We start from the raw sequence: 72,089 nt of genomic DNA, 5'->3' as shown, positions 1-72,089 counted from the left end.
TCAAATAATGGGGCGGTGATGGGATCTAAACTCCATGTTTGACTTTTTCAAAAAGTAAAAAAAAAACACCCTTCTTTAAACTCAACTTAGATTTTTTCGCACTATGCCAATCATTTCTAATTTTATATATACTTTTTTTATTTATGATATATATTTAGCATCTCATAATGGCAACCATTTCTAAGGTATTTTTTTAGTTGGGGTAGTGATCCATGTTTTCAGTATTTAAAAATCTAATTATAGAACAAAAAGATAGAACATTTGTCATATTCGAAAAAATACAAATGAAAATACAAATGTAAATATAAAATAAAGTAGACATCCATCCATCATCTGAACTGCTTATATGCAGGGGGTGGAGCCCATCCCAGCTGCCACTAGACCAGAGATGGTGTACACCCTGGACAGGTCACCAGTCTATCTCAGGGCTGACAGAGTCACACAACTCACTCTCACTCCTATGGGCAATGTATTTATTTAGACACCAATTGACCTATAATTGCATGTCTTTGGACTGTGGGGACATGTGACCTCCACACAGAAAGGCCAGGCAGCAGGTGGATTTAACCAGGGACCTTTTCCATGAGCTGGCAGTGCTAATCACTCCATTACGGTGTTGCCCTATAATAAAGTTACAAACGATAATAAAAAGCACACATTAAAAAAAATATAAGAATGATTCTTATGATTTAGTGAGAAGGAAAGATGTGATATTTCCTATATCATATATTGCGTGGTCTCATTTTAATTGAGACATACTGCATTTCCCCAAATGATTAATCTTATAACATCTAACTTACAATTAAATGTCAATGACAGTTTAGATTCTTCCTGTTATGAACCGGAGCTTACAATATCTATTTCTTCTGTCCTCTTCAACCTTTGAGGAATGATGGCCTGTGTTTCTGTGCAAAGGAACATGGCTCCAGCATCAGGCGGCACATCCCTCTCTGTCTCTGCAGGGCCTGCTGGGACCTCTTAGGTGACAGCGTCACTTGAGCTGAGGTTGAGGGCTTCCTCCAGCCAGCTGCTGGCTGCCTGCCTGCCTCTCCTCCTCCGCGCTCAATGGACATTGATCCCCCAGCAGCGACACCGTGTCCCAGGGAGGGGTAAGCAGATACACCTTGTTGCCTCCAACAATCATTTTGCCCCTGTAGGGACAGGTCGTGGTAAATTAATAGTGTGCTTGCAGAGACTAGATATTGTTAATGTATTTGCTATTGATGGAGTGAGATAACATGAGTAGCTTCAGCCTTACTTAACACAAAACATAAATCCTCCAAGGCCGTTGATGAGGAGTAGCATTGGCAGTGGGTTATTTAAAGCATTTAGTGAAGCTCAGACACATTATATTAATTCACTTCAAAGATACCACTGTCACTGTTAGAATACGTTTAACTTACTCATCTTCACAGGCTTTTGGAAAAAATAAAACAAAGTAAAATGTTAAATAAATGCAGTACACTTTTAGTACCGTACAGTAAAGTGGCAACCACCATTTAGCGAAGATGAGTGTGTAGGGAGGGGGTAAGAAGTGCAGAGAGCAGTGAAAATTACCCACTAGACCTTACAATTCTCTACTCAAAATCATGACAATCTTCTATTTTACTGAATGGCTAAAAATGCACAAAAGCAATATGAACACATCGAACCTTTACCGTGTGACCGAGTGCTTTGTTCATTCTTCATATCTCAGCCTAAGAAAAACTGGTGGATATGGCGGCTTTGTGGGATCCTGCTAGTTAAACATCTGTTTACTTAATACATAAAAGACAGATTTTGATATTGGTAGGGGGAAAAAAATATCATCCAGTCATTCATTTCATATAAATGTGTACTCTACCTAAAACTCTAGGGATAATCCGATTTATCCTACATAAGAGGTGTCACACTGTCTGAGCACACTTTGAACTTTTGGACTTGACAGGCTTTGGTGTGCTGTAGGATGACTAACTATAAGACTGATTAACTTTAAACAGGCTTTCAGGTGAAGGAAGAAAAAGCTGTGTGCAATAATAAGGCACATATCATGTACTGTACCTCTGTGGGACATAGAACCCTAAGGTCTAAACAGTACTATCACCCACCATTACTATGTTCAGATGTAAATACTGCAGTAGCTGTACTGAAAGTGTATGACTTTTGTTTGACGTTCAGAATCCCTGTATCAACTATAGAGTTGTTGTATTGTCAGTATGTTTAGTTATTTTAAGTTTTTTTTTTATACTTCAAGTTATGATTTAGATTAGTTTCAGTGTCAGTTTTGTTGGAGACTGTATTTTAGTAGGGACACACAGGGACTGCAGTGGCAGAAATAATGGTGTGGATGTTGGGGTGGTGAATTAAATGGGCAAGCAAAAACAAAGGGCTTTAAATGGAGTCATTTTCTCTGGTACCAGAGAAAAATGCATATGCTAATTTAGCAGCACTGAATTATTCATAATTGCCTACATACATGGGTTTTTGTTATATTTAAGTAATGTGCAGTGTATAAGTGTAAATTTGTTTATAACTTTGTGTTGCAAATAGGAGTGACTTTTTACAATTTAATTTATTTAAAAAAGTGAAGGTATTATTAAGGAGCTACTTTAGATTTAATATACTTGTCTTGGTGCTCTACAGTATATAATGTTGGCCACTCCGCTCATCTGAATGATGGAAGTATAAAATCTTTGCACCAGATAGAGGCTCTCTGCTGTGAGTAATTGATTGAAAGAAGAAAGAAGAATAAACATTCTTTCCTCTGCATTTTCATAATACATCATCATTTGTGTTTCCTCTGACTGATCAACTGAGGCAGCATTTGCAATATGGCACCTGGATCAGACTGGTAGACCTTTGAGTGTATATTTGCACAGATAACAGCATGTATAAGTACTGCACAGTTACAGAGATATACATACTGCCCTTAAACACTTTCATAAGCATATGCATGTTTATTTAAAACCTGTGTGTGTGTGTGTGTGTGTGTGTGTGTGTGTGTGTGTGTGTGTGTGTGTGTGTGTGTGTCTGTGGGTGTGTGTGTGTGTGTGTGACCATCAAACTACAGCTTGTAACATTAGTGCTAAGGCACAGAAAAGTCCTGTTACGCAAAAAAGAGGAATACAGTACATACACATAAAGTATATCAATTTGTCTGTCAGCCACAGTGGCCAGTCGAGTGGCCTTTATGTTAAGATAAATTAATGAACTTGAAAGCCAATTTTACAAAATTAAACAGTCATGAACACAGGATTAAAACTGGGCAAATGGACAGGCATTAAACTAAGTTGGTTAGGTGAGTCATGTGAAGTATATAATGTAAAGTACGTCATGACTCATGTTATTTCAAGGAACAGCGTATGGTAATATTCTCGGTTTTGTATATACTAGGAAATAAATACTAGGAGACTGTTTTTTTCTTCACTACAGCCGCTATGTGTCGCTATGTTCATTGTTTTCCCCTGACTGTACCTACAAAGTCCTATTTTACAAGAGAACAGCCTGCATTTATCAGAGAAGCACCACAGTGAGGCAAAGAAAATAATGTATTTCTTTGTACTCAGAAGATGAGATGCTCCTGAACTTGTTCTCCTTAATCTGCCCATGGCTGAAATTGGCATTGTGTTACCCTAACCTTAACCGAAAAGATCACTCATGGTGCCGAACACACGAACTATTATCACCCAACTGTGCAGTTCTCCTTAGATCTGAAGACTACCTAAGCATGGGTTTATAGCCTGAAGCTTTACTGTTCAAATTAATTCTGACTGCTCTCATACCGTAAACCTTTCCCCCAGTAGCAGCATACGCTACATGCCCAACACCAAAAGACAAAGTTAGCAATTATCCCAGTGATATTGAAACATTTAGCATCTAAAAAAAAATAAAAAATAGGTATTTCTTATAGGAGCTGGTTAAAAGGAAAACAGAGTTACTGGAAAAAGAGAGTAAGTACTCCTCAGGTGGCCACATATTTAGTGTCTGAATGTTACATGTTGCAGCCTTGACTCCAGAATATTGGGTTTTTATAGAACTACAACTAAACTACAACTTTGCAGTATTGGTTGCTGACATAACTGTTGACTCTTAACTTAATTAATGAATTAATTAAGGTAAATGGCAGCTTCCAACAAAATATCCAATAATGCAATAAATTTTTTTCCCACAAGAGTGTTATGAAACATTTTTATGATTATTATTAAACACTTATAACATGTGTTTAAGCTAAAGAGGTGAAGATTGGGCTTTTGTTTGATAGAAAACTTAACAGTGACTTTAGGCACAACATGCTTATTTATTCTTTTGAACAAAATTACTTTTTTGTTTTTTCATGGACAGCCATGGGTTTCACTCTCCCTAAGTACTTTGGATTTGAATGTAGCCAATGTTACAGTAAACAGACATTTACTGTAGCTTTGTGATACAAAACATGCTGAACAGGCATGAGAAGGGGAAGTTTTGTCAGTGTCTCCTGAAAGCAGTATATCAAAGTTGAAAAAAGACACATACTTACATGAGGGCATTGTGTACTATTACATGAGGACTAGTATGTCTGCTGGGTCACAGGATCTGTAAATGACATGGTTCTATTGGGAGTGAATAATATGAAGGAGAAAGATGAACATTGGAGCTTAACGGGGTGCGATTGTAGAATTCCATAGAGCATCTAAAATATGGTGCTTATGTCAGGCTTATATTGTGGCTTTAAAATGGCCACAACCATCAGCATTGCATGATCTTAGTCAAACATAATGGCATATCTTAAAATGTATGTGACAATTTTGTTTCCAAGTTAACTCGGACCTTAGTACGAATGTGGATAGATTTGCATTCGATGCACTGTACAGAACATTCAACAAATCAGTTAAAGAATATGTTAACTGTTGAGGACTGCTGGTTGTGCAGCATCTAAAACAGTGATCCTCAGTAATCAGCATTGTCCCTCACACATGTCTGTGTGGGCATTTCAGTTTCCATCCAAAATCCACTCAGCTGACAGCTGAACTGGACACTTTGACTATAGCTTATGAATATGTTGCATATGTCTATTTACTGTAAAGGGTGTGATGAACTGGTGGCTTGTCTGTGGAGCGATCTACCCATGCCCCTACCACAAAGAACAGGTTTTAGAATGGACTGGGGTTTATTCATTTTCTAGATATTCTTGAATTGTCCTTTTATGACAAATACATGGAAAACACTGGGGGAATTGGTGTATCTAAGCCAAAACCAGAAGTCAATTTTTCTTTATAATCATAAGAAGCCTTTGCTATCACTTTTTTACAGGGCACAGTTAATACGTACAAAACACCAAAAAACACAACAGCCTGTTATCAAGATAAAAAGATATTTGCAGAAGGAAATTGTATTCCTGGCACTTTATTCTACCTATCACAAAAGCAACAGGACTTCTATTTTCATCCAGACGGAATATTAGACATTTTTATAAATGTTAGGGGGAAAAAAATTCTTTAAAAGCCGATAAAGCCAACTTTGCTTCTTTTGAAGTGTCCCCACCGCAAAACATCATACAGGAAGTTATTGAAATCCACTAAGCTTTGCTTGTTAACTGAAAATCAATATGGAAGTTTTGTTCATTCAACTTAAAATGTCTAGTTTTAATGTTTAGACCACTTATGAAACTATAACTGAATTCTTCTGTCTTTAGCTATTTTAAAGTTGAGTAAACTAACTCACTAAAAAGGTTTATAAAGCCACTTCTGTTTAAGGTTGCGGGGGCTGGAGCCTATCGCAGCTGTCATAGGGGAAGAAGCTGGATCCACCCTGGACATGTCTCCAGTCTATCTGAGGGCAAACACAGAGAAACGTACACAGACAGACAACCACTCACACTTATAGTCACACCTACAGACAATTTAGAGTCACCAGTTAATCTAACATACATGTCTTTGGACTGTGGGAGGAAACCGGAGGAAACCCACCCAAGCATGGGAAGAACAACTTCACACAGAAAGGCCACGCAGAAGATTTTAGCTGTGAAGCGGCAGCGCTAACTAATCTACCACAGTGCTGCCTGTATAAGAACCTTAAACCTTTAACGATTTTTTGCTTTTTTTTATTAGTTTCAAAACATCTACAATAAAAATGTGCTTTATACTCTAAATTTGAACTAATATAAGCAATATCAATTATAATAAAGGTTATTGGTGACTTTCTGATTCTTTACAATAGCAAATTCTTCACTATTGTGACAGAAATTCACACATTTTATCAAGATCACATACAATTAGGTAAAACACAGCAAATAACCTACAACAGCTTTGTCTGTCTGTTTTAGACTCTCTCTGTACACTCAGAAACTCAGATTTCAGTGGAATAAATGAAAGTGTGATCGCAATCACAACACAGAATTTCACAGTGTGAAATGAAAGGCCTTGGTGTTTGCAAATTTTCCCAGCTGTTATTTGTGTGGAACCTCCATTGCCTCACCTACGTTTTTGAACTATGCACAATATTCTGACCTGTTACAAAAGTTTTAGTTTTGCAACAAAAGCATGCTCATTGTGACATGCATACTGTTCAGTGAGTTGATTGCATATTAGCATATTATTTTCACAAAAGTGTGAATCTATAAAATGAATGTTTTACTGTGGTGTATCTCCTTTGGATTTTTTTTTTAGATTTAGACTAAGTTAGTAAGTTATCATTTTATCTTTATACAATCAATCAGTTTTTAACCATTAACTCTTAGTTTTCAGTGTAGGTAAGAAATACTCGATGCAAAAGCAGTTAAGCACTGGGGCACGGTGAACTTGTAGTGAAGGGAGCAAGCAAAAGTCAGCACAACTAAATGTTCAAGCTTGAGAGATCTGTCAATCAAGCATGCATGCCACCAAACCTAATAATTTCAAACTCTCTATAAAACCACAGAGATGCACATTTCTGCAGAAACTGTGAAATTACCAAAACCAAGTATTGATTATTACATATATACTTAAAGCAACACTCATATTTTCTTTGGAAAGTACTGTAAATGTGTTTTTTTTAAATATCACAGGGTCACAGTATGGTGCAGTATCTGAACATGCATTGCCACAATACTTTAATATTTTTGATGGTGGTCATGCAATCTTGTAGATGAAATGCAACAGAAAGCACAAGTTGCATTGTGGTATTACACAGTAGGTTTATTGTGTGTGTGTGTGTGTGTGTGTGTTTGTGTGTGGTAATGCAATTAAATGTATGTGGACAATTACAAATCTAAATTAATTTGTGCTTTCTTTATAAGCAATTTTCTTAAATTCCAAATTTGTATTGATGTTATAGTATTTTCCATTGATTACAACTTGATACAGTACTTGATACATAATTTTACAAATGACTACATAGTATAAATGAATATTTTAAGACATAGTTTTATGAGAAATATAAAACTAAATATGTTGATCAATGAAACATATGGAAAACAAAGATAAATAGAATAACTTAAATTATTAAATATTGTATAAAATATCAATTATTAGACCTTATATCCGAGACAACATCTTGCTAAATGACTCCATAAAGCTTAACATGTTTAGGGTATCTGGCTGAGTGCACATGACAACATGGCTCTTTAGAAGCGCTGTTGCTTATGAATCTGTTCACATCTCACAAAAAGCTCTACAAGGAGAGACTGTTCCACTCCACTGCACACAGAAAATCAGTCTCTCTCATAATAGCTCTGGGCAATTTCAGACCACATAGAATGACAAGGGAATCAATTTCCTGGTTAGGTTATAGATGGATTTTTTCTTCGCCTGGAAATAACTGAGATATGTTATATGAATTATTAAGTACTCAGTGTTACACACTGAAGGCTACACCACTTCTCCTAAACCTAATGAATATTGTTATTACTGTACATTCGATGTGAAATTTAGAAATTTGCATTTGCTGATCATGCTTTACATTTTGGACCAAAAACCTGGGGACTTAGACTATTCTACAAGTACAACACATTCATGTGCACTGAATATTAAGAAGTGAATAAATATCACAAAATCCATCATAAGAGTTCACAGTTAACTTGGTCCTTCAGGATAATGAAGAGAAGATTTGCTGGATCTAGCCTGACCTCAAGTGGAGGACACAGAATCAGCACTTTACAGAAGCACTTTAGAGAAGCGGCACAGGTGGTGGACTGAAATTTCAACTTGTTTATTAACCCTGTTGTCAATTTGTCCCTGAGCAAGACACAAGCAAGTGCAGTCCATGTCTTCACAAAGAAACACGCACAGAATAGAAAAATAAGAGATTCAGAGTGTCCAAACATATCACAGTGATGCATTAAACATGGCAATTAGTCCTAATGAGGTCAATAATTAGACTAATGAATGCACTGCTTATCAATGCGTCCATATCTTAGAAAATCAAGGAGACATCAATCAGCTATAAGCAGAGGCACAACAGCTGACAAGTGCTCAGAGCTAAGAGGTATTTGCTAAAGTACATTTCACTCAGGTGACATGTCAGACTGATGTTAACTTTTAGTGACTGTCAGCTGGCTACTGGACGATAACTGCAAGAGAATAGACTGGAGGTTTTCCTCAGCTCTGCCATAATAGAGCCCAGGGCAGAAATCAGGGCAAATATATATCACCATTATGCTTCTGACAAAGTTTGAATACATTTTTACTTTAGGACACTCATGTTCCCCACCTCAAACAATGGTAGGATTTGAATTGAGACTCAGAGTTACCATTCCTTTTTATTATTAAATGACTACATTTTAAATGATTTGGCTTTAACACGTCACACATAATGATCAGATCAAAGACTTAGAGCCAGAACTGAATCTCAAAAATATAAAATCTCAACATTGGTGAAAGTTTTCAAACATCCAACTGAGGTTACTCTTAACTTCTCTATTGTCCCCCTTTTAAGTCTATTCAGGTCAGGTGGGAAGCAATGAATACCTTGAACTGTAGGATTTTTAGGCACTGATTTAAAAATATTAGCTTCAATGGATTTGCCAAGAACTGCTCTTACTAAACTCAGAAACGTGGAGAGAAATGGTTTCAGCACAGTATATAACAATACAAATTACCTTTTACAAAATACCACAAATGATTAGAGTTTTATTTCTAATCATGTAAACATGAGGGGTTATAATATATTAGCTCTATACCCTAGGTCTATTATGCAGTATATAATTTGATTTCATAGGTCAAACAATATTAAAATCTACAAAAAGCCAAAAAATAGACTTAATGAAACCTGTCCTGAGATGTGTCTTAAAATCCTTAAATAGTTCGACGTATAAATCTAAATATAATGTCAATAAAGCTATAATAAACAACTTATGATTGTTCTAACCTCTTCCTGCTGTCCTGTGCTCTTCTACCAACTGCTACACTCAACCAAGCTCTGGACTGCCCTTCAGGTTTTACTCATTAATAAATTCTAAAATAAAATAAGATGCTAAACCTTTTAAACAGAAGAAATTGTTAAAACTTTCTGATAGGTTAAAAAGATGAACCTCATTAAAAACTTTTAAAAGCTTCATTGGTGGTAATTATGTCTGATTTTACAGGTGGCACTGAATATGAAAATACAAATGCTAAGAGTAAAACAAAGGTTTTTTTAATAAAATAATATTCAATACACATTTAGCCAGTGCAAACATATCTTTATCATCACAAGTATATCAATTATCAAGAAGTTTGGACAATTATAGTAAAAGATTATAGTAAGCTAATGAAAATAATGCAAACGTTTGCATCCCCCTTTATGATATGTTGTCTACAACTTTGTATGTTTGCCTTTATAACTTCCTCCAACCTCCAAACATTTGTTTCCTTTCATGTGTAGCCCTTTTTTAATGGCATAATTGATTCAAGTCTAGCAGATTGGTTGGTTGTCTGTCAACTTTTTTAGGAAATCTGCTTTGCTTTAAAGTCTTCTGCCATCAGGCTGCATTCATTCTTCCTTCCACTTCTTGCAGAGTTACAGAGCCTGATGCAGACATACACCTTCACACTATTAGTGGGTTTTCATCATATTTGGCTGTAGGAATGGTGTTCCCTTCCTCATGGGCAACATTTTTTCTGGCCACACATACCTGTGCAAATTATGACTAATTAATTCAACTTTGGTTTCATCAGACCACATAATCTTGTTCAAAAACATTTGGTTTGTTTACATGCTCATTAGTTAAATCCAAGAGTAAGCAGTGGCTTCCTGCAGCCTTTTCTCCCAAACAATCCAGACTGCAGACAGTCGAGACCTGGGATTTTATTGGGATTTAGCTCTAAAGACTTTGTCAGGTTTGCAGTTTGTTTAAAAGTTTTACGCAGCTCTTAAGTAAGTTTCCTTTTGCATCTTTCAGTTATTTTCTTGGTCCTCCACTTTAAAGGTTTAAAATATTTTGTATCCCTCTTCAGCTTTATGAAGATTTAACAATTTAACTTTGAGGTACTTCTGAAAGCTGTTCACTGGAACCCATTGTTTTTGTTGCACTCAGCAAACTGCTTGAGATTGCCCCTGGAGATCTGCCAACTCACACATTTAAAGGGTAAACCCAATTTAACAAACCTAGTGCAACTTATCAGGCATTAAGTGTTGCCAGTGTTGACTATAAAATAATTAATTACTTAGAAAGTTCATGAAGGACTGTTTGCACTGATATAATTTTATTTATTTTACTACATCAGAAGTAAAATTTGTACTAGCCTAATGTACATATAATTATGTTCACCTCTCTTTGTTTTGCACTTGTCTGTTTCAACATAAGGGGATAAAAACTTGTTTTACTCAACTCGATAACTAATTAATTATTACATGTGGCACTTAAGTCCATAAATTGAACAAAGTACTAAGAATCAGAGCCACCTTTATGGATCTCAACATTAAAAAACTTTTGACACATCAGTAATATCATAAATGTTAGAGTAGCATTCCTGCTGCATAATTTGAAACCTACTTTTATTTTTATTTTAGAGGTTGGTGGCATTTTTTTATTTTAACTGTTAGGTGTTAGGAATATAGTCATTTTCACTATTAAGTATCACTATTAAGTAGAGTTGAGTATTTCCCTGAATGCTGTTGTTTTACAGGTTCTTAATGAGGATATGAAAAGCTTTTAACTACTGCTTACAGCCAAGTGTTGCATCTTGTCTAATCACCTCAGGCAACTGTAAATACACTGTTGCCCATAAAGTTGGAATAATTGTTATTGTTTTCAGACATATTCCTCCTTTTTACACAAGTTAATTGTGGTTTAATTTTCACTTTGATATGTTTAGAAGAGATTGATCACTTAAGCTTTGAGGAGATACACACTTATTTAATCTCAATAGATAACACTGACAATAATTTCACAAGAATAGGTAAAAATTATTTTATTCTAAAGTTATGGGTTAAAGTGTAGGTTTGATGATGTGCATATTACAAAAGCAAATACAAACACATGGTAAAGAAAAATATTTGCTTGAGCATATTAAACATCAAAGTGCGTTTATAATGAGGTGTACTGAACATAATTTGCTTTTTCTGGGAGCTAAGTGAATGGCTAAATGTCAAGTGTAAAATGTAAATGAAATTACTCCCCTGTCCAGGCTCAATGTAGGCGGGACTCTGTTGCCATGACAATGACGTCAATGTTGGTGTCGAGTAACCAAAGGTCAAAATAAAGACAAGTGAATGAAAACGGAAGGAAACTTACCAGGCTGCACGGAATAGGACGGGACATGACTAAATGTCCTCAAACTTCCAAGAAATTCATTGTAGCGACTGTCGACCTAAAGTTGTTCGAGGACGACCGTTTTATTCGCCGGTAAGGAAACGTCAAACAGCAGAAGGTTAGGGTCACAAACAAGCTAACAGAAGCTAGCTCTGGCAGCGTCAGCGAGCTAGCTGTAGCCTAGGTCGTTGGCTAACATGAGCTAATGCTAACAGTTTCAACATTAGGTGTATTGTTTGCTTTGGCCGACTGCCTGACAACACAAAGTTATTTGAAGTGGTTCGCTAGCAGTATTAATGTACTTACGACATTTGAGGCTTGTTATTGAAGGTTGTCTTGCTATTTAAGTTAGCTTTTTTTTAGTGTTGCAGTCTGTCAGGATAGGGCATAATAGCTGGCCTTGCAACAGTGCATCTGTCCCAGCTGTGTAACTTCACTGACATTACTGCACCGCTACAAACTGCAACACGCTCTTTAATAGTGTAACAAGATCTCATTTTACCTGTCCCGCAAAGTATTGTGATAAAGCAAGCTTGGCGTCTTTGCAAAGCATTGCAGTGAACCCAATTGAACAAAGTACTTTTAAACATATTTCCCCTAAACACAGCAGTTATTGCTTATAAATCATGCGACGTTTAGGCAGCGTGTGACCCTGATCAGATGGCCATTTCCCACAGCGTGTCTTGCCCCTGTGAAAGTTCCAACATCAGGTAGAAGCCAACATAGTTTTAGCACAAATTAGAAAACATGAGAGGACATCTTTCACTTTTGATTCCTGTTTTTGCTGTCTTGACTGTCCATAACTTGTCAAAGTTGTGTTCTTGTGTCAGGTCACAAACACTGCTGCCATCATCTACAACTGTACCAGGTAGCCTGGGGCTGTAAACATCCCCGACTGGAAGCTGTCTATCCGCAGAGCTTTCAGTCTGATGTTTGCTGCTGCCGGCTACCTCCAGCTCACCAGAAACGGACAAATGTGTATATACATATACCTGACTTTTAGAAATGTATTTGTTAACAAACTGGTATTAGTAAAATATATTAGCAAGGCCTTTGTAGGTCATATTTGAACCATGGCTCGTGTCCTTTAACAGTTGTTCAGCCTCAGTTCATGTAAACATCCTACACTCAGCTGTAATCAGTTGCAGCAGAGGCTGAGAGAAGGTTGTTTACTTGAACTAGCTGGAAGTGACGCTTGGATGTAAAGCGAGCTGTGTGGAAGGGCATTCACTTCAAGGTCATGCAATGCAGGTTTATGACTATGGACAAAGAATTTAGAACGTTTTAGATTTCTTAAGTAAGATGAAACAACAACAACCGAGTTCACTTTCTTCATTTCAGACCAGGAAGTGAATTACTGTCATTAAATACTTTACTGTTTGACAAGCAAACAAGCAATTTAAGGTCTTTTTTACACTGGGCTTTAAGAACTTGTCATAGCCAGTCGTATATCTTGCATACATATGCAAAACAGTTAGTTGGGTGTGATTAATATAATAAATCAAATATAGTCCTTAAATGTAACTCTGATAAAGATTATAAAATTATTGACTATGGTCATAACCTAGTTTCCTGGTTGTTTGACAAGGATGCCGTTATGTTTCCTACCCTCTTCAGATAAAACAAAACAAGCACTATCACACAGTGCACTCTGCCAGAGGGAGAGTTTGCCCGTTGGGTAATGGTGTTCTGTATTTAGGCTGGCATAAAAACAGTACAAGCCTGTTTAAAGATGTGATGAAATCACTACAATGTTTTTTTCTTTTTCTGATAAAAATGTGTGATAAATACAGTAAAGCATCCCTGCCAATGTGATTCAAACGGTTGGACAGAAAGTAACGTAACATATACTGTCGCTTGAAGATTTTATTCATTATATCTCATAAAACATTGTCATCACAAATATTTAGAGAATGATCATAAAGGGTTTATTCCAGAGGATGAGGGAGCTGCATTCCTTTTTCATGTTTTTTCATGTTGACCTCTTAAATAGAGTTCTATAAATAGAGACTCTGGTGTGGGGCCTAACAGAGCTAATCTAATTTCTAAATTTATCTATTTAACAGTAACAAAAAGTAAGGTAGTGCAATGAAGAATGAACAGGAGAGATAGTGTGTAGTGTATGTGCTGCTGTGGCAACGAAACTATGTAAAAACTATATTGTTATACTTTTTGTACACATTAAAAAAATGTTTGTGAAAAATGTCATCTTTTGATATTTAGTTTTTAGTGAATTTATTTTGAAAAAGTAAGAATAAAAGAAGAATAAAAGTCTAAGGAATTTGAAAGTGAACATGTCTTTCATTATTGTGAACTAATAATTCTTGTGAATTATTATTGAATTCCTGAAATTTGTAAATGTTTTCTACGTAATGGTACATATTGCATCTCTTCACTCTGCTATGTCATGAGATTCAACCAAACACGTGTATTTACAGATGTGTAGGAATAGGACAATCCTGGATTTTGAGAGTCCAAACCAAGAAGGTGTAAGATATATGAAAGTGAGTCAAACAAGTTACCATGTCTCATACATACAATTAAAGCTTTATTATTATTATTATTATTCACTTTAGACATTATCAAACAGTGGGTGCACCTGTTGGCTAAATAAGATGTGCAACAATATGTGATTTTTAACCTGCTGCACAAATCATACATTTACCACTAGATGTCATACTTGTCCTTTTTTTTTTTTTATTAAGTGAAGCCTCCATAGAACTCACTAATCAAAACGTGTTAGAAGGGTAACATTCACTGAATAGCCACAATATTAATAAAGCGTTGTTTTTTTTCTTTTACAAAAATATTACAAGCTAATAAATGCTAATGTAGTATTATAGGTTAACCACCTGTCAGCATATTAAATATTTTTATTAAGACCCACCTTTACCAACAATGACCTTTGACCTTATTTTTCGGATTAATTCATTATTTAACAAAAACATTTTTTGCAATGATTACCGTAATCAGTATTATTTAAAATATATAGTTTTCTTAGTGTACTTTTATTAAAATGAAGATATCTTAGGTTTTACTTTAGTAAAATAATTGAAGTGGTACTTGTAGTGGAGAATATTTGTAGGCTATTACTTGCACTTTTACTTAAGTATTGAGTTTGTGTACCTCTACCACCTCTGTACACAGTGTATTACCTTTGCTACATAAGGGGCTGTGTAGCTGCAGATTGTCTATTCTGACCCTTGTCCTTTATAACATTGTTAAGGCCAGCGTTAGTGTTTTGCCTGATTGGACTATATTGTCAGACCATTATATTTTAATACAGACTTCCTTTCATCATCATCAGTTAAGGAATTTATTTTTCATATATTCTTGAAAACAAGTTCTCACTGCACAGTGTACACACAACTATACATGAGCATGTGTAGAAGAGACAACACTACTTTAGAAGGTCCAGGTTATTGTGATCACAGGCTTTCACTGGTTGAAAAAAATACTGTTTATGTAAAATGTCTTTTACCTAAACATTGGTTTCAGTTTTCAGTGGCACTTAAGTCCAAAGCTTAAGACACTTCAACAACTTTAATCTTCACTATCACGATATCAGAGTTGTCAATGTAAACAATGCTAGATCCTGTTTTTCGCTACTGGTATGTAAAGCAAACACTGGTGAAGCTTCAGTTGTAGCAAGTAGGCTAAAGATCTGACACGCTAACTGTCTGAAGTATCCACTATCATGGGATCAAGGGAAGTAATTTAAACATTTGGATGAAAATGCCAAAAGAAACGAGATAAATATAAAAGGCACATTTCCAGAGAGCTGTATCCACGGGCTCTGTAGTACTGCACCTTGCTACATTCTAACTTCTTTAGGATTCATGTTACTTACCCACTATCATCTTGCAAGTGTTTTGTTGAAAACAGCATATTAAAAAAAAAAAAAAAAAAAAAAAAAGATCATCCAGCAGTTAAACTGGCTCCGTACAGCAGGGTAACCTCCATGCTCTTAAGGCTTTAGGCAGGCCTCAACATGTAAAGCGTTTCCACATTCTGCCACTTCACTAACCGCTCTCCAGCTCCTCCAAGGAATGTTTCACACCAATTCAAAGGAAACACCAGAACCTGAGCTTTGATAGAGGCCAGTGGAAAACCGTGTATTTGCCACATAAAATGTAATGTGTTCATTAACTACTAGTATTAGAGCACAATACACATCTTATTGACTGCTTGCACAAAACACACCATTATCAATCAAAAAATAGGTGCTGGAAACTCTTCAACCCCTTCTTTTTCCTTCTGATTTTCATTTTTTTTTCTATCTCAAATTGTTTCAGATCTTAAAGCAAAATCTAACATAAAACAAACTTGTGCAAAGACATATTGAAAAAAGATTAAGAAAGCTTGTTTGTGAAAAGTGCTCAATAAACACAGCAATGAAACATCTGTGTTCTTTGGCCACAATGACCAGAGGTGTGTTTCGAGTAGTAAAGGTGGACATTCAACTACCAGAGCACATAATACCACCAATGTCATATTGACGTGTATGTGTATTTCAGGCTACATTTGAGATCTTATACAGAAAATGACAAATGCTACAGGGTGGGGTCATTTTCCCAGAAATAACTAAACGATGAGTTTCAATCTGTATTGTCACAAATTTAATATTCAACTTGGACCTCTTTATCCTCTAATTATGTATTATTAGGCATGATGAATTGGAGGCCATAACCGAAATCTGTCAGCAGATGTCAGGCTTCACAGAATTTAATCCGTGACCCTCACAGTATTTTCACAAATGTGTCAAAAGTGTACAATCAACAGGGCTTGTGAGCTAAGGATGTTCTGATGACTGATTGATGATGTACTGTATCAAGTTACTGATGTTCTCTATTTTCAATCATTTTGTTTTATCACTGGATTTTCCTTGATTTCTTTCTAAATATTCTCCTTATATGTTTGGCTACTGACTGTTTTTCACTACTTTAGATCAAGTTTGGCAGCCACCATTTGGCTTAATGGACTTAAGCTTAATATAATAAAGAGTTTGTCGTCATGTTGTCAACAGTGCACATGCTGTTCTTTGCTATAAAGAGCCACATGATGTTGTTTTTATGACTAAGGAGAGGTTGTCTTAGAGAGCCTAATTAAAACATCTTGGTTCCAGGTATTAAATGTTTTCACACAGTTGATGTGAAACCTCCTAACTTTTAGTATATGAAAACATTTGCATAATCTTATACTGCTGTGCATGTATTTGTAATGTGGAAGTTTTTTGTGGAAGAACCACTGCAGATACAAGTGATTATTCAAAACAGTGTTTGCTAAGGATGCTACACAAGCTGTTTTTGGCAAATCCGATAGAGCTAAGTTAAGAAATTCAAGCAGAGGGAGATTGAATGCTCATAAATGTCTCACATACATAAATCTAAAACAACATCTGTTTGATAAGCTGTTATATTCAGTAAGTTCATGTAGTAGAAGAGATTCTTGTAATGTCAGACCAGTAAAAACAAACATTGTTCCCTCAATGTGTAGGCCCAAGCGAACAAACAAACAAAGATACTGAAAGATCTTCAAATATTTGTGTCAATACTGTCTCTTGCTTAGGTCAAACAGCATTATTTAGATGCTGACACACTGGGAATTTCCTGTCTGTTATGTTATAATGCGTTGTCATGCTTTTGGTGCATACAAAGCTGTCAACACAGTTTTCTAATAAAGAACAAACTGATCCACAGTTAGGGATGTATGAAAACACCTCGGGAGGAAGTGAGGCTTTCAGAGCGAAATAAGTTTAAACCCACCAGGTATCAAACACCAAAAGGATTAAATGCACATAGATTTTTTTAATGTCAGAACAAAGCCGTAAAGACATTTACAGACACCGATATCTGAATGACAGAAAACAAAGCATTCTGCACTCCCCGTGCGTACCCTGCAACACTGGTGCACACCTGTTTTTCATGACTCTTAATCTACATTACAGTAGCAATAACTATAAAGAGAGTTGCTAAATGTGAAGATGTCAGTAGAGTACATATGGGCATGACACAAGAGCTTTACTTCTTACTATGGTTATAGGGTGAAAATCAAATAAGGAAAACATAGAATCCGGCAGCTGTAGTTCAGGTGGTAAAGCATTTATCCACAGACCACAGGGTCAGTGGTTTGGTCCCTAGTCCGGGTTACCTGTTCAAACCTGCATATTTATTATAATCCTTCCAATTACCATTCATTGCTGTTGTGATTGTTTTTCCCCAGGCACAGTTCACCTATTAAATTACATTTTAGCTAAACAAAAGATATGCAGGTAACCCATTCTAACACTGAAGGAGGCAAAGGTATATAGATCACAAAATGGCACCTGCATCCCCCAACAGTCAGTGTTGTGTGGTGTAATTTTACAATCTCTATACAGGCTTGGACACAACTCTCCCATACAATATTAAATCAAATAAATGTATTGTACCTTTTAATCTAGGTTATTTTAAATTAAACATAGTTTCAACTTTGCATTTACCTGCTGGAATGTGAAAATATGACATACAGTATCTTTCAGTATCTAGGGACATCTCCTGAGCTAAGTTGCTGCTGGTGTGTGTCCTCACTTGTAACTCGTATTAGACTAAATAATCGTCCAAATAACTCAATGTAAATGGGATGTCTGTAATGTAATGTTTACAAAAATATTTAAAACCTTGTGTAGATATTAAAATTTAAGATTCATAAGACGTCCCAACAAGATGTAAAAACTAAATCAAAACATTCTGTAAATATCTACTGGGTGTCTACAGTACAGTACTGCTCATGTAGATACATTTGTCAGACACAGAGAGACATAAACAGAAGACAAAAATTACCATCCTTTAAAAAACTGGATTTTTTGCATCATGTATAATTGCTCAACAATTTCATATTCATGCATTCCTGCATGAGGACCAGTTTTTAGCTTTTTGTTTTGCAGCCTTTCAAAGTAATGGCTCCAGTTTCCTTCACTGTCTGCTCCAAACCCAAAAACACTGACCTGGGAAAAACAAACATTAGACTTTCAATCTCAGCCGAATTTCACTTAAGATATCACTTTAAACACAGTTTTAAGTTTAAAGAATGTCTTTTATTAGTTGGCTAGAGTTTATATATCTAGAGAATTAGAATTACCATCCTGTCTCCAAAATATTAGATTAAAATTTTAGATTTTGTTTAAAACAACCAGTGCATTTCTTTGCTCATAAAAGATTGGCATGGATTTGTCCTTTTAATATGTAAAAACTTGCATTTACCCTTTTGTATCAGTCATTTTTTAGTCATGTTACTTTCCTTTTCTGCCATATCTGTCAGAAATAAAATGCAAAGCAACCTGGGGAACCTACCTCATCACAAATGTGCATGCTGAGAGCCAAAGTCAGAAAGCCAGTGGATGGATATTTGCCCTTCTTTTGCAGCCAGTTATCATGAACATATTTCATGAAAGCTGGATTGAGGATCATCACCTGTAATGGATCAGATTCAGTCCAATGTCTGACATGTTAGAGTAGGTGTGTACTGCTGCACCACACTGTGCATAATGACCTAGCTGTTATCTATAAAATGCAAATTCATTTAAAAATACTCACCATATCCTTGTTTGCTATGCTCTTTGACTTCATAGTATTTTTCCTGTTAAAGGTGATATTACTGTTAAACTTTAGCAGGAAAAGTATATTTTTGTACATGTACAAAAATACACGTTGACTTACTCTAGTTTTGAGGTACAGTTTCTGTATATTTCACTAAAATCCTTAGGAATATATTGTCAATTTTATTTCACCACCTTTATTTGGTAGTAGTTACTTTTCATTGTCAGATTAGTATCACAAATTACAAGCTTTATAACAATATATAGTCTATAGTTAGAAAAGAAAATTCTGCCTTTACCAGCTGCAGCATTTAGTGACAGCGCATGATAATGCATGAGTTATTGTAATATATGAATATAATACATGTTATTATGACTTAACACAACTTTATAATTCAATTTGGAGTAATAGTTGAGTAATATTTCATTAGTACCAATTTAAAACAGTTTTGTAAATAATAAGAAAATGATTCATGCAAATCAATAACGGTGATATAATTAAATACTAAAGTAATAACCAGGTACATTCTTTTGCACATTACCCATGTACCTTTTCTCCTGCTAATTCATTTAGCTTTGTTTTAATGTCTGCTCATTATAGTGATATGACTAAATCTATGCAGAGGAGCAATAAAAGTTCGTTTTTGTTGATTGTTATAGTGACCACTCAAAACTACACTTTACCAAACTGTCAACTCTCGCTTCTTCATAAATGGTGCCAAGTTGTTAAAATCAAACCAAATAGTGCATGCAGTAAGCATAAACCTTCTAGGATTTCATTTAAATATAAATATAAGCATAAGACAGAGTAGCATTGCGGTCCTACCCCATATCGAAGGTCTTGTGAAGCCAGAGTAAATCCTGCATCTTGAATGGAGTCAGCACTAGATGAGTGGTGTTGTCCAGATGAATAGCACTCTCCGGATACATTAGATGATGAGTTGTTTTGGTCCCAACATCGGCTTCATAGCCTTTGGTACGGCCATGGTTCATTCTTAACAGTAAAAAGGGACACAAAAGGGAATTTATATGGTGATGAATGTTCATGTCATAGGATAATCCTGGATAAAAAAATTTGCTGGCTGGAGTAATTATGGGTGTAGACTAGATTTTAAAAGGCAGAGATTTCAGTACTGATTTACCTCATTACAATATCATGAAAGTCTATCAGAGGTCCATAATGTGATCCCTTCAAATTAACTGAATTTCCCACCACAGCACAAGACCTGCAGCGGTCTGGACTGGATTCTAAAACATCTGGAATAGGCCGGAACATCTTAAAAAGGTTGTCCACAGTTGCATTGTAGAAAGTGAAGTTGCGTTGTTCTCTCTGTAGGAGCTAACAAACAAAACCAGAACATCATTCCAACAGTCAGCAGTTAACCATTTTTCACATACTGTACATGTGTTGTGTTACTTAAAGTAACAAAACCTTAACTCTGTTCGATTTGCATCTATTTGTACTTCTTGTGCAACTTCCTGTGGGGCATAACCACTCACAACATTGAACATCACGCCTTCAATTTCCAGCTTCAGACTCATCAACTCTTTTCACCTCTAGAACATTCCTCACAAACTCCTCTTTCAGGATAACTCCTACTCCATTTCTCTTCGTATCTGACCCATGGTAGAACAACTTCAATCATGCTCCTAAGCTTCTAGCCTTGCTACCTTTCCACCTGGTCTCCTGTACACACAGTGTATCCACCTTCTTCTCTGCATCATGTCAATCAACTCTCCTTGTCATAGTCCCAGCATTCAAGGTCCCTAATGTCAGTCCTACATTCTTAGCTTTCCTCTTCTCTCTCTGCCTACGAACACACCTTCCTCCTCTCCTTCGACTTCGACCAACAGTAGTCCAATTTTCAGCGGTAACCTGTAGGTCAACAGCACCGGTGGCGGCCATTGTTAAGCCAGCCCACGAACGATCCAGTATGGAAGTCATTGTCACAATTCGCATTTTTAATTTGGCATGTGTTTTATGTCGGATGCCCTTCCTGACACAACCCTTTGCATTTATCCAGACTTGGGACTGGCACAAGAAGACACTGGCTTGTGCCCCGTTGCAGTTGCATTCTATAAGGTATTCTAAACAAACTAAACACTTTCTAATAATCAAGCTTCATAGTAAAAGCAGATTAGTTCATTAAATGCTTTAATTGTGAAGCACTCAAATTATAATGTGTTATCACTGTGACAAATCATTCATGTTTTGATTCATTGAAAATTTTAATCTAAATGATTTTCTTTTTTAAGTGGGCAAATGACCCAACACAATGAAACAGAAGCTGAACATTTGTGGTATGAAGGTAAACATAAGATGACACTTACCTTCCACCAGTTAAACACTTCCTCTGAGGTTATATATTTCGACAGAAAAGGCTTAGGAGATGAGGTGATAAGTTCCCTAAACCATGGATCATCCTCAGTTAAACATTTGTCACAGGCAGAGAGCCTTGGCTTCTTGAGGAAATAAAATGATAAGTACCACGAAGAGCTAAAAAACAAAGCAACTGCACTGATACAGAGGAGGAAAATGAAAACCCTGCTTATTGACCGAGTTAAAAACATGTTAGGATCTATAATGGAGAAATGATCCAATCTGTGGATACAATAAGCAGGGAAAAAATGAACTTAGAAGTTAGTCATTGTAGATTTGTGGAACACTAGAAAATGAAACAAAAATCAGTAAATGTAGACCTAAGGAGATATCAAGCTCAGCTCATGTTAGGACAGCGCTATGCCAGATTCTGTAAAGGGATGGATTCTTATACTATCTACAAATACAACCACACCTGGCGTTTACAGCTGCTGTGTAAAACTGCCATTACATCTGTTCAGCAAGGAAAATTTAACAAAAGAGTACTTTAAAATTTTTTGGGAATGAGAAGAGTCTGATCCATCCCTAACCCCTACCCCCATCCCTTTTGTACAACAAAGTCTTCCACTCATATGCTATTATAATGACTATTAATCCAACATTTTCCTGAACATGAAATTCACTTTGTATACCTTCTGTCTATATCAAGTAATGATAAGCAAAGAGTGCAAAGTCAGCACATGGAGTTACTGTCCTAAGAATGAGGTGTGGCAACATGGCTAGAACATAAACAATAACCTTTACACTTCTGACTCAGGTAGAGTGTATGGCTAGTTATTCTTTGCCCTGACCTCATTACCAACTTTCTTGAAGTTTTATCAGTGTTTTGTGCTTAGTTTAGAAAAAAAACTGAAAGCATCACTTCATAAAGTCTAAACAGTTTCAACCAATCATTTATGTATGCATGTACATGCCATTATGTTCAGTAGTGATCACTGAAATATACCGAATATACAGTATAGCCATGGGAGAATGGCACAAAGTGATGTGAATTATATGTTTTCAATTGGTAACATGTCAGTCTTATTTCCTTTTTAAAAAAATATTTTGGCCACAGCTTTTTAGGATGAGCTTCCTTTGCATAATTACATTTTCTATAACAAATTGATGGTGTAACAATGTATCATCCACGCTTTGGTTTGGATGTCTGGCAAACTGTTTTGAGTTCTAACGTCGCAAAATGTTGGTAGTTTTCTCAGCTCGTGTCATTTTTTTCATGAGTAAATCAAGGTAAATACAAGGGTGGCCATGCATAATGGCACTGATTTTAGGCTCTGTTTTGCCTTTGAACATCCAACATTCATAATGATCCTTAATTTGTAAGAACAAAAACCTGGAAAATAAATACACAGCCTTTGAGTCCAGGCTGAGACCAACATACATTGTGACCTTCCTTCTTTCATTGAGAATTTGGTTCATGCTTTAATTAATGCAATAAGTTGTTGGATCACATATGGCCATAGGATTTTCTTCATGGGGGAGTGGAATTAAAGTTCAGTATCAGATAAAAGGTGTGCAGTATTGAATGTGACAACATTGCCTATTATTTAAAAATCTTCAAAGTTTGTCAGGATGCTAGTGACGTGGTGAATGGCAAATGGACTATAATGGAAAAAAATATTTTTACATTATTCTTTCTGACATTTCATAACAAAGGGATGTAAACATGCAGATTTGTAATTGATGTGTAACTGAATAGTAAAGTGCGCATAAATTATGAATTGTAATAAAAAGAACAGTACTAATAACTCAAGCATTTACCGAACTCATTATAGTAAAGTGTTGGACACAAACTATTGATATTTACACTGTGCAATTATTTCAGTCAGTGCTGATTTCCTGGTCTTGTGAGCTAGTACAGGGCCTTCTTTAGATGGATAATGTGACTTGATATTTCACCCTGTGTGGTTTTTCAAATTAAAAGATTTTCAAGAAAATCTCAAATTGGGTTCTTACTTCCTCTTCTGGCTTTTTATACTATGTACACAGGTCCTGTCATTAAACATTAGCTTGACACAGTCATAAACATAATTAAACCTAGCTAATAAGTCCCCTTATGCTAACAAAGCAACTGGGACTGGCACAAAGAGATCAGCAGCATTTCCTTTATGACCTGTAAATTGGACTCGTACAGCTCATCCTGCTGCCATCTCTTCCCTAGAGAAATAACGTGCCCATACCCTGCCATGAACATGACGTAAAACAAAATACAATCCACCAGAGCTGGCTGCCTTCTTTCAATGCTCCATGGTCCAGTTCTGATGCTTGAGTACCCATTGTAGTCACAGTCAGGGGTGGACAGGGGTCAGCACGGATACACTGAGTACTGCTATGCTGTGTTCTGGCACATATTGATCAGGTCCACTATTTAGTTTGAATCAATTTGTGCTTCAGTAACTTTTCAGTATGATGAGACCAAATGCTACTTACACAAAATTGTCATTTCTAGCCAACTGTCTGTAAGAATTTCCTATAATGACAAAATGAAAACTCTGGAAAATAAAATCTCTAATTTGTTAAAGAACACAAAAAATAGATCTAGCTTTTGTAAAATCTATACTGATGTATTTGGCCCCTGTAGGGCAGAATGATTACATTAACAGACTTACATGGTAATTGTGCAAAGCTATAAAGTCTAACTTGCAGTTACAAAGCACGAGACACTGTTTACTGGCTACTGTGAACTTTAATCACATCAAACATGCCTGTGAACCTATTGATGCGGGGAAGTACATACTAGTTGTTCCTCATAGCTGAGCTACTGGCAGAGATTCTACATTACTCAAAGCCTGATTTTCTAGGCTGTAAGGCCTAAATATAGCCATTTATGCTCATATCAATCAATGAATTTGGGAGAAATCTATCTCAGCTATTATGATCTTTATCTGTTTTGCTGCCTTTTAAGTGTAAGGCCATTTAAGTTTTAAACATGAAGTGATGCATAGAGACATCGAGCTCAATGATTGACCTGACACCACCTGATGGTGTTAAAGTTGGGGTATACAGAGGTTAGCATGGGAAAAATGGAACGTTGACAGCACCCATTGCTGTTCTGATCAGATTCTTTCAGTCACTACCCATTGGGTGCCCATGCTGAGCGCTGTCCACCACAACATTAACAAAAGCAGGTTTTGTAGAATTAGTCATTTGCTTACTTGTAAATAGCAGACATTTGGGAAACCAGTGGGGTTCAGTGGGGTTCGGTGCCCAGCAACACAATACATACAATAAGGAGGAACTGGGAGTCAAACCACTAAGACTGTGGTTTCCGGATGACTGATCGCCACCCTTATTAATCTAATTACTGATTGGCTTTTTTATATTACACATTAAGTCTACAATGGAATTTTCCTGCCATGCTAGTTGTTGCTCTCAGGCTGTGATAGCATCTACTGTAACTTCCAAGTAACTTTGATTTATTAATTATGCAAAGTTTATTTGAGCTTAACATCTTGAAGTTGACACATTAGCTTTTTAAAACAAAAATTGTTTTGTTTTTTTTATCTTACATCACCAGTGCTAAGAAAACGTTAATGGGCATTAGTGGGTCGGGCATTGGTAGGTTTTGTGCATGCCCAAAAAGTCTTGTAACATTAAGGAAGTTGAACCCAACTCACGATCTTTCCACTAAATTTACATTAAATTACGTTAGCAATTAGTTATGAAACCTATCCAAGTTGTTTTTGTTGTCTTGGTTTTGTTTTTCTTTAACATAACCAAACAATAATGGTTCCAAAATTGTAGTGAGATGCTTGTGATTGTTTATACAATTAAATGCCAGGCACCATAGTGATGCTATTTCAACAGATGCCTGCGGCCAAATTGGCAAAATTAGACGCTTGAAGGTTTGCTTATTCTTGTAAGGATGTAAATCAAACATTTATTTCACTCAAATGTTTAGTGTTGACTTTAGAAATTATTGGTTTGATTTTTATAATATGCATTAAAATATATATTAAAAATATTATATTCAGATTATTTGGTCAATGCATTATAATCTTTTTTTTTTTTGGTAAAGACCTGTGAAGCAATTTAAGCAAACATTATTTGCTAAGTATCTCTTTACACAAATTAAGAACAGAATATTCTATCATAGTTTACTTTGATCATGTAATAAACTCACCTTTTCAACCTCTGAAGAGCGTAATTTGTGACACATATTGAAAGTTTATTTTATATATAGACAATATTTGAGCAATTTTATTGTATCCAACAGTAGGCAGACATGCTGTGCTTTACACTAACACAACAACTGGAAAAATAAAATACTAAAATAAATACTAAATTAAAAAAACACACATCAAAAACAAACAAATGAGCCAAAAGTAACAGGGTAACCAGAACCAATGCCTTTTCGCTACAATAGCAATAGGTTTTATCACATCAGTTTCTATGTAGAAATATAGACTTATGATACATGTCTTATATGACCTAGCTGTAGATACGGTAGACATGCTGGTTTTGCTCCTATTGCTCTAAATACAGTGTCACAAGTTAAACACATTTAATTAACAACAATTTGCATTGCAACCTTTCCTCTTCCATGTACCAGGTTTAATGGTGTTTAATAATTCAACTCTAACTGCAATTCAAATGTACCATTTATGGAGGATATACAGGTAACCCAGGTAAACCCTGAAGTACAACCTACAAGAACGCTATACAGTGGACTGAACATACAGCACCCAAGTATTTAGACACAGAAGCATTTGGCAGAAGGTCACTGGGGTGGTTAGATATGTCAGTAAAGCAGAGAACATTCCTACGAGGAGACCAAATGTCAAGTCAAGCGTGAAGCAACTGTTAGTGGTTTTGTTGTAACAAGTCATTTGGGGTGACTCAATTTTTTACAGAACCTTATTCATCCTCGAGGGCAGCAGCTTTTCAACATACCTACTGCAGGTTACCTGGATCAGCTGTATTCAGTCAATCAGTATTTCTCATGTTTCATCCATTTTTTCCCTTTAAAGTTTTTGTTCCACCCTGCTTCACCTGCCTGTAAACCTTACTAAGTTACTATTGTGATTCAGTGTTTCCATGGACTATGTGAATTTGGAACTTTTATTGAAAGATCATCGACAAGCCTGAGGATTACTGCTTTCTTCTGGTTTGTTTCCTCTGATACTTTTGGTTTTGTTTGGTTGCTACATTATATTTTTGTTGTACTTTGTTATCGGGTTTGTTTTTGTTGTTTAAGTTTTCCCTGATTTTTTCAGACGCCCTCAGTTCTCCATTTCTCCTTCTCTCCCTTTACATGTGCGCTGACTTCACTTGTGAGACATCACTTGCCACCCACCTATCGTAAGAATCCTAATTTTCCTAGTAGTTAATACTGAGTTTTTTTGGCATTGCTCACTCTATTTCTTTCAACACCGGTCACCACAGTCGTACACATCCCACAGCCCTGTATGTCCACCTGTCCCACAACTACTTATAACGCACAACAAACTGTTTGCCTTCCTACCCCTTCGCTTGTTCTACACTTATTACGGTCTTACAAATCAGTTCTATAAAGATCCTGATAGCGTCATGGTATGTAGTGAGTTCTCAGCAGCGGGGACAGGAAGACTGGTCAGAATTGAGAGAAAGGTGGTCGAATAAATTTCTAGAGCTAAACTCCATAGAACGTCTGGACAGAGACCTGAAGATGACACTTCACAGACACTTCACGTCCACTCTGATCCTTAAGAGGATCAGTCAGGAAGAACGGGATACAGCCTACCAAATCCTGCTGTCAGAAACTAATCAATTAATATTTCTGCAAATTAAAGATTTAGTAAAAAAATGATGTCAAAGTGTTTTTTTGTGTGAGTTTAAAAAATTTATTTACAACAAAGTACAATAAGTGCAAGGTTTGGAATACTTTCTGAAGTGACATTAAATACATCCTTTGTAAAGAAACCTTAAAATGTACGGGAAACTAATTTGTCACACAATCATCACTGTCTGTTTGCTGTATACAAAGCTGTTAGGCAGTAAATGGAAAGTAAATATCATTTTCTTCCTGATTTTAATGGACTCTGTGTATAAGAGGAACTTTGAAGGTTCATATAAGACTGAGCTGTCCTGGAGTAAAAGCATGCAAACAGAGGCCCAGGCCTACTGTCACATACATATACAGTAAGCACCTTAATACTGTATTAAACCAGACAGAATGAATCTATAAAAATTTGTCATTCAGCTTCCTCTTCAAACGTCTATACTGCATCAGTTGTCTCAACTGGATCGGTCACTCTTTTGATTCATGTGGTTTCAGTTATGCAATTCCCGTACTGCATAGATCAGATATGGGCCTTCACTTTGTTTCAGTTGAGGACAAATGCATGCAGCATAGGGAGTCACTGAAGCTAAAGTAATCCTTTATTCAGAGGTCCTGGCTACATTGTCAAACCTGGATACTTGGTGAGCGAACAATCACGTTCTTGTATACATTTTGAGTTTCTGTCTATCAGCTAGCCTCTGAATAATGTTGTACTCTTCAGTACCAGAATGTATTCCTGTTTTTAAGTCTTTGACTTTAAGTTCTTCCCAGTAATGACTCCAGTTTCCATCTTTGTCTGCTCCATAACCGAACACATCGACCTGTGAAAACAAAATGAAACAAACATTCTGTAAAACAATCTGATTACAGACGCATTGATGACAGCTGTACTACTAAGAGCATGTTTATGTCTCCCCGACAAGCAGCATGTCACCTTGCAAGTTATCTACTGTATTTCAGAAAGCAAGCTGCACATACACATATGTTACGGCCCTCCAAACGTTCTTTGGAGAAAGCTGGGGATAGAGGAACTGTAAAGTTTTTAACTGATCAAGAAATATGAATTTTAATCTTTTTTACATTATACGCACTGTAGGAAGGAATTATCCTAAAGCTGGACATACAAATATGTACAAAAATGGCTAATCGTGGTTTATAGGTCAAAGAAACCCAACAATAGAGGGCACTAAATCAGAATACTGTATATTTTTAGAAAACTACAGACACATTTAGTTTACTTTGAAAAACATCCTATAAAAGAAACTATAGAACATCATAACTGTTTGTTTTAAATGTTTTTTTTCCAGTCCATTATTATAATTATTATTCACAGGGGGAAAACGGTTTAAAAAAAAATCTCACCACATCACAAACCTCCAGGGCAAGAACCACAGCCATGAAACCAGTGGATGGATACTTGCCATTTTTTTCCAGCCACGTGTCATGAACATACCTCATGAAACCTGGATTCATCACTATCACCTGGAATAAACCAGAATTAGCCTTTGCTTTTCATGACCTATTACAGTTTTACAGTTTTCTTACAGTTTTTAATACTGTAAGCATTTAAAAAATACTCACCAAAGACTTGTTAGCTTTGATACTGGATTTTATTGTGTCATATGACCTGTAGAAAATATGAATGTAAAAATTTACTATTAAACGAATTGCTGTGTAAGGTGTTTTCAGTAACACATACTGACAATGATGCCTAATATTCCACAAAAAAACCAAAGGAGATATTAGGGGCTTTAGGCACGTGGAGGTGGAAAAATGTTTATTGTTAAGAGCTGTTTTACATGGTGGCCCCTGGGGACAAAGCACGTAAGCAAGGTTCATATCCCAAATGAAATTAGATTTGTTTGGTTGGGTGTAGGACATGGCCTGAAAGCATTTAAAACTGAATTACTAGCACTGTAATGAAAGACGGCTCAGCTCTGCTTCAGTAACATTTACATGTCAGTTGCACCTCATTGGTATATCTGAGGTATATTTAATGTCGCCAGATTTGATCACACAATATTAATTACAACATGTATCAAAATGGATCCTACAGCAATGTCAGCAGTATAAATTACCACTGCTGAAAGAGGAATAGAATCTGACCAGGTCATCTCAGTTCTCAGGTGGTGAGCTTGAGATGGCAGCTGGTTCCAAGGTCACTGAAGAGGTTGGAACAAAGTTCCAAATAGCCACCATATGGATGATAACAAGTCTTAAGATCTAGCTTCAAAAACTAACGAGAACTGCAGTAGATTGATAAGAATTTTACTTTCCAGCAACTCATACTAGAAGGAAAACATTTTAGTATTTGTATCGGTATTTGGTATTGGCAAGTATCAAATGTACTTCGTACAGTCTGGGGAAAAGTGGAATCGGGACATCCCTAAAAGGGATCATTGTTAACATGAAAACTGTTTAAAATAAGCCATGCCCAAGACTCTGGACTTTCCATACATAATGGAATTAGTAGACTTAACTTTCAGGCACCTCCACCCACGGCAAAATCTTATGTTTGGATTAAGAAACAGCATTAATTATTCAAGACAGGACATGAACCAGTCTCTGACATGCAAATCAACTCTTGCATTTGCACAAACTGTTTGCAATTACTCAGTGCATATAATAATCAACAGTCACTTGTCAAAGAAAGAGGCGTCACCATAGTTTTGCTTTGCTCCATTCTGTAAGACTGCAGCCCTTCAGATGGGATCTAGTGCATGTACAGTACATAATAATTAAATAATTCAACAAACTAGATTTTATGGAGAATCTGCAAATGCATTTACAGCCTGGTAATTCTAAATTTGCAAATACTTTCTGTAGATCAGTAATCAGATATTTACCTGGCCCCAAGCTTATGCTGGAGGCATAGTTTAACCTGTTTTATCTGTAGAAGATAACATATTAGTCTTGGGGTCCTTACTTATTTAAAGTGTACTTCTTCTATCTTCCTTTAACATTCATTCCATCTATACACAGAAACAGCTCTCCTGATGATCGTGGAATGCAGCTCAGTCTTCTCTCCCAATCCTACTTGATCTATCTGCAGCCTTTGAGACTGTGAATGATCATTTTGGTATTTCTGATAAAGCTCTGGCTTGGCTCAGGCCTTACTTACCTAGACAAACCTAGACAAAAGGTTTCTTGGGCAGGGGCAAGATTCTAACTCTGCACTGGAGTGCCACAGGGCTCAGTTCTTGGTCATCTTTTTTACATCTGTACTACATCCCTGGGTTCTATAATTTGCTCACATTTTCCTACAATTGCTATCCTGAGAACACACAGATCTTCCTGTCCTTTCCACTGGATGACTCCACTATCATCACACATTTCTGCGTGTCTCTATGACGTCTCTGCTTTGATGAGAGACAGAGGTTCTAGTCTTCCCAGCCACATGATTCATACAACAAAGCATTAGCATCAGCTTAAAATATTCAGTGGTTCTCCCCATGTTTACCTTACTAAATCATTTGGGAACTGAGGATATGAATTGAAAATTGCAGTTTTACAAGTGGAATATTCTTCTTGCTGCGTACAATATTTTGCTGTATTTAATCTGTGTTCACAGCTTCACCCATGTGCAGTAGAGTTTTAGGCGTTGCATGTTAAATGATAATAGTTTGTAAATTTCCTTGAATGTACAAAATAGAAATAAATACTTGGAAATTAGGAAAAGAGGAATTTTTAAATTAAACATACTGGAATTATACACAAAAGCCCTGAAATTACATTTGCTAACAGTGAATAATTTATAATAATTTCTTAATTATACTGATTTGTATTTGTAAATATTACAATTTACTCAATATGGAACACTGTATGTCTGCAATACAGATACATTACAACACTAAACAGCATAAAGATTTAACTTAACTTACTCTCCAGAAAATCCTGTTGTCAGGGCTTCAATGAGCCACTCGAGGTCTTGTATCTTGAATGGAAACAGCACAAGATGAGTGGTGTTGTCTAGGTCCATGGCGCTTTCTGGATACATGATACGATGAGTTGTTCTGTTCCCAACATCTGTTTCATAGCCCTTGGTTTGCCCCCTGTTCATCCTGAATAGTAAAGAGGAATTTATTTCATGAAGTCACTGTAGTTCATGTCACGTCCTTTTTTTATATTACTAATAAATGTCAGTATTTGTTCCAGTTTTCCTAATTGTTCATAGCAGACCAAAGATTAAAACTGCTTCCTATAGCTAATCATTACCTTATGATGACATCATGGGCATCAATGAGATGGCCTTGATTTGACCCCTTTAAATTAGCAGAATTACCCACCACAGCACAAGTCCTACATTGCTGTAAACTGGGATCTGTGAAATGTGGACTAGGTGGGAAGATCTGAAACAACCTGTCCACTGTCTCTCTGAATGTAATGAAGCTGCGCTGTTCTTCCTGTAAGAGCTGACACAAGACACTATTATTAAACCAGGTTTTAGATGTATTGAATAAGAAATAGTCTATTTGTATTTTTGCTTGCTGAATCCTGATCCAGGTTTAATCACTGCAGCTTTAGAGATAGTTTGGTAGCACTTACCTTCCACCAGTTGAAAATATCCTCAGAGAGAGTGTAGTCAGCTGATAAAAATGGTTCAGTGGATTGGTTAATGCACTGCAGGAACCATGTGTCATTTTCTGGTAAACATCTCCAACAAGGACAGGTGTCCGATTTCTGGAAGGTGTTTGTTAAAATCATTCGTGACTCATATTCCCTCAAAAACATACCGATGGCAGAGATGCACAGCAGAAAAGTGAGCACCTTCCATTTTGTCATTGCATGGGCAACCAGAAGCTTTCGCATCGGTTTCAATCTGCAGACAGAGATGTGAAATACACAGATGAGTCTATATTCACCTATATATAATCAAAAAATGAGTCAGTTTAGCAGTAGAGTTCACAATACTATATGATGAAGAGCATACAGCTTCACAAAATGTACACCTCAGTTTGCATTGTGTATGTTTTTACTGGTTTGTGGATTAATGATGTTATTAATGTTATTAAAATAGTTAGACTTTATTAAAATATTAAATAGGCTTTACAGTATGTGGTTGGCACAAAGCAACAACTTTTGGCGTGCATCTATGAAGACGCTCTATGCTTCTGAAAAAAATGAACACATATTCTTCAACCTTAAAGAAAAATAATGATACAGCTGTATTTACTGTGCAGGCACCGAACAGATGTGTGTTGACTTCTGCACATTGCCGGAGCGCATAGCTAGCACAACTGGGTGATGAAGTGGCTCCGAACAGATGCACCTCCATCCTGTATTCTGGCGTCGGCTGACTGAAGTCACCATCTGCCCACCATAGGAATCTGAGTAGGTCAGCGTCGCTCGACGAGACTTTTACCTGGTGGAACATGACCTCCACATCTGCCACTATTGTCACAGGTTCTTGACGAAACCTGGTCAAAACACCAATTATTGTGCTAGTAAGATTTGGTCCTTGAAGGAGTTGCTAATTCAATGAGGTTCCCTGATAAGATGTGCCACAGTCAAACACCATACGAAGCTTAAGCTTTTTAGGATGGTACACCCCAAGATGTGGAATATACCAAACCTTTCCATCACTGCAGCCAAGGTCCTTATCTGGAACCTTCACTGCATATTTCTTGGTGATTGTATCATTCATGAAGGTAATATAATGCACTCTGAATGAGGGATTCCTGAGAAACTTCCTCTTCAGAGTTGTAGCACGTTGTTCTGCTACTGCCCAGTTGTTTGGCATTTTAATGTCCAAATCCTTTAATGGGAGATCAAGGCAGTATTGTCTACCAACTTAGCAGATTGTGCCACTCTCTCCATTAACAGACGATCCGCCTTAGACATCTCATACTTCTCCTCTTGACCATTCTCAGGAAAGTCATATTCAAACTGTTTCCACAGGTCTTCCAGCTTGGCTGCAGATACACGATTTGACACAGCTTGCATTATTTCATTCCTGGTTGTGTTGTAACCATCCACCTTCAGTGGGCCAGTGTCTGCCAAACCCAGTATGGTTCTGACTGCAAAAGGCCCATTGCTGATGCTAGGAATAACTTCTTTGGGTTCCATCGTCTTGCACCATTAGTTACAATCAACAGTCCTATGTCTGCGTCGATGAGAGGTATTTGCACTCCTTTAAGATGTGGCCACTTGTCTATATCTTCTTGTCGTGGGATGTTATTCTTGCTCACTGGAATATCCTTTCGTGAAAACACCTCCTTTAGCTCTATGAAGTTATTTGAGTCCAGATGGCCTACCTCCAACTATGTCACCATAGTACCTGTCAGAACTTTGTTTTCCTCCTTGGTTGTAAGAAGAAGGCTAACCCTTTTCCCACGTAGATTCAGCTCATCAAAACGTTTATCTGTGTAAAATGTAGCTGTGCTGACGGTTTTCAAGAATGCATACGAAGTCACTACTTTGTTGCCCTTTCTTGTCTTTACTCAGACAGGAATTATGGCAAGGATGCCCACGGTGTACTCAGGCTTGTCCTCAAAGTTTTGATTACAACTGCTGTTCACAAATCCGTTGAACACTGCCAGTTCATGACCATCCACCGACTGTCTCTCCTTTGGCTTCCCATGCTGCAACGTATGGTGCATCCCTGAGCAGAACTGACAGTTTACTCCCTCCTGACAGCGCCTTCTCATATGTCCTGGTTTCAAGCATCTAAAGCATATGCCTTGACTCCTGAGAAACTCTATCTTATCCCTGTAAGAAGAACTCTGTAGTTTTTTAGTTAGTTTTTGTTCAAATGTATGCCCCTCGTGGCAAAAAGGACAGGACTCAGGTGAGGCTTTGATGGTATTGGAAGGCTTGAGTGAGGCTTTGATGGTACTGGAAGGGCCTGTCTTACCAAAGCCTGGCCCTAAGCTCACAATCCTTTATGTAGCCACCTGCTTTGCAGTAGTGGTAAAACTCTTTTTAATACCAACTACTAACCTCAACTTGGTACCTGAAGGACTCTTTAAGTGTTCTTAAGGTTTGTCTACTGTGTACCCATAGAAAGGATGCAGTGAGACCTGGGATTCATAATTGAGAAACTCAACTACATCTGCAAAGTAACCCTACGTTTGTGTTTCTCATCCAGATCATAAACCACCTGCCTCTACTTCTCTCTCAACTCATATGGAAGCTTGGAAACAATCGTCAGTATGTTGCTTGTAGTATTAAGCGCTTCCATATTTATATAAACTGCCATTGCGTTTATAGAACTGGTTAGGAAAAGAGCGAACGAATGGAACGCTTCACCATCTACCTGCTCCCTTTCTGCCCGTTGCTCTAGGGCATGTCTTTGCCTTAATGCTTCTGCCCTCGCCAATAGATTAGCTCTTTCTAGTTTGACCTCAAGGCACGCCTTTGAAGCTGCAGATGTAACGGAACTCGTTCTGGATTTCTCCTTGAAGACGCTACAGACACACTGTTCTCAGGAGCAACACTCTCATCTGCCTTATGTGCTTCCTCACGACGTTGACATGTATCTGTTAACCAGCGTGCAACCTCTTCATTTATTTGTCTGAGTGTAGTTAACTTCAGCTCGCACCAGTTTATCTGATCTGTTTCCATTATTTGTTCGAGCCCAAGCTCATGGAATGTTTCTTTGAGCAGACGCGATGTGACCAAAGCCTTTTGGTTTGGAAGATCTCTCAATTCCGAAGTCATTTAACTGTCCTAGACTTTGTACACAATGGGACCACCTTTGGGCAAGATGTTCATGGAACCATCTCATCCCATCCCAATCTCATCCTACACAGCTCCTGCATGGAGTTCCTGGCATATAAACATACAGGTGCAAGTATTCCCATTGAATCATACACTGAGCTCAGCATGGAAAGAATCCCTCTTCTGGTGGGGGGCTTATTTCGAACCCTGAACTTGAATTGATCTGACCAAATGCACTATTACACGTTAATCTAGGTTCATTATTTCTATCACCTTCTCCTCTTCTGGAATGGCTGCTAACACCATTCGATTGTTGCTGATCCATGTATTTAATCTGAAGTCACCGATCTGACATGCAGTCTTAAAACTGTGGTAAGATCGCCTCCACATTAGTAAGAAACCTTCTATTCACGGGCTAAACACTACCCAGCGAATGATGGAAGTAGAAATTGATCCAGTTAACGTGACAAAATGACAGGCAAAGCCAACTCTTAAGGCCATTGAGAATGCTTTGCAAAAAGATAGATACATGAAGATGTGCTTAAGTATGGAAACAAACTACTTGTACTACTACTTCTTACTTCCCACGACTGAATAGTTGTAGCTTTAACTTTATTTCAATTTTACTTTCAGGTGTGTTAAAAGGGCACAAAAGTATTTGCTAAGTTGACTGTCAAAGACATGTCACAGTGCTTCATTAAAACATTTAAAGCACAGCACTGTGAGTAAGTGACCTGCAAAGCACACAATATTAAAATGCAGCAGGGAATTTCAGTTAGTGGTTTCACAGCAGCAACAGTTAGCAAACGGAACAAGCAGCTGTTTTGTGTTTGGTCCCGTGACAGTTTGCATGTTCTGCTATGTGGATGACGTATGCCTGGCAGGGGAAGTACAGATCAATGAAGTTCAATTGACTCCCACCACTGTTGTGTGTGGTAAGTAAACATTGTTTTTCTTTGTCTTTTTAAATATTTAACTATTTGCATTACTTTTTTGTTTTCTGACCTTACATTTGTAAACGTCTGCAAATACAGCAGTTCAACAGACCTTGAAATTTTGAAAATGTTTAGGTCCAAATTGTTTCATGAAACAACAGGAACATCATCCCATCTTAATTTTTATTTAATCTGTTTTTTTTTTTTTTATTTAATTTGCTTTTTAGGACAATCCTGCTTTTCCTCAAGACGTTTTATGCTGAGTGTGGACCGGAACATTGTGCAAACTGTTGTGCAAACTGTTGTGTGGACCTGCATCATTTCTGCATCATCAGAGCTGGCATCAACCCAGGAGTTTTTGCCGAGGTGGGTCTGTTAGATGGGCTTTATCCGACATACTCACATTACTGAACTTAAATCTAAAGTAGCTACTTCGACCGGATGTTGGGGGACTTGTCATTTTACATTTTACTAGTTTGAGTCTATAAAATATTAGCTAGAATAAAAAAAAATACTTTTTTTTTTTGTTGTCTTGTTTTTTTTCCCCAATAGTAATACATTTATACTTCTTCTTTTCTTTCAACAGGTGTTTTTTTCCATCAACCCAAAATAGGGTACTAAAGTGGATAAGAAAAGCACATACCGTCTTCATGTGAACCCCAGAGTGCTGATCTTGATTCAAGAACTTTCAGACCATGAGTGGAGTGAATACAAATATGGAAGTTGAATACGGACTGAACTCACATAATGATGCCGTACATGCAGTTTAGAGGTTAGTTTTACCTCATTATCTGCTTAATTCTTCAAGCTCATGAAAGTTTTTAATTCAGTTGTTACAGAGTTTTAATATTGTTGTATTTCATCTTTTGTATGTCTCTTCTTCATTTTGAAAGGCTTGTATTCATACATTTGTACAATTCTATTTAGTCTAAGGAAATGCTTATTTCCTCCTTAAGGGAGGAAAAATTAGAGTTAGAATAACTCAGAATAACTACATTTTAAAAATTATTTGTCCCTATGACATTTTTTGAGGACAGATTCCCCCAATTTTTTTCCAACTTTGGTTTTTCGTTTCAAAAAACAGGATTGCATTTACATCACATGTTTTGTTTTGTTAGATTTATAAAGTACATATTACATAAACATATGTCGACTCCATGCTTAATCCATCAATCCTTATTTCCATGGTTATATTAAAATTCCTGGTGCAAGTCAAATATAACAGGACAATGCAATTTAAATAAAATGATCCAATCTGCATTTAATATACAAATATGTATAGAAACTATTTTGGACAAAGCAATGATCCTAATAGATGAAGAAATTTAGACAGTTTTTCAGATTGATACTGAAAAGGATTCAGAACAGGATTTTATGCCTTGAAACTACTCAATAAATTTTATAGAAACTTACAGTATTTAGACGTTGCTTTTTCTGTAAAACTCTTGTCATTAATACTGGAAAAAACGCTAAATTCCACACAACATTTGATTAAAATTTGCAGAAAAATTCAGTTAAAAGACAGTCGTATAAAGAGGCTTTTACAGTTAAATTTTGTTGTGTGTTTTGTATTTTTCAGTAAAACAAAATGGTAACAACTGTATGTAAATACTGAAAGAGTCTGTAGTTTTTACAGCATTGTCATGTTAACACAGCAGATAAAGACTGTTAAATATACAGGTTTATATTATGCAATTTCTGTAGAATTTAAACTGTAAAATGTACAGTATTTCCTGTAAAGGTTTTAACAGTGGCACTGTTTTTTGTTTTTTTTTAACAGAATTATTCTGGCAACCGCAGCTGCCAGTTTATTTCTGTAAAAACAACAGTTTTTTGTTACAGTGTACATTATCTGGGACTCCAGAGTGTCTAGGAAGAAAACTAACACCGTAAACAGTGTTCTCCTAATGCTGAGCTATCGGTGAAGATAACACTGAATGTTGATGCACAGTAAGTTGAACATCAAAAAAAAATGTCAAACGCATTTCAGATATTTGGATTTTTTTTTTCACATGGAAACAGAAACTAGTGCACAGATTAGACCATATTAGATTGTTTATGTAAATATATTAAAGATGACATGACACAGAACAGAAGCTAAGAGATTAAATGTACATTATAAAATTATAATTGTCACACACCATTCTAAAACTAAATCACGTCAGGATGTCAGTAGCCAAGAGAACCGGCTGTTTTTATTTATGTTTACTCTCTTCTGCATGATCCTGGCATGCAATAAAAGTAACATCTAACTGCCAAAAACTCAAAAGCCTCATAACAATAATTGTTTCAAAAATAGTTTTAAAACTTTTCATGCAGAATGTGACAGTTTACTATACTTACAGCTTTTCATTTTATTTTATTTTTTATGAAAAACAGGTGAAATAACATGAAATGAGTAATTATACTTTTAGCATTTTCAGTGGAACAATCTCTTAAAAGGTACATTATGACTGAATATTTGAGCACATTGAACTATAACAATAAAAGCTTATTTTACAAAGCACTTATCAAACAAAGTAAAAAGTGTTGTACAGTAAAACTGAGAAAAAAAACTATTGCAGACACAGATGATGACTGACCCTGATGATGGGCATTAGTCTGACCTTTAGTCCACTAATATTTTACTACATTAAACACATTACAAAAAGAAACTTTATGTAGTTCTTTTAGTAATATTGCAGTTTTAGTCCCTTTTGATTCCAGTCTTGAGGGTTAAACCATAGTTTTAACAAACCTGTGAGTGTTTCCCACATGTCTCACTTTTCCCGTACAGCCTCTATCCTACTACAGCGTTTACCTTTGAATCATTTGAGGTGCAGATAGCAATATGGAAGGAACTGGTCCCTAACCATTTTTCCAACTCTTCTCTTTCCACATCCATTCCACCTATTAGCCCTCATAGAGCTTTACACTGCTTCTTATTCACCCGTTCGCACACACACACACACTCAGACACGATGGGGTTGCTGCTATGCAGCTGGCCAACACTCACCGGGAGCAACTAAGTTGGAGTTCAGTGTCTTGCTCAGGGACACTTCTACATTTGACCAGAGAACTGCGGGATTGGTGGACGACCGCTCCACCTACCTGCCCCAGAGTCGCCATCGCGCATTAAAGTTGCATATTTGCAGAGATCTCAGTATCTCTGGTCACAGCGAGCGATCCCAGACTTCATAGAAACTGAAAGTAGGAACGTATGTGTATATGTTGCCTACAGTTATATGCAAGTTTAGAAGTTTGTATTTCACTCCATGCCCCCGAATGCGTCCTTCAGTTCTGACAGGACAGCAACACTGCTCACATTATCAGTCCATCTCATTAAAAAAAAGCTTCACTTATAATGTAAGAATGCTTATTTAATTTGACTCTTACCTGATCATAGAGTAAATCCGCATCTGATCGGTGTAGAGGCAGCCTTAAAAAAAACCCATACAGTTGCGGTTCACAAACTAATCCCAGGAAAAGGTGCCTAGAGAAGGCTTTATAACGTGTGTTACATCGAAACACAGGGTGTGGCTTCTGTGAAAATTTGCAAAATGATAAAGGTGATAAGCAAGACCAATGATTATATCTACGATAAAGTTACTCCCCTCAGCGCTGTCAAAACGCCGCCACTACAAATTAGGGAAGTCAGGTTATGTGCGCGCTCATGTGTAATTGTCTCTTCTCGTCAGAACAGCCTCGCAAGGTGCGTTAGTGTAGCACAAGAAAAACGACGGGTTCCACATCCAGTTCACTCACGGAGCCCTGTATTCAAGGGCACTATGTTTGTGTTTATTTCTGGTCATTCCTCTCTCTTTTGGCTCTGTAATCGTTCACTGTGTCTTTGTCCCTGTAGTCATTTTGATTGGTTCTGCCTCCTTATGGTCGTTATTTTATTTGGTATGCCCATTTGGCATTGCACCCAGGTATTTCTAATGAAAAAATTATACAGCCACAGCAAAACATTTTGAAAAAAAATCAGTAAAACTATAAAATAATTAATAAAACAAGAACAACAGTCAGGTGTTCTGTCAATGCATGACGAAGGGGCTAATCCAACAGGGAAAATATAATTTTTTCTGTAATTTGTGTCTTTAAGCTGACACACTGGAGGAAGACCTAATTATTATTACTGTATGTTCTGATAATAATTGATAACTAAAATGGAAAGCCCACAAGGAACAAAAAGGTGGACATCTCACTGCATTCATAGCTTTAAAAGAATAGCATGTAGGAGAACGATAAGCACTTTCACAAACACAGGCCTCAGCCATTATTCAGATTCAAATTCTTGGGACAGAATTTAGACTTCCTCACTTTTTGTAATTTTTATAAGAATAAAAGAGCAGCTTTTCCCCATTGGGCCTATACACTCACTGACTAATCACGTCAAAGTAAAAACACATTTTTAGGATTATTTCCAAATGCATTAAGTTAAAAAGGTCTTGTTTACAATTCAGACCCTTTCATTAGGCTCTGACTTGCTTCACCTTTTCTTTATGTGGCAAGACTGTAGCTGGATGGACTGATTGGACAACATTTAGAGAGGAACAGACTTGTGAAGTATTAAGTTGAGTGAAAACGTTTGTATCCCATAACAGTAAGATTGAGTTTTGCACAACTCACTTTGCATGTTAGAACCAATTGTGCAGAGACAAAGATCAGGACGATAATGAATGATCCCAGGAGCGTAGTGTCCTCAGAAAGTCCTAGAAGTCCTCAGCAGAAATGGGAGAATCTGACAGAAGGACAATGCACCGAGAGAGAGAGAGAGAGAGTATAGACAAAGACAAACATTCTTCTTTTAATTTTAAACTTTAGTAACATGTTGCAATTGCAAATACTTGTAAATGTTCTAATTGTTGTGGTAGTGTGTCTGTGTCTGTACATCTTGTTTGGGTGGATGAATAGTGTGTTTGTGCTCTTCATCTGTCCTTTGTTCTCGTGAGTGCTGGGGTGGTAAGAAACAGCCTGTTTGGATTTTCCCAAATAGCATTCAGTGTGAGGACAAGATTCTCTGGTCTGATGACACAAAAATTCATCCTTTGGCTGAACTCCAGATGTTTGTCTGGTGAACGTCAGGCACCACTCTTTCCCACAGGGGTGGTGGTGGCATCATATTATGGGCGGCTTCTTGGCAGCAGGGACAGGGCATCTTGTCAGACCTGCTCCAAAGTGAATGCAACCTGAATCAGTGGCGATGGTTCAGCTTTTATCACAACAATGAATGGAACATAGAAAATAATGTTCAAGTGGCATTCCCATCCAGTCTGATGGTGGATCTCTCAGGAAGAATGGAATAATCTGCCTGCAAACCCAGGTGTCCGAAGCTTGTAGAGATTTAACCAAGAATACTTACCAAGAAAACTACTTGTTGTCAAAGAGGCCTCTACACAACCTCTCCTCCTGTCAAAAAACACGACTCTGGCGACATGCAGCACTGACATTTGCGTCACTTGTTTTGTACAATAACATTTATTTTATCATTTTCAACAGTTGCACATGGCCAAACTGTTGTTTATTATGGTGCTCACAAACAAAGAAATGCTTCTTCTGGCTGTTTCATACTGTGCATGTTTATGATATTCTATAAGAAGCTGCTGTAGAGATGCTGCAGCAAGGATCAGCTTTCTAAACAGAAATCATTAACGAATAGAAGCAAGAAACCTATTTTCTGCTTTTAGATTAGAGAACCTTTAATTAGTATTAAGTGAAGGGGATGTAAAAACGGAAATGTTGATGAATGTTTATGATTATTTTCATCTCCATTATCTTTAGTGAGAGAGGAAGCACCACTTGCTAATGTCATATGTTCTGTTACCTTCTGCTTCCTGTGTTCATGTCACTGTGTTTTATTGCAGCTAAATTCACCACACTGTAGTTTCTACATCTACGTATTCTTATGTTTCTCTTGTCAGATAAAGGAACAACTACGAAATGTTACAGTAAGAAAGTGTTGAAACTTCACACACATTTACAGGAATGATGTGGTATAATGCATGTCCTGTGAAGATAGCTGGTCTGATTAACAGAGGGGTGCATCTGTTTTGGTGACATGCATGTGCAAAACCGTTGACAATGTACAAACAATGCTGACACATTTTCTGTCCCTTTACTCGGTCAAAGTTTTCATGCTCTTTGCCTCATACATACATAGATGAACTGTTACACAATTTGACTTTCCCCCTACTGTCACTATAAACCTAAAAGAGACCCCTGTCTCTTTTACCCTGTCAGACTCAGCTAGTTGCTATGTCGACAGGCATGGATTATAAGACAATAGGCACAGACAGGCAAGCTCTTCTATATCTTCTTCTTTTTCTTTCATCTGTTCCCTTTCAGGGGTCACCACAGCGAATCATGTGCCTCCATCTAACCCTGTCCACTTGCATCCTCTTCTCTCACACAAACTAACTTCATGTCCTTTCTCACCACATCCATAAATCTCCTCTTTGGTCTTCCTCTAGACCTCCTGCCTGGCAGCTCCAACCTCAGCATCCTTCTACCGATATATTCACCATCTCTCCTCTGAACATGTCCAATCCACCTCAATTTGGCCTCTCTGAATTTATGAGCTGTCCCTCTGATGTCCTTATTCCTGATCCTGTCCATCGTCGTCACGCCCAAAGAGAACCTCAACATCTTAAGCTCTGCTACCTCCAGCTCTGCCTCCTGTCGTTTCTCTGTCTTTTCAGCGCCACTGTATCTAAACATCGCCGTCTCATCGTCCTCTAGAACACCTTTTCTTTCATTTCCACTGATACTCCGATCACACAACACACATGACACTTTTCTCTACCTGTTCCAAACTGATTGCACACTCAGCCGTTCCCAATAGGACCCACAGGACCCCTGAAATGAAAAAGACAGAAAACAACTACAAATGAGCCTGTTGTTTGTACTAATATCGTATCTGTTTTAGTCTATTTTACAGAAGTTGTCAATGTATGTGGTTCCTTATTGTTGTTTTTGGTTATGTTTGGACACATTTTGTCCCTTATTATTTAGTCTTTCTGCTTTCGGTTGTGTTTTTGTCTCTTTGTGGTCACTTCTAACTTTATTTTAACCCTTAGAAGTGTTAAGGTGATTTTATCCTTAATGTCAAAACATTTTTTTAAGGGTTTACCTTTAAAGGACTCACGTGATTTGCTCACACCTGCATAATCAGGGGTTTTGCTACGGCAGTTTTAAACAGAAACTAAGGACATAAGGCGGTGGCTTTAGCAAAATAACAAACAAAGTTAAACGGAACATCCTAATCTTAGTTTATCAACCCCCGAGATTAAACCTGAACTTTGTTTTGTTTAATCCTGACATGGTCTCACAAATGTTTGATCACTATAAATATAGAGACTGGAGCTCAGAAACAATTTTTTATGGCAACAATAAATAAAGAGCAGGGCTGCCATTAATCCAGTAAATTTAAATGAAAATGGTGTTAAAACCACAGTGTAATGTCTTGTAAATGTAAAGAGAGGTTATTAATGTCTTACACTGACTAATTGTTGTAGAAACATGTCTAAGTAGCTAATAAACCATCTTGCCCAGTGACAGCTGTGACAAACTCCAGCCCCCTACGACCCTGAACAGGATAACCTGTTACAGAAAATTGAAGGATGGATGGAAGAGCTAACCCCCAACCTACAGAACATTTCCTACATCTTAAGACTGCAATAGAAGCAATGCTGTTTACAACATGTTGACATACAGTAGCAATGTCTGGTGACTGGCAGCATTGAAAAGAAAAGGAACTTGGAGCTGTTTTTAAAAACCTCTGGTTGGTGACTTCTGAAAAACCTACAGTCAGTGAACACCCTCACATGTAGCCCTTTACATAGCACAGCACACAAAAAAAAACAGAAGGACAGAAGGAGAGAAAATCCACAGGAATCCAAAATACAGCAAAGAGAGCACCAACCAAATATGACCGGAGTCGTAACATGCCCCGCCCCCAAGGAAAAAACATTCTACCCAATAAGGAATGCTGAATTCTTCAAGCCACCATGTGCATGTGATAGTACAAGACATCCCCTTTACCTTTCTTATATTGAATGTCCATATTAAAATCCTGCAGCAGTAAAGACCAGCACATAAGGTGCTGGTTACTGTTTTGCAAATGGTTTGTAATCAAAAAACACATCATGGGCCCTGAGGTGGAATCATTGTAGACTTAAATATACTCTGGCAGAAGAGCAGAGCTAATGTTTTTCTCAGCCTTACTATAGTTAGGGTGCTAGCTAACATTTTGTAATAAATTAAAAAGATTCCTGAAAGTAGTGAACTCTTAATGATACATCAGCATTTATTAATTTATACTATTACTATCCAAATGGGATTTTTTTTTATATATCAGTTTTATTGATACAACAGGTAATTTTACAAAAAAATACAGATACCGTATATAAATAAATATTCAGAAGAAGAGGGCAAACAAGAAAAGGTAAAAACTTAAGTGTTCTTTTCTTCAGTCAAAATAAGTTAAGGGAAATCCTCAATATTCTTTGCAATGGTGTCCATCAATATCATAAAATTACAATAGATAAACAATGAAATCAAAAGCAACAGTAAAAAGCCTGAATTTGCTTGCTTGTGATAAAGTTCAGTTTCACGTTTAACTGAATAGATGAATACCTAACAAAACCCAACCTTGACATAGTCTGTCAAATTTCTTATACATTTGGTTTCAATTCTTCAGTTTTCCTGTGCATAAATCATAGATCATCCTCCAGTCAGTCTCAGTCTATGGAGGATTAATGCATGCAGCAAAGTCATTTAGATCACAGTAAACTGAAGTTTTAAGGCTAAGACTTATTAGTCTTATTTTGAGTTATAAGCTATTCACTGCCAAGGCCTTAATTCTTTAAATGTGCAGAGAAACATTACAACCCTCTATAAAATGTGAGTTTCATTTTCTGAGCCAACTTCTCAATCGTTTGGTATTCCTCAATTCCAGGATGCATTCCAGTTTTCAAATTTGTGTCTTTTAATTTTTCCCAGTAATGACTCCAGTTTCCGTCTTTGTCTGCTCCATACCCAAACACATGGACCTAGGGAATTGAAATTAAAGACATTCATCAAAATACAGAAGCCTTAAAGATTAAAGAAAATAATCCAGATCCAGATTAAAGAAGATAATAAGCCACTTGGGTAACTGAAACAATTTAAATCCAGTGTTAAGCCTCATCTGCAGAAAAGATTCATGTGATTCAGATTTATAATCCCCTGATACCTACTGTTGGGCCTAGGAATAAGTCAAAACATTGGAAACGTAACAATGCTTGGCACAAGTAACTGTGTTTTGATAAAATTTGTAAATTGCTGCCCCATCCAATCATCGGGATTGTACCATAAACACTACTTTATAAACACTCCTCTAATAAAAGCTGCCACAAATTATAGAAAGCCATGGATAAATTAGGGGGAAATGGGGCACACAGAACCCCCTCACAGAGGAGACCGAAAAACAAAAAAAGCATTACGAACATGTAGTTTTGCACATCTCTCTGGTTGTTTTGAGTCACATTGTAGTTTTTTGTAATTACTTTTTATCTTTTTGTACTAATTTTGTGCCTCTGTGGTCCTCATCTGTATATCATAACACAAAATGAGAGAAATTAATCTGGGATTAATTTCTCTTTGTCCTCATTTTGTGTTTCTGTAATGAGTTCCATAGCTTTCAAGATGTCATTTGGCTCTTTGCCCATAAGGCTAGTTTAATAATCCATTCATGTATAAATCATTAGGTGTTATTAAATTAAACTTGTTGGTGGAACAGGTTAAAAACACTGTTCCACTTTCAACTGTCTCAGCAACTTACATTCTATTCTTCTTTGCAAAGAACTTATATGGAAACTGAGACCAGAAAAATAAATGCTGCTAAGTGATGCAGATATTACTTCCATTTCCCATCATCTGAACAACAGCTACAACGTTCACAAGTTAACTCACCTCATCACAAATGTGCAGAGCAAGAAGCAAAGCCATAAATCCAGTGGATGGATAATTCCCCTTATTCTCCAGCCATGCATCATGCACATACTTCATAAAAGCTGGATTCATTACCATCACCTGGTATAAATGAGAATTAGCTTCTAAAGTTATTTCTCTAAATCATAATCATTGTATCCAGTGCTTTAACTTTTAAATGCATTGCAATGTATAATAATACTCACCAAATTCTTGTTAGCTTTTATTTTTGATTTAATCGGCAAGTACCACCTGTTGGAAATAGCAGGAAATGCCAAAATGAACAATCATTAAAAGGACATTTCAAAAACCTTTACTGAAATTTGTTTCTTGTTTTCTCCAGGACACCAACAGTTATTGTTTGAAACAGAATGTGAATCAGTCTATAGTCAAATTTTGCAACTTTTGTATTTCCGGCACAACTATTCACCTTAAGTTAAGTAAGGCAATCATCACTTTTGCAAAAAAACACTAAAGGCAACATAGCTAAAGAATTATTCGATTCCAAAGAAATTGTTGTGTGCATTTAGGACACTGGGTAAAGTGGAAAGATGAAGTTAAAGAACCTTTTGTGTGTGATGACAGAGAAGTGTTACGGTGAGATTTTAGCTAATTCTAATAAGTAAACAATCACACAAGTCTTGAAAATTTTGGGAGACTTTTTTTTCAATATAAATCCTTCAGTTGCTTCCACAAATTGACTTGACCATTTTAAACATTGTATTTTTATGGCTGCACATGCCAATCTTGAAAGTAATCTTTCTATTGCTTCAAATTTGGACTGAGGATGAAATGATGGTGTATGACGGTCAAAGGCCAAGGTCACTTGAGATGATAACTTTTCCACTGATAATTTTATTATTTTACTTTAACCTTGTTAATATAATTGTTGACTATTTTTAGATTTTTACTTCTGATTATGAATGAACTATTTTATAAGCTGAATGTGCATTAAACTTTTTTAAATAAAGAAAAAGTCCAAAAGAAAAGGAAAACGTTTTTAAGCTAAAAAAGAAGCCTTTTGTTTTGGATCGAATGTGCCAGTCACACACAATAACTGGCTGGGTCCTAATTAGAGAAAAATTGATTAAAAGAAATTGTGTGAAAAAGGGACATTTTAAAATTAAGATAAAATCAAATACAAATGATTTGACACATTTTTGTGGAACCGTTCATTTACAAAAAACAGTTGCCGCTGAGTTGTAAAAATGTATTACAATTAATCCTGATTTCATGCTTAGACTTGTATTTTTTATTTTATTTTTTTGCTTATTTATTTCATTGTCCTACTTTTGTAGTTACTATTTAGTGCTGTCATTTTACATTTGGATTACAAATTATCATATTCATAGTCAATAAAAATGTAACTTACTTTCCAGAGAATCCTGTTGTCAGGGCTGAAATGAGCCACTCGAGGTCTTGTATCTTGAATGGAAACAGCACAAGATGAGTGGTGTTGTCTAAGTCCGTGGCGCTTTCTGGATACATGATACGATGAGTTGTTTTGTTCCCAACATCTGTTTCATAGCCTTTGGTTTGGCCAGCATTAATCCTGAATAATACAAAATAATTTATTTCATGTAATCACTGTCTTTAGTGGAAATTGATTAAGATGTTACTTAAAGTGAAACCTTTAACTTTTGATATTAATTGGAAAAAAAGGCCGGGTTTGGTTTAAACAGGTTTTAATAGCTAAAAATGTACCTTATGACAACATCGTGGAAGTCTATTAGAGGGCCGTAATGGGATCTTATCAAATTTGCAGAATTTCCCACCACAGCACAACTCTCATATTTTTGTGGTCTAGATTCTATGACATCTGGAATAGATGGGAAGATCTGAAACAGCATGTCTACTGTTTCTTTGTAGTGACTGAAGTTGCGCTTTTCTTTCTGTAGGAGCTAAAATAGAAAAGTTGTGATCAAAGTGATAACGACAAAAAAAAAGCATTTCTTTTTCTCCTCTTGATTTAAAAACTACAGGAGGAGATTCTTACCTTCCACCAGTTGAAAGTATCCTCAGAAAGATTGTGGTTAGGTGATAAAAAGGGCTTCACAGATTGGTTAATGCGCTGCAGGAACCATGTATCATTTTCTGTTAAACATTTCCCACAAGCAAAGGGATCAGTGTCCAGTGGCAGATTGAATTTTTGCAAAATCCTTCGTTGATCATTTTCTTTGAAAAGCACAGTGATGGAAAAGACACACAGCAGGAAAATGAGCACCCTCCATTTTGACATCATGTGGGGAGTGAGATGCTTGTCAATGGCAATCTCCTTCAATCTGCAGACAGAGGGTGATGAAAGACACAAATGAGTATCAGTTTGGTGGTGGAAAGCTACACACAAAACTGCAAACACTGATCATAGCAATGTCATGGTGTGATGCCTTTCATATAGACTGGTTGAGGATTAATGGCTTATGGATTTTATTATTGAAATATGAGATTAATTTGTGTTTTCTGAGGGCTGCCCTTAATCAAGGTTCAAGTGTGTCAAGTGCCTCTTGAAAATTGTCAAACCTGTGTTAAACCACTGTGCAGGAGAGGTATTGGTTTTGGTGGAACTGTTTAAACTACTTTTTAGATGCTACATTTGTTTGTAATACGCATGAAATATATTGTGCAATTTAGGGCTGTAACATATGATGACATATACCTGACTATAGATAACTGTCCGCATTTACAGTATTTTATGCTCCATTGTTTTAATTTGTTGTTGCGAATCCCAATTTTTGGGCAGTACGAGGCACCTTTGCTCTAATTTCACACACTGATGCAGAGAAACTTGACTGGGTCTTCAAGCACTTTCAAAAACCCAAATGAATTTTAACTGGATTATGCAATTCTTTATCATTTTGGAGAAAAGATGTGGTGTATCCTGCATCCCGTACACTACTACTAAACTTTTCCAAATTTTCATGAATAGTTAGAACAGAAAGTGATAAAAAAAAAAAACTAAATCATCATTTTCCTGCTAGGGAAATTCTACTGTGACAAAGTACATGAGATCACTTTAAATGTAAATAATAATAAAATGTTCAGAAAATCTTTTTATAAATACAGTGATTTACTTCAGCTTTCGATGTGTTCAGTTTTCCTTGTGCTAAAAGTTCTATAGCACATAATCTCCACCGCTGGTCAAATATATTTCTGCATTCAGAACATTACTTGACGAAAATGTTTGTCCTACCATGTGGTCATTTTACTGAATATAAGAAAAAAGGGTCTATTGTTATGTAGATTATTATCAGCATATAAAAGAAAACTATACTGGGAGATGACGTTTAAGTCCTATGAAACAGCCTCTAGAACAAAAGATTCTGATTTTGAAAACTATATTTAAATAGATAGCTGTGAAAGCGAGAAAACAAAGCCCTGCATAATCTGTCCAGAGATAAGGAACTGATTACATGATTGACTAAGAAAGATTAAAAAAGATAAGAGAAAAACACAGTCTTTCAAGAATAGAATATCCATCTATTCATTGATCATATTTATATTTGTCAATAAAGATTTGGCTCATGTGAACTGCATGTTTTTATTTTTAGAGAGATGAGCAGTGAGAGTGTGCTTAGCTGAAATGAGCTGAAAGTTGACTAAAATAAAAAAAGAAAGATGTTGAACAAGACTAAAAATAGTGAATAAAAAAAAAAAACCTGGAGCATTATTTACACAGTAAAATGGTGAAATTCTCAAGAAAATATGTAGTATATATGTAAACCCAATTTTAATCTATAGAGTGTAAGTCCAACAGTGTAGCTACAGATTGTATTAAAAAACACACTGTAGAAATACTCACTTTCCCACATACAAAAGCTCACTTAAGCAGAAAAGTATTCTTTTAAAGGTTTCTTTATAGTCCCACACAGCAGTCCACCAGATGACAAAAATGATGTTAAATTTGTTTCTCAAGTTCCCACAGTTTATAAATCAAAAACAAAGATGGTGGTCATGAACTACTGATAAGAAATACGTTTTTTTTCCAGAATGTTGAAAGAAATTTCCAGAAATACCAGCAGTACAAATAAAATAAAAAATCTTGTTCTAATGAGCATAGAGCTCTGAATTTTTAACTTTTCTAAACCCTTCTGCTCCTTCGTCCTTCCATCCTAAACCCTGCTTTTTGAAATCTGCCTTTTCATTGTTCAGGAGTTACACTGTGCTGAACACATGATTCATTTGCTTAGACTAAACACATATTTGAAAAGTATGTGATCTACTTAAGGATCACTCATAACATGAATACTGTAAATAGCAATCATGCTCGACAGCATGATGGCAACAGTAAATGTTCCTTCAAATCAAACAATGTTTTCTAGCACTCAGTAAGTGAGTTTACAGAAGAAAATCTTCAATGGAATCAGCACACTGACTGTGCTCTGTTAAAACAATCAAGCCAGTGAGTGAGTGAGCTGCTGTGATCAGGAGCCTCTTCGCTGTCTGGTTGAGTCTTGTCAACTGGACTTCTTTCTTCTGGGTTGGAAATATTTTACTACTCATCCAAGTAGCAGTCAGGCTGAAGAAGTTACTTGGATGAGTAGCAAAACATTTCCAACCAAGCAGAAAGAAGATGACATGGAACTTTCAATGACATGTTTCTGTGTCGTGCTGCTGGTAAACACAATGTTAATTCTGAGGTGGAAGAGCAACTGTCAACATGTTCCTGCCAAAATGAGGTCATTTTACACAAAATACTCTACAGATAAGATCTAAATAATAACACAGGAAAGAGTCACAGCATGTCCTGAGCCAGTTATTCTGCTGTCTAACATGTAGTCCGTGCTGGCATGCTGAAATGTGGCCAATTTTTCTCATACCAAAAATCATGTTGAGGATGTTCTATATAATTTCCTCAGAGTGATGAAAGTCAGGAAAAGGGATAAGGGGCAAAATATTCCACCAATGTTATAAATGTGTGACTATAGTCAACTGAAAGAAAATCTCAACACATGTAAATAAAAACTGCGTTGGAATTAGATTGTGGCTTTTATTAGTTGTCCTGCCCTCTCTGGGTTCAATTTTTTATGTCCCACTTCTAATCTGTTTCTGTCTGTCTTTTAACTTCCATCCTTGTATTTTGAATCTCTTATAAATCATTCACACCTTCTTTCCGTCTCTCTCCTCTCTCCTCGTCCTTTAGTTAATTTGCGCAGAGAGTTAATCCAGTTTAAGATGCGGATTCGCTTTCGAATAATCAATCCATTTAGGATGAAGACAAACCAGACAAACTAAGACGAGTAAGATACTGTATCTATTAGGTACAGCAAGCCGTGTAACATTTTGACATGTGGGTACATGGTTTTGAGATGTGGTTAGCGATCGCCTCTGTTCAGAAACATAATTATCTTTGGTCTCTATATTAGCTACGTGTCAGATCAGATGCATTGTAAAACATTAATAAAAGCTTCATAAAGAAAAGCGCATCCCGTTATCAGGACTATAAGGACAAACCTGAGCACTGCCTCAGAATTGACTTAATAAAGAGAACGAGGGAAAAAGAAAACATCTGTTGTAAATAAGTCCATTATTTTGGTGGGTGATCAGTAATAAAAAAACAAAAAAAAACATCATCAGGTAAAATGCTGTTTAAAATGTGCTCTTACCTGATCAGAGTAAATCCGCGTCTCACCCATTTAACCGTCGTAGTTTTATACCAGTGGAATCTCCAGGAAGCGGCGTGATTACAGAATTTGTGTCATGGGGTGTGGTTTCTCTGAAGTTGTCTAAGATACAACAGTGACGAGAAACAACGTCTTTTTGTTTGCTTGTTTGTTGCATTGTTTGATTAAATGTCTTTCTTTCTTTCTTTCTTTCTCCCTTTCTTTTTTTTTTTTTTGCATAGTGTGGGTTTATTGGGGAAATGGTTAAAGGATGTTCCACTGTTTTCTAAAATTAAACAACATAACAGTTTAACCCCAAACTGTACTCTTTTTATCATTAGGCTGAATTAAAATCATTATTATTAATGATCGATTCCAAATGTTGATTTTCATGATTTGCATTCTGCACAACAGGTGTTGGTGTGCTCAGTGCTACATACCCACAACTAGAAGGTCCCTGGTTTTTAATCCTCAGCCAACTGTGGCCTTTCTCTTTGGAGTTTGCATGTTCTCCCTGTGCTTACTATTGATTTCCTCCCACAGTCCAAAGATAAGCATGTTAGATTAACTCTAACATGCTGACTCTAAACTGCTCATAGATGCAAATATGAACATGAATGGTTGTCTGTCTGTGTATTTCTCCCTGTGTTGGCCCTGACATAGTTAATATAATGTCTGGATGAATATAAACAATGACTAAAATGAATAACCCAGAAGAAAAAAATAGCTGTAGCTTCTCAAATACAAAGAAAGAGAAGAAAACAACGGCAGCACCAACAAACATGGCATGTTAGAGTGATAAAGCTGTGTTGTTTCAACAACATTACACAGACATGCAGGTGCAACAGCTGTACAGCTCCAATGTTCACTTGTCAAAGCATGGGAAAAAGAATTTAAAAAATAAATATAAGAAATTAAATGACCCATTAAGGAAGTGAAAAATTTCTTATTTCTTTCCCGCACTCACATGCCATGAAGAATAACACCTACATCCCAGAGGTAAAGTAGCTAGAAAGGGGATGTTATGCATGAGTACAACCTCTTTCTGAGGTGAAATAAGTTTGATTGAGTTTGTAGTAAAGAGTTATTTGTTGTGGTTTTATCAGACTCCGCTCATCCAGTGGAACACGCCAGACAGGTCAGGGATAAAGTTGTGGAGACGTTTGAAGCAGGGTTAGGTGATACAAATATGCCAAGATTTCAACATCTCACGCACTGTACAATCTGTCATCCCAAAATCGAAAGCACAACAACAACCTACATGCTACTTGGAGAGAGGCTTGGTTTGCCTCAGGTGGCAGGGAAACCATCCACTATAAAGGTCAACCGCCTGGGTGATGGAAGAGAAGTTGGAGGCCTCAAAGGCAGCTAAGAAGTAGGAGGCAAAAAAATAGGGAGCAGAGCCAGTCCTGTGGTACATAGCATCTGCCACCAAAATTGGTGTTTCCTGTGGGGCTGTGAGAAGGTAACAGGGAGCCCAACCTATTTAACCTCAGTACTGATGATATTCAGAAGCTCATGAAGCAGGTCAGCCTTTGCCAGATGGATGCTGGAGTCTGTGAAACTATGCTCTGAAGACTGAGAAAGCAAAGAGAAAGCAAAGGAACAAATAAGTTGGTGATTATGTTGTAGACAAAACACACTTAGTGACCATGTCCTGTTGTTCCTCTCTTTAGTATTCCACAATAATTCAAAATAACCTAAATTTTTGTTTGTTGTTTTTTTTGTTCACTCAAGAAAACACAAACCAAAAAATAAAGCCAAAACCAAACCATAGACATGGAGAATAACTGCACCCTATCATTTTGTTATAATTTCTCTACATGCCTTCTAATTTACATCTCTACACATCTCTTTACAACTCTAGCATGCAGTGCTGTTTAATTTAATGTGAAATAAAACCTACACCAACAGGAACAAATCACTGATTACTGTCAGAATGGAATGTTGTACTGTAATTATTCTGAAATAGTTGTTTAGCTCGATACTAATAATTGCATTAGCAGTCATTGTAAGCAAATAGAAATAGAAAATGTAACATAAAATTTTCTGGGTTTTCAGCTACAATTTGCACTAAAAGGACAGACACAACACTCAAAATAGTAATGACATCTTAACAGTGTGTTTTCCACTGGAACTGATAAAGTTTCATCAGTAGCAGATGATCATCAATCAATCACTCAAACTTGTACATAGTACCTATCTTAAAGTTCTTTATAGATGATCAACAGGCATATGCATTTGAAAACTACATCAAGAATATACAACAAAACCAATAACTCGATATCAATAAATAAAAAATAAACTTTTTTAACTACTACACATACAGTATTTCGACCTACAGTAATAGAGTACTCTTGCATGAGGAAGAGAGCGGTCATACTCGTTTATACGCTGGCAGATTGTCAAGAAAAGTCAGCTACAAACTATAAAATGCGTTCCAACATAATTAGAAATACGGAAGCTGACTTAATCCAGTGTAAAGACTAAAACAGGTGTAAAGTGAACTCTTCTACTGATCCTGGACTGTAAGTTCTGAATCAATTCTAAGTGATCTTACAATTGGATCTGAATACACCTATATGTACACGGCCTCAGGTGGGCTCTTCTGAAAGAGAAGATGAAATATTTCTGACAAGCAATCTGGAGTTCAACTTCTATATTCTATTTTCATTCCATTATTGTTTAAACTGTAGGGTGAATTTTTTCACAAAAGGTTTGAATCTGATTCAGAATCACAATAGTAGAAACATTTATTCAACAGCAAGACTGTACCATAAAGTGGTATTACTTTATTTTGCAGATACCTTTTCTTTATTAATAAAACACCTTTTTATGAATCCATCTGATTGGGTGGATAAACAATTCATAAAAAGCAAATAATCTTTGCAACTCAAAAAATATGCCACAGTTATAGTGAAACACTTTGTCACATACTGTATCTAAAGGGGCAACATCGAGTGGAGTGGGAAGACATGAAGACATAGAGGAGGGAGGGGGAACAAACACATTTAAAACCGGCAAGGAGAGTCTGATAGCATGAGATGTCATCTACATGATGACATCTCATGCTATCAGTCATGTTATCAGTGCTCCGTTAAAATTGAGTAACAGTTACAGGCAGTGATAAAAGAAAATTCAGTCTGTTTCTTATAATTGTTTTTACTGTACACGTTTCAACAGTACACCACTGTATACACCAGCACAATTATATACAATTATAATTTTTATAAATTTTTTATAATTTATATTTCTAGACGTTGTGGCATGCAGTGCTTTTTTGGTTAAAGTTGAACTTAACCCATACACCTACTGCAAAAAAAGAAAAAACACACCTGAATCCTGTCTGAATGATGTGGCTGGATGATACCATATGGGAGCACTGGCACCACCTATGTTTACTTCGATACTCGTATATTTGCATTAGCTCGCATTGTAGGCATATAGAAACTCTGAATAATTTGCATTCAACTTTAGCAATCCTATGGATTCCCAGTTAAAATTTGAACTCAATTTAAATAGAAGCGTGACTCTTTGTATTATTGTTTCTTATACTGCTTCTGTGACTCCGATGCCATGCAGATGTAAATTTACCTTTCACATATAACAAGCTCACACTAGATGATAAATACCAACCTACTGTAGAGTGGGTATCTATAAAAAGACAACAAAAGATTATAATTACTTGATCTTGATCAAACACAGATTCTGCACTTACAGCTGAACTAAACAAGAAAACACATTAGTGCAGACAGCTGTCTTTTTGCATCCCTTTGATAAATTTATTTAACATTTACTCGAAGTAGTTTGTTTTTAAGGAACATTTGTACTAGCTTATATGCATTAAATCTTATAAAAATAAACTCTTTGTTTTACTATTTTTACAAAATAAGGTGATGCAATCTTTTGTAGCCAATTCCAAGTCATTAAACTGAGTTCTTTGTTAGCGTCACCTACGTCACTTTAAGTTTACTTGTCAGTGATATCTATTTACACACTATTAGGTAAGGTAACTTTATTGTTATTACAACATTGTCAGTAATTGGTCTGAGCTCACATTACAACACCACAGACCCTCAGGACATCATGGCAGGATCTTCTACTGAGTTCATTCTAATCAGAAACATCATAATGAGTTATATCAAAAGCACATGTTTCCACGAAGCTGGTACTTACTGGTACTTATTTCTATTTATGGCTGATCAACCTTGAACCACAGTCAAGTCAATATTTGTTCTAGTGTCACAATACTACATTACTGACAGTTGTGTTTTTTCGAATTTTGTATACCTATCATGCTTAGTCACTGTATTACATTTGTAGTTCTTGCTATTCATAATTCTTTGCACACAACTAACAAGCTGACAATGGCACAGCAAAAAGAAAACGACTTGACATTAATCAATGTATGCAACAAAAAAACAACAACAGAAAAATCAAGAAAGAATGCAGAAAATAACAAAAACCAATTAAAAAGAAAATTGCTGGTACAATATATATTTACCACTGAACTTTGGAACAACTAAAAGACTCATGCCAAAGAAAATGTAAAGTCATACTGGTTCCATATGTTGGCAGCTGACACCAATTCATTGTAAGGATTCCAAACATGTGTAGTGCGATCTTTCTTACTGATACGGAATCTGTTGACTCTTAATTCAACCTGTTCGCAATTTCATTTCTTTTTCTACATGCTTCTTAGTTAATTGGTTTTTGTCAAGTCACCAACTGGAAATAACCAGCCCTCAATTTACGGTATTTAGCAGCATCAATACTACTGCACTATAAAACCTTAAAATGTTGCTTTTAGCAGTAATTTAATACATGACAAACTGCAACAGGGCTGTAGTAGAGCTGGTCAGCAAACACTCTTCAAACACTAAATTTGAATGTGACTGAAGAACGGGGAAACATCCTTTTTCAGATTTATTTTACGTAACATTTGGTGGGTCTCTGCTGTTGTGTATTAATATTAAACTTTTTAGGGGGGATGATAAAATTCAAAAACACATAAGAGTACCACATCAAAATTATTATTTAAGGTGAAATACTAAGCACATGCTCTAAATTTTTACCTTAAATACAAAGGGGTGATTGTGATTGGGATTGGCGGAGGTCGTGGGGATGGCCAGACGGTGTGTAACGGGTCAAAACATGTTCTTCCTATCATGTGAAACAGTAGGGAATTTTCCTATCACACCAAACATAACTATTTGTTGCACAACAGTTGTGTGCAGTACATATAAAGGAAGGCAAACAAAGAATCAGTCAAGTATTAACTGTATGAAGGATGTTATCATAGTGTTATCTAGAGTAAAACCGGTGACAATGACGTCTTTGTGTCAGCAGTCGCTGAAGTTCACTCCCAAAATCAAGATCTCAAAAAATGAAATCATTTGGAGATGACTGGGCTGCAAAAATTCTTTAAATATTTGAATGTGTAAAAAAAGTTGTTGACATGCTTAACTCATTCCAGTTGTTCATAATCTATTAGTGATTGTTATTTAACCATTGATTCATTTTTATATTTAACCAGTTGCTTTCTCATTTCTTGTCATTAGTGTATCTGCAAGAAATCAATGGGGTTTATGTCTTATATTAACAGAGTTGAACTTTCAATAGGTCACCAGTAAAACAAAAATTTTTAAAAAGAGCAAGGAGTGAATTGAGTTACATCTGATAATTATTAAATCCACAATAAGTTTTCAATGAGAACATCTTATCTTTAAGAACATGCTGTGTTAAATGTAAATTAAAAGACAATGCAAAACTAATAATTTAAAAAACTATTTTTGTTTACTTAAAAATACATTTTGAAAAACTATGAAATTTGAATTTAATGCTAGCAACATCTTTCAGAAAAGTTGGGACAGGGCAACAGCAGACTGTGAATTTTTTCATGATTTGTAAAAAGAACATATCAAAGATGGGGTGAGGAAATGTACATTCTAGGCCTTGAAAAAAATAGGTATCATAGTAAAATTACAAAGGTGTCTAAAGATATACATGTTAGATTAATTGGTGACTAAATTGTCTGTAGGAGTGAATGTGAGTGTAAATTGTTATAATAATAATATTATATTATAATGTAATATCTCTTGTCCTCAGTAACTACATAAAGCCTGGGTCTAGATGACAGCTGACGATTTCGCAATAGTATAAACAGGTGGCTTTATTCTAATTAACATTTAATAAACATGGGAAGATTCAAATACCATTAAATAAAACTAGAAATTCTCAACTTTTATATCATAATTGTCTTTGTCTTCAGTGTACAGCAAAAGCGAATGAATCAATCTTGATGTTGCAATGCTTTTGTAGAGCCAGCATGAAGAAATCCTGGTTCAAATCAAGGACTATAAATAGTAATGATGATTATCTTTACAGTACTTGGTTACCTCACACTTGTTTGCCCACGTTAAACCAGTGACAGACATTTGTCCTGCCAGTGTGGATGATCCACACCTTCCTTTTGTTGTTTATTCAGAACACAGTCTACACTTTTCATGTAGAGGAGTCAGCTTTTATTACAGACAGTTTTTTATTAATTCCTTCCACACAAACCTTCTCACAACCCCTTAGATTCAAATTGCAGTAAACTGTAGAAACAGTCAGCGGTATTATCTGATATCCACATGAATAACTGACTCACAGCTTACTCACAGATCAAGAACCTGTGAGTCAGCATTTTGCCATGGCCACACACTTACACCTGACACCTCAGTCTATCACTTAAGTACTTCCTTCTTTTAAACACGGACATTAAAGGACATTAAGCCCTGGATGACTCTTAACTTCTTACATATTCAAAATTCAAAGACTGAGGTGATTGTGTTGGGAACTAACTCATCTACTTTAAACCTCTTCTATTTGTTTTTAAATGTTTAAATGGGGCTTCCCCCCTGTACCTCTCTGAGCTTCTGCATCCACACGCTCCATCAAGGTAGTTCAGATCCGCTGACCTGCTGCTCCTGAATATATCGAAAACTAAACGTAAGCTCAGAGGAGACCGAGCTTTTGCAGTGGCAGCTCCAAAACTGTGGCACAAGTTGCCCATGCACATTAAACAGGCCTCATCCTTACCTGTTTTTAAATCCCTCCTTAAAACCAACTTGTTTTTATTGGCCTTTGACACAGTCTGAGTTGTTGACATTATTTTATCTGTTCATTATTTTATTCTGTCCAACAGTTATTGTTATCTGATTTATTGTATACATTTAATGCTATTGTATATTTCTGTGCTGTGTTATTTCTGTCTTATTTTATATTTTTAACCTGTATAGGACTTTATTCAACCTAGATGTTTTAAAGCGCTTAACAAATTAAGTAACAAGTTACAAGTTTGTTATTCCCTTTGGTTCCCTCTACAGGGTTACTAAAGCAGGCTTTATGGGCTCTTTGTTAGTACTTGCTGAGGCTGGATGTATCTTTCTGGCCTGGTGCCTCAATGGGTAAAACATCAGTGTAGAATGTGAACATTTCTAGGTTCAAATCCCTGTCCATGAAGCCCTCTGTGTCCTTGAGCAATGCACTCAGCAGTAGCTCCCCAGATGTTTCCTGTGGCTGCCCAGTGCTCCTCTGATGGGGCTGGGTTAAATGTAAAGAACATATTTTATTGTACTATAACATGAAATGTACTCAATGACAATAAAAGAGCTTTTTTTGAGGATCATCTGAGTCTGTGCTTGTACTGGATGATGATCCTACATTTCCTCTACTAAGAGAAATAAGCATAACACCTGTAACACCTGAACTGTAAGATATGCGGTAGATAACTATTTTATCACCTGCATCAGACCCAGTCAATCTCCTGTTGCTGCTATCTGTTTAATGTGTATGTCTGTTGAGGGAAGCCTTGGAAGGAAAATACATTTTAGTGAGAAGTGACAACAACCCTAGTTATAGTGTTGCTAAATACTTGATTATTATACTGAGAGATTTGTATTTATACTGACAGGTATGTCCAGCTAATCAACACTTTAAATTCAATAATTATTTAATAGTCAGTGCCAGTCCATATTTTCATTATGCATTAGTTCACATTTGTAAATCATCACTGAGAGACAAGATACTGTCTTGTTTTAAAATTGTATGCACCTATATTCACACCAGGCCAATATATTGTCTGGACTAGTCCCCTCAGAGATTGCAGCTGAAAGCACATGTACTCAGCTTTTACTCAGCTTTAAGTAGGGTGACATACTGTCCTGTAGGTCAGTGTGTACTAGGTGATCACGAGTCTATCCAAATTTTCCTCCTAGCATTATCATTTGTTGACCTTAGCAAGTACCTCTACACTTCTCAGAAGGGCAATGAAGACAAACATTGCTGACATGCCACATCCACACTGAATGTCTGCAGATCCTGGACATGGGTGACAAACTAAATAAGCTGTAATTTCTTTGGTAGGATGAATAAGGTAATTGTTCACAACTGATGGATGGTGATGCAATCACCACGACTGATGGAGATGTCAGCGAGGGTTAGTGAACACAGCCATCTGTCAGCATGCCGTGGCAGAGCCAATTCTTCACAGACATACAATGACAATGTTTTATTAGGTGATAAACAAGCTTTCAAACGTGGTTTTGCTGGACATTTCTTCCAGAGGGGAATGGGCTGCACATGCCTGCAAGATTAGTAAAGTTTACTTCCAACCAATCTAGTAATGTGATTGTGAAGTCTTTCAAAGACAAACCTTTACACTGTTGACATGCAGTACGTTATGGTAAAACGGTGGCTGTTATTAGGGTTTGATGTTGCAAATGTTACAACTTGTTGCCGTAGGAATCATGTCCCTGGAGTTCTCACATGATAAGAAACTCTGCTTTACAATTGGGAGGGGTGGTGGCTGGTCAGAGTGTGCAGAAGGCACGGCATGATAGCAAAAGTACACTGCAGCAAATAGTGTTTGATTTACAGTACATTAAGGACATGCCACTCAAAATTTAAACCACTTGACAGGAGGGAAAACAAGGCCACACACTTCAAATATAAATATATCTTTCGACACTTGTCATCTAAACATGTTCCCCATTATTGCAGTGCTATTTAGTAAGCAGTGTACTTTTAAAAGCCTGAAACAACGATGTTTATGAGGGATAAACAATGGCATTGCGTTCATTTCCCTAACAAATTTCTGATGAGTAGATCCACATGAAATCCACATGAGTATCATCTGACACTTTTGGTCACGTTTGTTCTGCCTGATTGTGCTGATTGTGTTGGTGTAATGCACTGTCCTCCATAACGAGGACATGTGTGATGCATTTCCCATTAAGTTAGTTAGTTTCATCAGGATAAAGACATGAATTCACTATGAGACACAAAGGTCTCACTTTCTTAAAGGTAAAAAGAACCTGACACTTTAACATGTGGCTACTGAAACCCCCATAGTAGCATCATAACAAATATGCAGCAACAGTTTCTCAGTAAGGTACTAAACATGTCTATTGCACTTTCTTCCATTTTTCCCCCTGTAGAGGTATTCAGGGAGCTTTTCCCTAAATGATTCAATGGTCTAAAGACCAAGGTTGTTGTAAAGCAGATTGAAAAGGCCACTGGGCAACACTCTTATTTCACATTAAGTTGAGTTCTAATTTCTTTCTCTTTCTTTTAGTTCTAAAAAATTTTCAGTCTATAGTGAATATTAAACTGTCACATATTACTTAAACCCTCTAAACACAAGACCAAAGGAGACCAGAGTTCGAATCCGGTGTGAAACTATTGCTGTTAATACAACCAGGCACATGGTTTGACTTTAAGGAAGCAGTGATTTTTAAGGCAAACTGTTACTGTTTTCACAGGAAATTAATTAGGCTGTTATCATGAGATAATTATCCTATTGTAACATAATAACGAGTTTTGTTTTCCTGAGAAAACGAGGTAATTATCTCATTAGCTCGAGGTAACGCCATAGGAAAGATAATTACATAAATTCATTCATTCATTTATACATTCGTTAATGCATTCTCAGCATTTCTATGTGCTATTTCAATGAATGGTTCTGTTGGTCTTTTGAGAAGATAGAAAGAAACAACTCATATGGGCATTTGGGGTTGAAATTCAAACAGCAAAAGTTTTCAATTTTCAGTTTTATTATCGCATGGATAATATTTGAGTCACAGAAAATATGTTTGTATTTAAAACTTTATCACTATTGAAAAAGGGGAGTCTAGTTTATATTTCCAACACCATCAGTGCAGCTTATCATGGTCTGCTTCTTGCGTGTGACATTCTAATGTGAACTACATTACCACCAAGATTCTCTAAGATGTCATCTGGTGTTGTTTCTATGTTCCTTTGTGTTTCTGATATTGCTTGCAGTGACACCAAACATGCCATGAGGCAAACTGTAATCTTGGCACGTACACAGACAGTTTCACATGTGACTATCAATGACTCTGGAAATGCTGAAATCCTAAAATGCAAATAGCACATTGACGCTGACAATCATGTGACCATTGTTGCTTGCTTTCTTTTGTTAGAGATGTCACTGAACACTGTATTCACAAATGAAATATCTCAACATGCCAAAACTTGTCACAAAATATTGCACGCACACATTGATTGGAAGGAAGCACTCTTAAAACTAAGGTGATGTGCAGAGACCAGCAACGCCCTTTCTGGACATTTTGTGCCATAGGTAAGATTTTTATGGAATGTTTCAATGTTGCCACTGAACTAAAAAAAAGAGCTACATAATGATTGTATGAAACATAGCTAAATTTAGCAAATATTAGCATTTGTACTGTCATGGTTGTTTTGTTACATATTAGCAATTAAAGCATATTAGCAATTAAAAGCATATTAGCAATGCCAGTGAAAAGCTCAGCATGATAATATTTTTCCTGTAAGAAACATAATGATCTGTTGCATTTAATCACTTTTATTGTATTTTCATAATAGTGTCTTGTGTATAGAAATCAAGAGATAGGTAGTTTTGTTTAGCTGCCCTGACTGTGGGCCTACAAAAAAGAATACTTTGTAACTGTAGCTAAAAACTGAAAGGAAAGTGTTTGGTTTTTTTTGTTTGTTTATTTGTCATAGTTTTCCTTGTTTTGCAGCAGTTGGATGGCAAGAGGAGCTAAAGGTTACTACTCATAATTTTGTTGTGTTTTTAACAAGCAGTGGGGTTTTAAAACTATTATCAGCATAAATGATTGGACAAACTTTTACATTAATATTTACCTGTTTCCATAGATGGTTGAACACAACTTTCGCATAGGCATGTGCTCATGTGCTTCCTTTCTAAACATCTTAAACATTTGCTACTGATTTCAGAGAGTTAATTCATCTTTGTAATCAAAAAGGGACAAGTAATAAAGAACCTTGTAGAAGTCTTAACTTCTTCCTTCATCCCAATCTGTTTGACAATACCGTTGTATAAGACAATTTCATCTGATATTTTTTCAACATGCAAATCTTTTTTTTATAGTGTATACATGTGTTTCTTAATCTGTTTCTCCCAATAAAAATTAGTTCTTTTTTGTAGATATTGTAATTCAGGACTGATTGTTTTATGCTGAAAATGATTATTTGAACACCTTAACAAGCTGCATATACGAATCATATTCAGACAAAGGTTTTTTTGCCAAGTAGATTTTTATATACAAGCAATTTGTCTTGATGAGTCGATCCACAGAGTAGGATAGTATACAATCTGGGAAAAAACTAAAGACAGGTGGACAAAAAAACATAATAGACAGTAATCAGACAGTGTAGATGTGTAGACATATGCCCTTAGACAATACGTATATGACAAGTATATCACTACATGAATGAAGTTGAGGATCTGGGGTTTGTGATGTGGGCAACAGCAGGCAGGAAAAACTGTCCGTCTGGTGTGCGGGTGCCGTCCCTAGGGAGTTTTTCAAACTGTGTCCATCTGGGGACAGGTTGGTCACATCCACTGTAATACAGTAAGATTATGTCAGATAATGTTTGAGGATGAAGGCAATTTATCTATGGGTTTGAAAGGCAGTGAATTTTGAACAACATCCTTAACAAATAGTGTCCTTTGAAACGGTATAACCCTTAAGGATCAAGTGTGTCAACAGAGCCAAATGAGCTGTCTGGATTTCGGCTGCTCTCCTACTCTCCTGCAGTGCTTTTAGGAGGAGGAAAAGGAGTGAGGACATGCATCATGGATTGATTGTGATATGAGAATATCAAAGTTAAATGTGGGACTGTCTTGCACAAAAGGTAATGTTAAATGTTACCTAACTGGTTTTTCTGACGCTGTGTAAACTATTTTTTGACCAGATATTCTACCTAATCCATGGACCAATCCCATTGTCTGGAATTTCAGTGTAAGTGGATGCAAACCTAACCCTGATATAATAATAATGGACATTTAGCTACTACAATGACCAACATGTTCAAGGAGTCCATAAAAATGTTAAAATAAATTAATGACAAAAGATATAATCACATTAATGAATTAATTAAAAAAGAACTTTAATTTTAAATGAAGCAACATTTGTACTGGCTGATTGTACTGAACTGAACTCTTAGTTTTCCACTTTTTGCCAATTCAAAATAGGAGAAAACCAACTTTAAGACCCAACTGTTTATGTATATTTATATATAAATATTCATCTATTCTGTCAAGAGTGGGTCCAACAGGTATCATTAGTCAGAAAGATAGTTGCAGCAGAGCCAGCTTCTCCTCTGTGACGTATCCATCAGTCATGCGGGGGAAATCACCTAAGTCCAGCAGGAGACCAACCAACCGTGCTCAATTAGTTTTGGCTCTAGCTCTGTTTACCTGATCAATGGAAAACATTTACAACAGAGCCCAATAAAGGACCAGGCTTTTCTTTCTGGCTTGCTGAGTGCACCAATATGACTACCTTGTTATTTTTATAGTTGTGTATTAGGATTGGAAGGTCAGAAAAACAAAAGGAACTGTAATGTAACCGAATCTTGTGTACGACACTACAATATACAATGACGTGTTTTTACAGTTCAAATAATACAGGTATCAACAGATACAGCTTAAGGGAACATAGTTTCAGTCATGCTACAGTTAAGACCTTAGGGATGGAAATAAAGGTTTGTTTGTTGTTTTCTGGCTCCACCACTTCACTTCAGGTGGAAATAGCTCAAAAACTACTGATTGGATTGTCATTAAACTTTGTATATTGTTTTCTAAGATTTTTATAATGCACAGACATTTCTTTTAGTTCCACCAGCTGAGGACAATGGATTGACACAAAATTTGGTATTCATGCCCATCGCAACATAAATTTGGTAACACTTTGGTAACCCATCATCAGCTCCATCGATCCATAAGATATAACCAAACTATCCCGTGCAGAACTGCAACCATCTGGAGCCAATACAGAAACCCAGAGAACCCAATCTGGTAAATAAAAGTGTCCAGTAAGCATGCACGTGAGGCACAGATATTAACATTTTAGTTTGTCCCATACATTTAGGGCCAAATGGCTGTAAAGGTGACACAGGCACCAAAGCCATGGCACTGGCAAAGGTTTCACCCCTGTGTAAGGTAACTATTGAAATATAGACTTATTTCCTACTGATTGAGACTCAGTGGCGTGCCATCTTCATTATTATTCTATAAATATGTGCAAAATGAGCTACAATTAAGAGGTGATTGCTGTGCTGTTGAGCAGTAACAAGATACTAATGAAAATCCAAGGCATATGATTGGACTGGGACATTGCTTTTAAAATTAGACTGCTTCACCAGTTTTGCTCTCTGTGGATAAAGGTATTAGACAGCATGGGCCTGGTTAAGGACAGTCCTGGCTAATTACTCTCATATCCCAGTGAAGTCCATTTGTGCCAATAATTGCCCTGTGATTGCCTCTGTAGCCTTCTCATCTCACAAAGCTGGTCACAGTTTCTTTGTGAAATTGTTGTAGAGGTTCTTGGGACCTTGACACATTGGCCTACTTTAAAATTAATTGTATTTAAAGTCGGCATATGGTTCAAGTAAGTACACAATATGTAATGGGAAATAATTAGAATCATATTAGAAGCATCTCTGGAGATGTTTGTCCTCATCAGTGTGGGATCTAGATTTGTTTTATAGGGCCACATGCTCAAAATAGGGTGGCACACATGGTTTTTGACTGAAATTTAAAAACCTAGTTGAAAATAATAAACTACATATTAATAGGGTAATAGTATGTTTATAGTATTTGTTCAGTATCAGATGTCAAACACATAACTCAAATAATCTGCCTGATTGCAACTGCTATTATTTTTTTCTGACAAAATCTATGAAACCATCTTCAATGTAAATAATAACAACATTTTATTTAGTCAGTTCTGCTTGTGCTGAAAGTTTTGCCGCAGATACCCACCACATTGCAAGACTCTTCTACTCGTCCTCCTGAAGTTGAACACCAGCTGCTCTCTCTTCAGAGGAGTCCTGCTTTCCCTGGTGGGTGGCTCTCTACAGTGCACCAGTTAAAGCAGGGAAGGATCTGGAAATGTGTAATAGCCAGACCAGGGCCCATGCTAGAATTAGGGTGGCACCTTTGGAAAATGATTTTAAGGGTTTTAGACTCAAATTTAAAACCCTTTTCAGAAACAATGAATGATATAATAATAGACTAATTGACTAATTTAATAGACTGTGTTTGTTCTGTGTCAGAAATGATAAATATGAAACTTATCTTACAAGTTTTACTCCAAATAGTCATAAATAAACAGTTTGGGAGAGGTAAAAACCCCATCTAATCTGACAAAATATAAACATTTTCTTTATTTATAATTATATTATTTTATCTGGCTGCCCACCTGAAGTTTTCTGCCCTTAGATGTCATTTACGTCTGACCACTTTTTTTGCCCACTAGTCAACCCTTCAACCCTCGCCTGGACCCTGAAGCCCCCTCCACCTACCCTGCATGCTGATTACACTTGAGCCGTTTGGAAGCCAAGAGGGCGAGTTAATGTCATGATCTGTATGTTAGACCCAGTGTGTTATTTCAGCCCTTTCTCCCTCCTGCCTCTGGTTCTTGTGTCAGCCATTAGCCCCTGGATTCATTCCTAAAACCAGCCCTTACTCCTCTCTCTCTGAATTATCCACATAATCCCACCCACTTCAGTGTTCAGCTTTCATGTTTTAGGTTTTCGATTACCGAGCCCACCCTGCTCCTCCCACATTCACCTGATCAACAATTCTCCTGTGCTTTACTAACGTGAAAATCCAGGATACATTCATTTCTGGGTTGTTTGATCTCATGCAGTGACCGCTACTTCTATGTTTGCCATTAATTAACGCCATACTATTGGATTACAAATATTGATCCACTTTAATGTTGTAGCTGGTATGAAACCTATTTCAGCAACTTCATGCGCTGTTTTGACATCACACATCACATCTTTTGAATTGAATCATTATAATTTAAATTACTTTCCTGGCTGCTGGGTGGCTTGTGAATTTCACTTCGGAAGAAAATAAAGTCTTAATAATGTACTAAATTTATTTCATTACAACTGTAGTTATCAGAAATCTGTAGTGGAATAAGAGTATGATATTTGCGAATTAGTGATGTAGTAAAGTTGAAGTACTGTATAAATTAGCAGAAAATAGAAATACTATAGTAAAGCAGAAATGGATCAAAATTTTACCTAAGTACTGAACTTAATTAAAGTAAATTTCCTTTGTCTTTCTTTGTGCATCCAATGACTAAAATCTGAAACAAATTTTCATGTTAGTCAAAACGTATCCTTGGTTTCCCTATCATATTTCCTTGGTATCAATTATTAACCATGTCTACTGTGCACCTAAGTGGGACAAGGCCAGTTGTAATTTCTGTGCACAATAGATGTTATTGAGAACATTCCACAATGAAAGATGACACTGGTGCTCTCTGTAAATGTGTAAAGAAATCTGATCTTTTTTTCGATAAAGTGTGAAAAGAATTATTCTCATTTTGTCAAATCAGATCTGGGACCCTGTCTGTGTATGTGTGTGCGAGTAAGTGAGACTTTTAGTTATATTTCACTGACTAAGGGTCCCAAATCTCAGTATGTTGCAGGACAAAATATTAGTTGTCCCGGCAGCTTTCTTACTTTCAACTCTTTTGATCCCCTTTTGAAATTACCTTGTTTAACGTGTGTGACTGAACATCTTTCCACTCCCACCCAATGCCACACTCCTACCCCTCTTGCCCTACAAGCGGGTGAACAATTGTAATGCAATCCAACACTGTGCAGTTTCATTTGGTTTCCCTTTTGGTGTTTTTAGCCTTTTGTGCATAGATATTAAAATGTAGGTAAATTGCTTTATTTCAAAATATTTGATAGCTATTATGTAACAATACACAGTAATGAATACACTTTAAAAAATGCATACTTTTTGTTCATACTTTATACAGTTATTTTCACCTAATATTGTCCATAATAATATATATCATAATATATATCCATGTACATACATTTAAAATAACAGTTTGAGCAAGTTAAAATTTTTACAATAACCTCTACATCTCAAGAAAATATTAAAGCAGTTAGATTACAATAACTGTAGAAATAAAAAGTCCAACTATGAAATATAATGAAAGACAAGGAAAAACAAAAACAACAAAATAATATACCCTTGCATAGATTATAATATGTGTACATTCACTGCAAGTTTCCAACATTCAACAATTCAACTCAGACCAAAGTGTGTTTCGGAAGTTTCTTAAAATAAAACAAAGAACATAAATAATGACATGTGAATATGAAGTCCACAGAATAAATCCTTAGTATCTCAATGTTATGGCATATGGTAATATAGGAATTCAAGTTTGAATTAGTCCTACAGTAGGTATTGACGAATGCTTGTAGCACCTTGGTTCTTGGAGGAACGTTATCTCGTTTCTACTGTGTACTGTGTACCACTGTGTATAGTAGAAATGACAATAAAAGCCACTTGACTTGACTCAAACACAAGTGTATAAAGGAACATACCTGTCTGAAATCTAACTACTCTTGTGCTATAAACAGATATGTTAATGTGTAAATATTAAATGTGTAAATGTGTGTAAATGTGTAAATATTAAACAAATTTAAATAATAACAGATTCATCTCCATTACACTTCAGTGAGGCCTGACTGATTTGTAGGGTATGAAACTGAAGGAACATTTAAAAGCAGGCGTAGATTGCAGTGCCTCCTTGTGGTGTTTTATAAACACAACAACTCAGTGACATTGAAAGGTGGAAAGTCACTCTTACACACAAACACACACACACCAATAAAGCTTTGTTTGAGCTTCACAGCACTGCTGTGACAGACCCAGTTTAACCACTACCTGGGTATTTATGACTACATACTGTGACCTCTAATTGATCCCAGCCCTTCTGCAGAGGGCTTTAAGTATCAGGTATTCTGGGTAAACAAAGTTAATTAGAAAATGTTTCGATGGGTGGCATTTTCCTTTTGAGCAATTTATTCTTGCTTCTTTAATAATCTGTGACTTTCCACTGATGAGCTTGGATGCGCATGCAAGATTTATGACATTTGACGAGGTATTTACCTTCCAAATGTCAACCAATCATGCAGTTTACTCTCTGGAACGGATACGTGCACTTGAGCTCTTGAAACTATAGGAGATGTTTCAAGCATATTCAGTCCTTCTGACTCGAAGGAGACAACATGAGCAGGGCTTTCTGGGTCATGGTGAGAAGCAATTTGCAAGCTTGGACACACAGAGACACAAAGTTAGACAAACTTCATCATGTTTTTGATAAAGAATTCATCTTTTTCTCTATTCCCCCTCACTCTCTCATCTCGTCTGAGCAGCTTTTGCAGCCAGTGTCATCACTGTCACACACTAAAATGGCTTTACACCATGCACATTTGTCACAACACAATAAACTCCATTAACGACAGTGACAACATTATCTTCTGTTGCTTTGTTGTCTCTCTGCTAAGCAGGAATTCATTAGGGGAGGGAAGCTTGATGGCTATATAAAAAGGAGGCCTATCAGTGGCATTTAAAGAGTTAAAATTCTAATTAAAGTAATGTGAGGCAGCGCTGATAGTGTTGTCTGAAGATTGCAAAGCACTGGGACTTTTACTATTTCTATTTAACGTGTTAGTCTTCGGTTAAATCCTGAATGTGTTTAATTAAAGAGCAGTCAAGAACTCATCACACTAATGTTTCATTTTTTTTTTTACTTTTGTAGTCAAGGTGATGACAGGCAGAAACTTAAGGAAGAAGACATGAAAATTACGAGACAGGCAGCTCCTTCCTCCTCCTTCCTGTTTTATTAAGAAACAATCAAGCGAACAATCAGGGAACTTGCTTTGTATGTAGGTGTCCGTTTAATTTGAGCATTGCAGCAGTGCCTGTTTGCAGTGCTGATTTCATCGCTCTGATTGAACACTTGACTAATTTAATCTCATTTAACCGAGAGTTGCTTGTAAGGCTAATCATATTCATTAAAAAGTGAGAACTTCTATTCTTATCTCAGTACAGCAAGTGAGTTATTATGATGGACATCCATATTGTGTGCTTTCCATCCAGATTCACACTCACTCATTATCTGAGAGCCTTTCTGTTTCTGAATGCAGCATAACATTCTGTAGGTTTCTGTTTCTATTCTCAATAATCTATCATTTTCCTGTGAAAAATCCAGAGTGAGCTGCTTAGCTACATCGATAGATTCATGTATTTTCTCCTGCTATTTACTGCTGACAAGACAGAATTCTCAGTCAGGCAAAGCAGGTAATGACCTCTGCGATCCTGACTCTTAGGGGTCCTGAAACCCCCTAGGTGCAGTAGATGGCAATTAGCATGTGGTAATCTGATAAATTGCAAATCTGTTGAGGAATGGGCAGTACTGCTACTAAAGCTATCAGCTGAAATGATCAAATCCTTCAGGCAGATGCAGCACTTTTTTAGCCAAGTTTGTGCGTCCTCAGAGGATGGAGATATTGGTCTGTTTGTTTGTTATATTTTCACTATTGGCACAACATTTTGTACAGACCCAAATGAAATGTGAACCATGATGTTCACATTTTTGAGTCTGAGTGAAATACCTCACTGCTCCTGGATGTTTTGTCATAAAATTTGTTGCCGACATACTTGTCTTGACAGAAAAATTTGTAATAAGATTGGTGCACCATTTTGACTAATAATCATATGTCAAACATAAGGATGTTAGCCTTGTCACTGTGTGCATCCTCTCCTGCCAGCCTGTCTTCTACTTCTACACAACAAACAACAATGGGCCAATGAGAGGCCCTGACGTGTGACCACATGTTCCTTTTTGTCCTAGGTGGAGGCGACGCAATAGTCGACCTTCATTGACTCTAGTTCTAGTTCATTGATGTCAGCTCAGTGTGTTTCTGAAGCAGGACCTGATCCAGAGACTGTGGTTTATTTTCCAAGTCCCATGTGCAACTACATGTACTATAGGCCATGTTGTGTCCCATGCTTAAAATCACGCTGACTTATCAAACATAATAATTTTTCTAACAAACCCAGGGCTGGGATTGTCTGAATATAGGCATTTTGGTTTTGCTTATTTTAAAAGGACACATTTTCTAGAAGTCATGGTTGAATAATTATGGTCACATGACATCATTGCCACAAAGAAAGTGGCAGAAAGCACACACTTAATATCGGTTACGTGTTAATGTTGTTGGCAAAAATACAGTGAGGTCTGAGACCCACTGTCTCTGTTGGGTACATGAAGGCAACATCATACATGCACAATCAAAATAAAGAATGTGGGTTTAGGACATCCTCATCATGTTCTAAATGTTTTGTTAGGACAGTTATGTCATGTTATTTTTTTGTGGGTTTTTTTGTTTTGTTTGGCCAAATAACTCATGTAGAAAGGAACAAAGGCATCAGTGGCTCATGCATATTTAAAGAAATGAAAATGACTCAACTTTGACTAATGCCACTGCAAACTGTGCCATGTGTACGTTAATGTTCAGGCTGTATGAAGGTTATCCAGGCTGACAAGGCAAAAGAGAGCCAAGATTTAAATAACTATAGAAATGCAGCAGTGGCTACTTCTATGGGGAGAGACACTTGATGCAAGGTCAGAGCCAGGAGTGCTGTGACCGTTACATCAGTGGCTTTAGAGAAGCAGAATTAATCCGGAAATTCAGGATGTCAAGAACTACTTTTAGCATGTTCTGTTAAAAGTGCAGGTCCCATGATTCAGGCTGAGGTCACTCTGACACACTTCAAATGTGTGATTTGCTGGACAACTTCATGTAGTTTTTGTTTTTTACTCCTATAATGATCAACATTCAATGGTCAAAAGTGGAAAATTGTTCATGAGCAAAACAGACCACAGTGCTGTCATTTGTTGCCACAAGCATTACTGAGCAAAGAAACCTCACTGTTCTCTCTGTGTTAAAGAACAAACATGCATCTGCATGTTGTGCACAGTTGCAGAAGATGAAGCGGCTCTTTGATGAGTCTAAGACCAGAAAATTACTCATCCTAAAAATTATTAAAATTCAAGTTACGCTTTCCCGTGAGAACATTAACTGACAAGAAGACCTTTACTCTTTCATTTAGCCCAACAGTTTTGACACACTGCTCCATGGTCCATCACAAATGATCATTTC

General features: G+C 36.6%; 3 protein-coding genes and 1 long non-coding RNA gene across 10 annotated transcripts in view; all 4 read right to left on the bottom strand.

The window, feature by feature from the left end:
* Positions 1–12,777, bottom strand: part of LOC137129149 (uncharacterized) — a 12,887-nt gene extending 110 nt beyond the window's left edge. The window contains exons 1-3 of the long non-coding RNA XR_010914688.1: positions 11,648–12,777; positions 853–1,151; positions 1–621 (exon numbers count right to left, since the gene is read on the bottom strand). The exon at positions 1–621 is cut by the window's left edge and continues 110 nt beyond it. This is a non-coding gene — a long non-coding RNA (uncharacterized lncRNA). The remainder of the gene's footprint in view (positions 622–852; positions 1,152–11,647) is intronic.
* A 4,688-nt stretch (positions 12,778–17,465) lies between these two features.
* Positions 17,466–22,009, bottom strand: LOC137129144 (CMP-N-acetylneuraminate-beta-galactosamide-alpha-2,3-sialyltransferase 1-like). The gene is made up of 6 exons (XM_067508057.1): positions 21,573–22,009; positions 20,384–20,580; positions 20,068–20,235; positions 19,240–19,282; positions 18,997–19,116; positions 17,466–18,650 (listed from the first exon to the last, which is right to left on the bottom strand). The coding sequence occupies exons 1-6, from the start codon at positions 21,810–21,812 to the stop codon at positions 18,483–18,485; spliced, it is 936 nt and encodes a 311-aa protein (XP_067364158.1). The 5' UTR covers positions 21,813–22,009; the 3' UTR covers positions 17,466–18,482.
* Positions 22,010–25,765: 3,756 nt separating this feature from the next.
* On the bottom strand, positions 25,766–39,747 carry LOC137129112 (CMP-N-acetylneuraminate-beta-galactosamide-alpha-2,3-sialyltransferase 1-like). Of its 7 annotated transcripts, none has more exons than XM_067508017.1 (9): positions 39,352–39,747; positions 38,972–39,159; positions 32,116–32,201; positions 31,928–31,968; positions 31,598–31,794; positions 31,264–31,443; positions 28,964–29,009; positions 28,745–28,864; positions 25,766–28,203 (listed from the first exon to the last, which is right to left on the bottom strand). In XM_067508017.1, exons 2-9 carry the CDS (start codon positions 39,082–39,084, stop codon positions 28,036–28,038), a joined length of 951 nt encoding a protein of 316 aa, XP_067364118.1. In that variant the 5' UTR covers positions 39,085–39,159; positions 39,352–39,747; the 3' UTR covers positions 25,766–28,035. The 7 variants fall into 7 exon arrangements, with proteins under 7 accessions (XP_067364118.1, XP_067364091.1, XP_067364082.1 ...); XM_067507990.1 differs by having other exon boundaries at positions 31,928–32,062; positions 32,150–32,201; positions 39,352–39,740; XM_067507981.1 differs by having other exon boundaries at positions 31,928–32,201; positions 39,352–39,738.
* A 4,491-nt stretch (positions 39,748–44,238) lies between these two features.
* LOC137129140 (CMP-N-acetylneuraminate-beta-galactosamide-alpha-2,3-sialyltransferase 1-like) lies at positions 44,239–51,660 on the bottom strand. The gene is made up of 7 exons (XM_067508042.1): positions 51,531–51,660; positions 47,924–48,209; positions 47,632–47,828; positions 47,300–47,479; positions 46,134–46,179; positions 45,910–46,029; positions 44,239–45,008 (listed from the first exon to the last, which is right to left on the bottom strand). The coding sequence occupies exons 2-7, from the start codon at positions 48,167–48,169 to the stop codon at positions 44,841–44,843; spliced, it is 957 nt and encodes a 318-aa protein (XP_067364143.1). The 5' UTR covers positions 48,170–48,209; positions 51,531–51,660; the 3' UTR covers positions 44,239–44,840.
* Between the last annotated feature and the right edge of the window lie 20,429 nt (positions 51,661–72,089).

Source organism: Channa argus, chromosome 1, assembly GCF_033026475.1.
Source record: "Channa argus isolate prfri chromosome 1, Channa argus male v1.0, whole genome shotgun sequence".
Lineage (NCBI taxonomy): Eukaryota > Metazoa > Chordata > Actinopteri > Anabantiformes > Channidae > Channa > Channa argus.
Note: the sequence above shows the minus strand (reverse complement) of the source record. Positions and strands in the feature narration are given on the sequence as shown.

Coding starts and splice junctions, on each gene's coding strand:
- LOC137129144 (XM_067508057.1), bottom strand. CDS start 21,812: ATGTTTTTAACTCGGTCAATAAGCAGGGTTTTCATTTTCCTCCTCTGT. Junction 20,581..21,572: donor AAGTGTTTAACTGGTGGAAG/GTAAGTGTCATC, acceptor TTTGTTTGTTAG/CTCCTACAGAGAGAACAACG. Junction 18,651..18,996: donor GCATGCACATTTGTGATGAG/GTAGGTTCCCCA, acceptor TGTTTTTCCCAG/GTCAGTGTTTTTGGGTTTGG.
- LOC137129140 (XM_067508042.1), bottom strand. CDS start 48,169: ATGATGTCAAAATGGAGGGTGCTCATTTTCCTGCTGTGTGTCTTTTCC. Junction 47,480..47,631: donor TTCCACGATGTTGTCATAAG/GTACATTTTTAG, acceptor TGTATTATTCAG/GATTAATGCTGGCCAAACCA. Junction 45,009..45,909: donor CTCTGCACATTTGTGATGAG/GTGAGTTAACTT, acceptor TCAATTCCCTAG/GTCCATGTGTTTGGGTATGG.
- LOC137129112 (XM_067507981.1), bottom strand. CDS start 39,084: ATGGCGACTCTGGGGCAGGTAGGTGGAGCGGTCGTCCACCAATCCCGC. Junction 31,795..31,927: donor ATATTTTCAACTGGTGGAAG/GTAAGTGCTACC, acceptor GTCTTGTGTCAG/CTCTTACAGGAAGAACAGCG. Junction 28,865..28,963: donor TCAAAGCTAACAAGTCTTTG/GTGAGTATTTTT, acceptor GGTTTATTCCAG/GTGATAGTGATGAATCCAGG.